Source organism: Oryctolagus cuniculus, chromosome 13 (genome assembly GCF_051225735.1).
Source record: "Oryctolagus cuniculus isolate XC-2025 breed Fujian yellow rabbit chromosome 13, ASM5122573v1, whole genome shotgun sequence".
Classification (NCBI taxonomy): Eukaryota; Metazoa; Chordata; class Mammalia; order Lagomorpha; family Leporidae; genus Oryctolagus; species Oryctolagus cuniculus.
Window position 1 is genome coordinate 53,890,018 of NC_142879.1, and position 70,821 is coordinate 53,960,838.

The 70,821-nt window shown below is 48.2% G+C and overlaps 1 protein-coding gene and 2 long non-coding RNA genes across 8 annotated transcripts; all 3 read right to left on the bottom strand.

The window, feature by feature from the left end:
- Nucleotides 1-6,781: 6,781 nt before the first annotated feature.
- LOC127483462 (uncharacterized) lies at nt 6,782-34,083 on the bottom strand. Of its 5 annotated transcripts, XR_016219714.1 has the most exons (5): nt 33,652-34,019; nt 29,798-29,964; nt 13,496-13,850; nt 8,009-8,081; nt 6,782-7,034 (listed from the first exon to the last, which is right to left on the bottom strand). It is a non-coding gene; the product is annotated as an uncharacterized LOC127483462 (long non-coding RNA). The 5 variants fall into 5 exon arrangements; XR_007909709.3 differs by lacking the exon at nt 29,798-29,964 and having other exon boundaries at nt 33,652-34,083; XR_016219716.1 differs by lacking the exon at nt 29,798-29,964 and having other exon boundaries at nt 13,738-13,850.
- A 17,874-nt stretch (nt 34,084-51,957) lies between these two features.
- On the bottom strand, nt 51,958-54,359 carry LOC138844977 (uncharacterized). The gene is made up of 2 exons (XR_011381517.2): nt 54,088-54,359; nt 51,958-53,297 (listed from the first exon to the last, which is right to left on the bottom strand). It is a non-coding gene; the product is annotated as an uncharacterized LOC138844977 (long non-coding RNA).
- Nucleotides 54,360-54,643: 284 nt separating this feature from the next.
- IRF2BP2 (interferon regulatory factor 2 binding protein 2) lies at nt 54,644-60,653 on the bottom strand. Of its 2 annotated transcripts, none has more exons than XM_008268248.4 (2): nt 58,887-60,653; nt 54,644-58,288 (listed from the first exon to the last, which is right to left on the bottom strand). In XM_008268248.4, the coding sequence occupies exons 1-2, from the start codon at nt 59,947-59,949 to the stop codon at nt 57,573-57,575; spliced, it is 1,779 nt and encodes a 592-aa protein (XP_008266470.4). In that variant the 5' UTR covers nt 59,950-60,653; the 3' UTR covers nt 54,644-57,572. The 2 variants fall into 2 exon arrangements, with proteins under 2 accessions (XP_008266470.4, XP_051676686.3); XM_051820726.3 differs by having other exon boundaries at nt 58,935-60,633.
- Nucleotides 60,654-70,821: the final 10,168 nt, after the last annotated feature.

Consider the following 70,821-nt stretch of genomic DNA (forward strand, 5'->3'; position numbering starts at 1 on the left):
TAAATCACTGGACTATGTCTTTCTCCTCCTAGGGGTAAATAAACAGCCACACGCAGGTATGTACATTTATATTCATTAGAATTTTTAAAAATTCTGTCTCAGTCACATGGCACATTTCAGGGGCTCGATAACCACCAGCAGCGAGTGGCTACTGACTGGACGGTGCGGATATAGAACATTTTTGCATCTCGGAAAATTGGACTGAGTAGCACTGTTCTGTAGCTGTCAGCCGAGATAAAACTCAGAGGCAGTATTAAAAGGTGAACAGGTCCACAAAAAGCTTCCTGGAAGAGGTAATCCCTGGAGCTGCCATTTAAAGGGAGTGAGGAGAGTGAGGATTCCACCCCCCCCACCCCCCCCCCCCACCTTCATTCAAAACACTCACAAGGCATTTATTGGAAAGCCTTGGTGCAGCTGCTGGAGGTACAAGGTCCCTCCCAGCTGGCAGCCTCCTGTCCAGAGAAGGAGAGAGACTCCTGCCCTGAGTAGGAGCAATGAAAGCCTTAGGCCAGGTGCTAGTGAGCCCAGGCAAGGAGTTGAACGTAGCCAAGATGGCCACCAAGGAAGGCGCAGACCCAGGCAGGAGGAAGGAGGCAGTGTGGAGGAGGGGCCGGGCCTTAACAGCAACTGAAGTCACAAATCCGAGTCCTGGGATCCCAGGGACATTTACTCAGCCTCCTGCTGGGCGACAGAATGGGCTTCAGCCCGTGCACTGACCCCAACCCCTACCCAGGCAGAGCCCCTGCAGGAGGAGGAGCAGCACGCGGCAGCCCTGGTGGGCAACCAGAGAGACCCATGGCTCCCTTCTTAGACCAGGGGAAGCGTGAAGAGGGAGACTTGCCCCGTTATTATTCTGGTCACTGTCGGTTCTTCTAAAGTTGAAATTGTAGCGTCTGCCGCAACGGCTCATCTCTTGTGAAGAAGGCACAGGCAGAGGCCAGCAGGGGAGCTGGGGCAGGCCTGGGGGTGCAGCATGGAGAGGCTGATCTGCCAGCCTGCTGCCCCCGAGGGCCCATTCGAAATGCCAGTCAGGCGCCGCCAGGCGAGTCCAGAGAAGCGTGCTCCCGGTGACTGGGAGACTTGGAGAGGACACACGGCCCTGGCATCGCGATGAGCCTCTCGCTCGCATGGGCAGCAGTGGGTGGCCGAGCCTCCGGAGGGAGGGGGCGCCTGAGCATCTCACAGTCTCTACCACAGCCCCTGCGGGCCCAAGCCTTCCAAAAGCCCTGGGGATTCAGTAATTGATGGAAGGCTGAGCTCCAGACCCGAGTTTACGCCCAGGGATAGAAACACTGCATTTCTCTTTGGACTTCTGGCTTCTTCCCTGTCTTTTCTGGATCTTTCCAGCAGCTGCCATGGGAGGAGGAGGCCTTTCCAGACAGACTGCTTTGTCTTTCACTGGCTCTGGCCCTCAGGGTCTCCACCCACGCTGTGCTGAACTTCTTGTCCGGGACTGTCTTTGGTTTTAGTGCTACAACCCTAGGAAGGCCTTCACCCCGGGCCAGCTGGGTGGGTCGGTCATGTGCCCTTTGCCCAGCTTCTCTGTTGGTCCTCAGAGCCAGCCTGGGGACGGCCTGAGCAGCAGCTGCACTAGGACTCACTGTCTGCTCCAAGCCAGGAACTCATTCTATTTGAGTCTGCAAAAGATAAGCCACGGGTTCCACTGCCTCCGCTGCCAATCAGGGAGATGAGCCAATCAGGATATATGTGGACACAGAGGCTAGAGGAGTCACTGTTGTACACTACAGAGATGTGTGAAGCCAGATAATTTTTTTTTTTTTATTTCAAAGACAGAGACAATGAGAGACTGACAAAAAGAGAGAGCTACCACCCACTGGTTTATTCCCCAAAGGCCCACAACAGGAGCCTGGAACTTCATCCAGGTCTCCCACATGGGTGAAAGGGACCTGATGATTTGAAAGCATCACGAGATGGCCCCCAGGCTGTGCATGAGCAGGAATCTGGAATTGAGAGCAGAGCTGGTACCCTCATGCGGAATGCAGGCATCCCGGGCACCCCTCACACACAGTGTTCTCATTCCTGCCACCAAGTTTTTGGTTATCAGGGGCCCAAGTAGTGTAAAAGGGCACAGAACTACACGGTGAGAGAGAGATGGGCATCACGTCCTGGCCCCAGCGCGTGTGTGCAGCGCTGTGCTGGGAGAGGCGCATCCACTGACGTTAGGATGGAGCCCTGATTTGTGGAGTTGGCCCATTTCCTTGGTGTAAATACTTCCATGGCTGATTCCCAGCTACTCACGTGATGTCACTGAATGCGGAGTAAGCCGAGGGGCACAGCATGAGTTCTTATGGACACTACAAGGGGTGCTGGTATTGAATGTGCATCTGGCTGTGCCCAGTCAGCGGCATGATCAGGCCCTGCCCTGGCACTTGGGACAGATGCTCTGATTTTGTGCCAAGGTGAGGCTGAGAGATTTGTGGCTACTTTCCATTGCTACTCACCAGTTCCAGGAAACAATGTCCTGTCTGTGATCTTACGTGTATGCAAACGAGATTGTTCCAGAAGCAGGAGTTAAAAGTGATGGCAGTCAACTGTGAGGAACTGAGCAGATCTCTGTGAAAGGCGGAGGACCTATCCCACAGTGAGGTGTAAAGGCTGAATCATAGCTGTCGTCTCCTATGCAGGCAGTAGGAAACATGGTAAATTAATTGTGTGATACTGAAAAACAAAATGGAAAAGGAAAGCAATTCTTTTTCTTCACTGTTAGAAAGCATTATTTCTGTGGGTATAACCTAGAATCAATTATTAAACTCCCCTGTAGTAAACTGTAAAGAGGATTGTTCATTTCACTTAATGATAAATAAAATGCTGTTTGACCAATTTGATGAAGACAGTAAGTCAAGCTTAAATGGCCTGGCATTTGACGTTGCTGAAACTACAAATCTTGTTAAGAAGCTTTTCACATTTAAAATATGCAGAATGCAAACAAAATTTAGTAGCGAAAGTAAAATTAAATATTTAATGACATAATTAAGTCTTATTAATGGTATGTTCTTTATTTTGCAGATTAAATATTCACAACGATTATCATCTCTTTCATCTTTATTACTTAAGCAATGTGTTTTTCATAATTATTTGTTAGGTATTTTCATTAACATTTGATGAATATTAATAGTTAAAATAAAAAACAGTTTTTATTTCTGTTATAATGACTTTATGGCGATAATAATATATAAGTAAGTGTTTATAATGTGCTCCACTTGTTAATATTTAGATCACTGATTTTGTTGCCACAGAGTAGAAATGTGGCTCTTTATGGGTGATAGATGACAATCGTCAGATTCTTCCATTACTCTTTATTTATTTATTTAATCTATTCTAATGGAGCTTCATTGTGGGAGAAATATGAATTGAAAACTTACAAGTGGAACTAATAAGTAGGGGATTTTAAGCTTAATCCCACTCTTGTGTTGGTAATGGCTTGCCTATCTTTTCAGATGTCCTAATTCCTTTCCCATTTTTATTTCACTCTCCTCACAGGCTGGGCCTGTCAGAATTATAACGCCGGCACATTATCCCTCCATGACATTTAAAGCTTAGGCTGATGGCCTTGCAGATATTCTTCTGGGACAAAGGGTCTGAGTTGTCCATGCCAGACAATATGAACCCAATGCATGCGGGCGTCCTCACTGCCCAGACACAGTGACCATAGAGGAGAAAGAGGAATGGGTCAAACCAACATGCCCAGTTGATGTCAAGTGCATCTGATGACTGGCCTTCCCTGCACAAGTGTGGTGCCACATTGTCTTGCTTGCTACTTTGCAGGGAGCCGCCCAGGAGCTGTGTCTTGGCCACTCCCACCACAGGCGGCTGAAACCCTGGTGAGGTTCTTTCTAAAAACCTGAAGTGTGTTTTCCTTGAGGATGACTGTCAGGAAAGTGATGCATTCTCATCTCAACGGTGCGGCCTGTAATCCCCAGTCACAACTGTGTCTACCTCCCTGCTCAGTGCTGGAGGCAGGTGCAGGCGTTATAGTGTCCACACAGTGTCGGTGTTCCTCAGAACAGGATGCCCACTGGCTTTCTCAGAAAGCCTATTCTGTTCAGTGGGAGCTATTTGCATTTTTAAAACCACAGCCCATCCCAAAGAGCAGTGAACCACAAGAGTAGACAGCAGGAGGAAGGGGACTTCCTAGCTATCAACAGCCTATAGGCAGTTGCTCGTCTATGTTTGGAAGACCCCATATTTCTTTCTTTTTAATATTTATTTATTTATTTGAAAGGCAGAATTACAGAGAGGCAGACACACACACACACACACACACACACACAGAGCAAGAGAGAGAGAGAGGTCTTCCATCCACTGGTTCATTCCCCAGATGGCTGCAATGGCCAGAGCTGTGCTGATCCAAAGCCAGGAGCCAGGAGCTTCTTCCGGGTCTCCCACACGGGTGCAGGGGCCCAAGGACTTGGGCCATCTTCTACTGCTTTCCCAGGCCATAGCAGAGAGCTGGATAGGAAGTGGAGTAGCCAGGACTTGAACCGGCACCCATATGGGATGCCAGCACTGCAGACCGGAGCTTTAACCTGCTGAGCCACGGCGCTAGCCCCCCCATATTTACTTCAAGAGCAGCTGCAATTCCTTGAGAACCTGCCACGCTGGGCCCTTCTGAGAATTATTTCTGATTCTCACAAAGACCCTGTTGAGTGGGCGGGATTAGCCCCTTTTAGGGCTGAGCAAACTGAAGTTCACTGAGTTCATTGATCTCTTGGAGGTCTCAGAGCTGGTGATGGGGGTAGCTGGGACCCCAATCAGGTCTTCTGGCTCAGAGTCTTGGGCTCTTCTCACCACCACTTGCTGCTCCCTGTCTCACTGCTCTTTTTTCTTGTGGCCGTACGAGACATGAGCTCCAGATAAATCTCACTGAGAAAAGCCCAAAAACACACACAGGCACAGGAGACAAGAGTCGGTCCCACCTTGTTCAGGAAGTCAGTGCCTGGATCTTGTATGCAGGAAGACACCACTGTGACTCTCCCGCTGTCCTCAATGGCCACACGGATGGGAAGTATCTGCCTGGTTCACTCTCAGATTTCTGTTGTGTGCCTGTCTCTCCAGCCCAGCTGTCGTCAGGTCCTTGTGCAAAGGGGCCAGCCTTAAGTGTTTGTGTGTCCCCCAGCGCTCTACACATAGCTATGCCAGCGTGGCTAAAACTCAGATTTTAATCATGTGTGCTTAAGCCATTTAGTCTTAAAAAGTGTACGTGTTCAGGCCATTTCCAGTAACAACATCTGCTCTCATTGCCACGAAGGGTCAGCCTGTGTGGGGATAAGGTTGCAGACAGCAAGTGCAGACAGTGAGACAGTCCTCTAGAGCCCCCTGGACCATGGCCACTGCCAAGGACAACTCAACGTGATAACCAGGACTCAATGTCCCCCTTCTCGCTTTGAGCACATCAAGAAAAATGCACATCGGGCTTCATAAGGACAAGCCCGGGCTGCCTGCACCTGGGGTGAGGTGGCTTAGCTGAGGGGCGCAACCAGACTGCACACAGGGACGACTGCGTATGGTGGTACGGTGACGTCAGGCCCGCACTGCCCTCATCTGTAATGTCTCTCCTTGGCAAGGCTGCAATGTGACCATTGTTTATTACCTATTGAGCCCCAGCACCATATTTGGCTCTGCATGCAAGATTGATAGATTCCTCCTGTCACCAGCCTCGCTCTGGTGGCAGCCCTCCAGGCCTCCTCTTCGCCCCCTCCCCTCCTCCCTCCACCTTCCAGCAGCCCCAGAGGCTCCCAGCCTCCTTTCTGCCACTGCTGCTGCAGACCCTTTTGAAGAAGTTGCTTCCGGGAGGGGAGGGAGCTGATGACGGATACCCAGCCGGCCTCCCTGCTCCAGGACCAGCTGCCTCCACCCCGGTGAATCAGCACCCCTGCCATGGAAGCCGCTGACAGCACTCGGGGCCTTTCTGGAAACATCTTTCTCTCCAAATGCTTTCAGCTCTCTGCATCTTCAGCAGCAAGAGGGTTTGAGAAACAGGCCTGGGGTGCACAACCCTCAGTAGGAGAAAAAAACCCTGGACCAACCACACTGCTTTATGGGCAGAAACATTCAGTCTTTGGAGTGTGGAAAGAGGCAACCGAGAGCTGGAAACTATTTACATATGTGTCTTCGGGTTTCATGGGGACTTGATTTTGTGTTAGAACCATAGAATTGTAGCATTAAACAGGGACGGGCTGGTTGTAAAGTTGAAAGGCAATAAGGTAGAAGACAGTGTCTTAGTATATGCTCACTGACTATCAATGCAACCCTAGGGTTGTGCCCTGAAACTTACCAGCACCCATCCCGGGAAGACCCCACTTATGTAACCAATCCAGGGGACATCTGTTTCATTAACTCAACTGAAGATGAGGTTTGGGGAGATAACCCGGAAGTTGAGAGCCTGAAGGTGCAGATGAAGGGGCACAGGTACCACATCAGATACTATACTGACTCCCGATGCTCTTGACCCTGTGACTCCAGCCCTAGCCAAGACCTAGACCTCCAAGTTCACAGCTCAGTGGACTAGTATGCTGGTTATCCCAGCAACCACCAATCAGTTCTTAGATTCTCTGACACCACAATGTGTCCTACAATATAAAATTCTCTTTCTTTTTTTAATAATATTATTGTGGTTCTTGCAAAAGTTGATTAAAGTGTTGTATTAAGTAGTGATGATAGAACTAGAAGATGTGGATGGTCAACCAAGGGAACACAGAGGCAGAACCTATGCAGGTTTAGAGGTTGGATTGTCTTGACACAGCTGTGGCAGGTAGAATTCTTTTTTTTTTTAGATTTTTAATTTATTTTCATTTTCTTTGAAAGGCAGGGAGAGAGGGAGAGAGGGAGAGAGAGAGAGAGAGAGAGAGAGAGATGTCTTTCATTTGCTGGTTCATTCCCCAAAAGTCTGGATGACTGGGGCTGGGCCAGACTGAAGCCAGGAGCCAGGAGCTTCTTCCAGGTCTCCCATGTGGGTGCAGAGGCCCAAACACTTGGGAGATCCACTGCTGCTTTCCCAGGCCATCAGCAGAGAGCTGGATCAGAAAAGAAGCACCCAGGACTAGAATTAGTGCCCATATGGCATACTGATACTGCAGACCACAGCTTTAACCCTCTGAGCCACAGCACGGGCCTCCAATATAAAATTCTGACACCAAGTACCCAGAGTTATCCCAGATCTTGTGGGATAAGAACTCAGTCCAACAAGTCTACCAGCACTTCTGACATCAGTCACAAATAGAGTCTCCCAGTGCTATGGTCTAAATGCTTGTGTTTCCCAAAATTTACAGGTTGAAGCCTAATCCTGACTGCAATAATATTAGCAGGTGGGACTTTGGTGACTAAATTATGTGGGTGTAGCCCTCAAGAGTGGGATTAGAGACTTGATAACAGACCAAGGGAGCTCACTGGCCCCTCAGCAACAAGAGGACACATAGAAGGTGCCCTCTATGAGAAATGGGCCCCCATCAGACAGCAGATCTGCTGGTGCCTCAACTGTTTAATTGTCAGCTTCCAGCATGATGAGAAATAAAACTGCACTGTCTATACATTACCCAGTCTATGGTATTTTGTTATAGCAGCTTCAATAGATTAAGACACCAAGCTACCTCTACTGCACAGCCAACTACAATTTCAAGACGGTCTCAGTTTTGATAATTCACTGCAATGGCCCACAGAACTTGGGAAAATGCTATACTTACTCTTACAGTTTATTATTATGGATGCAAATGAACAGCCAGAGGTGGAGGCACTTAGGACAGGTCTGGAAGGATCCTGAAAGCAGGCGCCTCTGTCTTGATGGAGTGGGAGTGTGTGTAGGGGGGTGGGCGGGGGGCAATGTACCTCTCTCCCAGCATTCACCAGCCCGGGAGCCTCCCTACTTCCACTGTTTAGGGTTTGTTTTTGTTTTTATGTAGGCATCATTGACTGAATCACTGGTCATTGACTGAGCTTAATCCGCAGCCCTGCTCCCCTCCCTGGAGGTGGCTGGGGCTGGAAATTCCAATACCTCACTCGGTTGGTTCCTCTACAATCCTCTTCTAAGTCATCATTGACTTCAACTCAGATCTGGTCCAGAGAGGCTGACCATGAAAAACAAAAGACTCACCAATCACCTAGGAAATTCTAAGAGCTTTGGGAGCTCAGCACCAAGAACTGGGGACAAAGACAAAATATACATATATATGCATTTTTAAAAAAATATTTACTTATTTGAAAGGCAAAGTTACAGAAAGGCAGAGGAGAGAGAGAGAGAGAGGTCTTCCATCCAGTGGTTCATTCCCCAAGTGGCCACAATGGCCAGAGCTGGGCTGATCTGAAGCCAGGAACCAGGAGCCTCTTCCAGGTCTCCCACATGGGTCCAAGGGCCTTCTAGTGCTTTTCCAGGCCATAGCAGAGAGCTAGGTTGGAAGGGGAGCAGCCGGGACTCAACCAGCACCCATATGGGATGCCGGCACTGCAGGCAGTGACTTTACCTGCTATGCCACAGCTCCGCCCCCGATATACATTTTTTTAAAATGATCCCACAGATGGACACAAATGCAACAGAGAACTAAGGAAGAGAGCAGTTCAGAGGCAGAGAACTGAATGCCCCACCTGCTAATTTGGGAGGCCATCCAAGGGAAGGGGCCCATAGACTCCATACCACTGCCAGGGGACCAGGTTCCCTGTGGCTCTAGTGCCCTGGGCAACCCTTTAACCCATCTACAAATGGGGCTAAGAACTGTGATACTTCAAGATTATTCTGGGATATAACGAGACTCTGTCAGTCTCCACACCCTGCCTTGCTCATAGCAAGCACTCAGTAAATTACCAGCTAGTATTATTGGGTGACGATGGTCGGAACTGAGGAAAATCTGGGGGAATAGTGAGAAGCTGTGTGCAGCTGAAGCACTGGATATGTAAGTGGCCCCAATGACCTCGTGATCTGTGAGACGTCTACTTGCCCAGGCAGCCACGCACACACCACCAGACAACTGGCTCCCAGACAGTGGCTTAACGCCACGTGAGGTGACCTGTCTCCCTTCATGCCAAGGGATTTGCAGGGCTCTCCTCCCTGTACCAGCTTCCTTGAGGCCTGGAAACGTTGCCTTGTTCAGCTGGCATGGGATCCAAACCTGACAATGACCCTAATTAGAAAGAGCTAATCTTTGAAACAACACCCATAAAATAAACCGAAAAAGTTTTTACCTTTTTTTTTTTTTTTTTTTTGACAGGCAGAGTGGACAGTGAGAGAGAGAGACAGAGAGAAAGGTCTTCCTTTTGCCGTTGGTTCACCCTCCAATGGCTGCCGCGGCCGGCGCGCTGCAGCCAGCGCATCGCGCTGATCAGAAGGCAGGAGCCAGGTGCTTCTCCTGGTCTCCCATGCGGGTGCAGGGCCCAAGGACCTGGGCCATCCTCCACTGTACTCCTGGGCCACAGCAGAGAGCTGGTATGGAAGAGGAGCAACCGGGACAGAATCTGGCGCCCCGACCGGGACTAGAACCTGGTGTGCTGGCGCCGCAAGGTGGAGGATTAGCCTATTGAGCCACAGCACCAGCCCCAAAAAAGTTTTAAAACAAAACTAAATACTTTGCATCCAATCAAAACAGGAGGGGGAGGCCCAAGTGGTTGTGAATCAGTTCTCTAGTTTTAGATGCTCGTTCTAGGTCTGTACACCCCTACACAGGGACCGGAGAGGCCAGCACCTCGGGGACCCCAGATGCCCTGCAGGCGAGCAGTGAGGAGATCCAAGAGTGGGAGGTGGCCTGCTCCCGGGGTGGCTCATTGATCAATGAGGGCTATAGGGTGATCTTGAGAGTGTGACCATCTAAGACCCCTGAGCTGAGTCAAAGGTGAGCCCAGTGGGGCCAATGCACTTGGTGCTGAATGAGTGCTCACCCGGCTGCACCTGCCACATCTACTGCCCACCAGCAAAAACACGCATGAGGGGTGGCTGAAGATTTCAGGCCAACTGTGCCCATTCGCTATCCTCAGGTGGCCTCTTTCTTCCATGCCAAGAAATGCCCAGTGCCTGGCACTGGGGCCTGGGGCAGGAGCAGGTCTGTCACCTGCTCACACTTCCATCATCACGGGTCCTGCTCTGCCTGCCCAGGGCTGGCCGGGGCAGGGACACTCTTCCCTGGGCTTCGCTTGTCAATGCTCTCCGCCCCCAGGGCCGGGACTTGGGTGAACACAGCCACAGCCCAGCCTGCTGCTGCCTCTCAGTCTGGGCCTGACCAGAGCCAGTTCCAGGCCCCCTGGGTTTGTAGCTCATTTCCTGATGTCACTGCTCTGTTAAAGGAGAAGACAGCTTTGGAAACGCTCGTGGTGTGGGGCCTCGCTGTGCTGTTTGCGGTCTTCTTGGCCTGCAGCCTGCCTGGAGACTCATACAAGGGCTCTCAACCAGAGAAAATGAGATGCTCTCTCACGCGCACAGCTGTGGAGATGGCCTCATTCTAGCCTCCCTTCTGGGGCTTTGCAGGACGCCAAGGCACAGCTCACAGTCTCCTCTTTGGGGGTTTGGCATAATGGAAGCCAAGGATACACCACACACTGGCTGGGGGTCTCCATCCAGGCGGTGCCAATGCCAGGGGTCACCCTGGGGGGCCCAGGGTCTACACTGGCTATGCCCCGATGCATGAACCCTGGAAGTAACAGGGAAGTGGCTCGGAGAACTCACGTGTGTCATTGAGAAGCCAGGTGCAAAACCTGAAGTTGGGAAAGGTTAGCGTGATCCCACAGCAATCATCAACATGCAGGCTGGCATTGTGCTGTGCGCTAAGGCAAGCAAGGAGGTGTACACAGGCTGCCTCGAGGCCGCGCACGCTCCCAGAACGCTCTAATTATGAACCTTGAGAGGGGCCCATTCCTAGGCCCCGCCCCCGAGAGTCAGATTCTTCACAGCCACTCCGATGCTTATGCAGGAGGTGGTTGGCGACTCAGCATTTGGGAGTCCCTGTTCTAGAGGGAGCACAGAGGACGACCCAGCACCGCTGGGGTCCTGGGGAGGGAAGCTTGGGAAGACTGTTTGGCACTAATTTCTGAGCTAGTGAGGTTTTTTTTAAAAGACTTTTTAAAAAAAATTTATTTGAAGGCAGCGTTACAGAGAGAAAGATCTTCCATCTGCTGGTTCATTCTACAAATGGCCGTGGCTGGGCTGATACAACCCAGGAGCCAGGAGCTTCTTCCTGGTCTCCCACGTGGGTGCAGGGGCCCAAACACTTGGATCATCCTCTGCTGCTTTCCCAGGCGCTTTAGCAGGGAGATGGATCAGAACCAGTGCCTGTTTGGTATGCTAGCACCCCAGGCAGAGGCTTAACCTGCTATATCACAGAGCTGGCCCTGAGCTTGTGCTCATCTTAAGGATGAGGTAGAGTGAGGAGAGTCAAAGTGGGTGTTCAAGGCAAAGCAGCACAGGGAAAAAGAAAACTCTCATGGCCAAGGCCCCCTTCACAGGCCTGGGACCTGAGCATTCACCAGGACCCTGTGCTCAGGGTTTAATGCATTGCAGTCATCCTTTTGAAATTCTTAATTTTGTCTTTGAATTTCTGTTGTGATTTTTCTTAGCCATTTATTTATTTGAAAGGCAGAGTTACAGATGGGGGGAGATCGTCGAGAGATCTTCCATCCACTGATTCACTCCCCAAATGACCACAACAGACAGGGCTGGACTAGGCTGAAGCCAGGGGACAGAAACTCCATCCAGGTCTCCCACTTGGGTGGCAGGGGCACTCGCATTTGGAACATCTTTCACTTCTTTCTCTGATGCATTAGCAGGAAGCTGGATCAGAAGCAGAGCAGTCAGGACTCAAGCCAGCACTCTGGTGTGGGATGCCAATGTTAAGTGGTGGCTTAACTTGCTGTGCCACAGCGCCAGCCCTCCAAAACTGTGTTTTGAACAAGGGCCCTGGAATTTCATTTTTCACTCGGCCCTGCAATTTTGGAACCCAGCCCCATACAGGGAGCGACAGGAAGTCCAGGTGTTGCTGAACTTGAGGAGGGAGGTGGGAGAGGTAGAGATGGCTAGAGAAATTCAACAACAAAGGTTCCCAAATGTCACATCAAGGAGCTTGAGTTTTGTCCTGGAAAGGAAAGGACATAAGAGGGAATGAAGTAGCTAGGTTTGCATTCCCCAAAGATTATGCTGGGAGCATTTTGCACAGGGAGACAGAGGACTGGCTTGACATCTCTGAGGACCAGGCCTGGACACCAGTGGGCAACCGCAGAGGAGAGCTGGGGAAACCCTTGGTGAGGCTGGGAATTGGAAACGGAGTTGAAGAAGAGTGAGAAGTCTAGGATGACTCCCAGCTTTCTGCCTGGAGCACTTGAGTTGCTTGTTGCATCATGGACTGAAAAACCTTGCTGGGTTTCTCTGCTTTGTGTTTCCTTATCTGCAATGGTGTTTATTCTAAGAATATGGCAACATTGTTCACCTTTGTCAATGAGAATCTTTTCCCAGTATAAAAGTCACTCTGGGCCGGCGCCGCGGCTCAATAGGCTAATCCTCCACCTGCGGTGCTGGCACCCCGGGTTCTAGTCCCGGTTGGGGCACCGGATTCTGTCCCGGTTACTCCTCTTCCAGTCCAGCTCTCTGTTGTGGCCCGGGAGTGCAGTGGAGGTTGGCCCAGGTCCTTGGGCCCTGCACCCCCATAGGAGACCAGGAGAAGCACCTGGCTCCTGCCTTCGGAGCAGTGCAGCGCGCCGGCTGCAGCAGCCATGGGGTGGGGGGAGTGGTGAACCAATGGAAGGAAGACCTTTCTCTCTGTCTCTCTCTCTCACTGTCCACTCTGCCTGTCCAAAAAAAAAAAAGTCACTCTGGACCTTAGAAAAAAATGATGGAGACAATGTAGTCTGGTTCCAAATTCATTTGCCCATTATAGCACTCTTCAAAAAGTTCATGGGAAATGTGCTAAGAAAATACTATGCTTGGATTTGAACTTTTTTTTTTTTTTTCACAAAAAATAAACTCATCTTTTCATGCTGCTTTTCTAGGAACTTTCTGATGTGCTCTTGCATGTCCAGGATGAGAGCCCATCTGTTGCTGGGCTGTACAATCAGGAGGAGCCCGAGAGGCACCTGTAAAATTACCATCCAGGGGCTGGCGTTGTGCAGCGGCAGGTTAAGCTGCCACCTGCAGTGCTGGCATCCCACATGAGCACTGGTTTGAGTCCCATCTGCTTTACTTTACCTGCTAATGCACCTGGGAACGCAGCGGAAGATGACCCAAGTGCTTGGGCCTCTGCCACTCCTATAGGAGACATAGATAAAGCTCCTGGCCTTGGCTTGGCCCAGCCCTGGCTATTGTGGCCATTTGGGGGAATGAACCAGGGAATAAAAGACTCTCTCTCTCACTCTTTCTCCCTTCCTCTCTCTGCCTTTCAAATAAATCATAAATAAATATTTTAAATAAAATAGTTTACCATCCAGAGTTCTTCAACAAGAACTACATTTGCTTTCTTTCCCTATCCTGCATCTCAATATATATTTTTCTTTTGCTGGAAAAGCCAGCACTGACCTTGGAAACAGCATTCATGTTGGTAAACACAACGTTCTGGTTATTTTACCAGACACAGAAACCAGTGCTTTGGATGTGACCTCAAGACACCCTTGCTCCCAAAATGACCTCCCACTGGTCTCAGCACAGATGGGCAAGCGTCCAGTGGATCTGAGGCTCAGGGAAGAGAAGGAGTCGAAAACAAACGCGGCGACTGAAGCCCCTTTGATCTAGAATCCGGCTGAGGACCCGTGAGGCCAGACCTGGGAGATTCCAGGCCTGCCTTAGATTCAGCTGCTTGCACTTGAGAACAGTTTTCCCTCAGGCATCTCAGGTCTTGGGCTTTGAATAACTTGATATTGCAAATAAAATCACCCTGAAATATGAATGAAAAGAAAAGAAATTAGATTTTTACTGAAAATAGATAGCAGAAGCCTGAGAAACAAGGACTTCCTTTGAGTGAGTTTATTTACCTGCAAGATCAACTGAACTAACAGAAAGCCCACATCACCCAGCTCTCACAGAAGGCATTAGGAAAATACAAGGGCACTTCCAAAAGTTCATGGAAAAATGGAATTGAAGGATTATGTGCATTTTCTATGACACTTAAATATCCCTTCTCTGACTCCTAATAAATAATACTTACTCAACAGATATTTTGAAAACATTCTTCCTTATAAAAGTCATACATGTTGATGATAGAAATTTTGAAAATATGGAAGTCCAATAAACTACCACACCCACTAATAATATTGTTAACATTCCTAGATATTTCCTCTCAGCCTATTTCTCTGCATATGTTTATCTGTTCTTGTCCAAGAAGCTCTAGAGCATTGAAAAGGCAGAGGCTATGGGTTAAACTACAATGCTCATTTGAAAGCCAGATTCATTTAACAGCATATTTTAAAATCATTTTCTTCTGAAGAAATAAACAGAGAAGATTTTAAAAGCACAGAAGACAGCAAAAGCCACTTGGATTCAAACCAAATAGAACTGTGATTAATATTTTAGTATGTGCCTTCCAGTATTTTTTCCATGTGTATATGTGCATTTCTTATTTATTAAACATAGCAAACAGTATATCCTTTTTGCTGTTTGCATTTTTCACTTAGTGATACAAAAATGAACATTTACCATAAGAGTAAATGTTCTTCTTCAACATGATTTTTAATGACTGCATAGATGTTATTACTCCATATAGATGCATACTAATTTACCCAAGCAATCTCCTCGTGGAATTTGTAGCTTGTTTTTAATTTTCATATTATAAACAATGTCATGATTAACATACGTAAGGGTAATATCTGATTAGTTTCTTACAAGAAAGTCCCAAAGTTATATTAAAGATATTTACATACACACACATATGTAATTTTTTGATAGATAATACTACTTTGGCTCCAAGCATTTAACAACAGCAGTTAAGACAACACTTGGGACATCTGCATCCCGTTTCTGACTGCCTGGTTTCACTTCTGGTTCCACTTCTGATTCCAGGTTCCTGTTAGCATGTACCCTGGGAGGCAGCAGATGATGGCTCAAGTACTTGGGTCCCTGACAACACTCATAGGGGAGATCCAGATTAAGTTCCAGGCTCTTGGCTTTGGCTGGCAGCCCTGGCTATTGAAAACATTCAGGGAATGAACCAGCAGATGGAAGATTCTCTCTCTCTCTCTCTCTCTCTCTCTCTCTGCCTTTCACATAAAAAGTACTAATTTACACTTTCAGTAGTTCAGGCTTTTGGAAATGTGATTTAGTGGTACATATAATTATCTCTGTGCTGTCATTTGAGACAATTAAGGTAGAAACCAGTGCCATGCTGAGGCTTCCAGGCAAGTCAATGGGAAGAGTTTCTTCATGCAGATCAGGGCTGTTTTGCTGCCTGGATTTCACAAATGTGCTCATTCAGTTCTCCCAACAGCTCTACAAGCAGTTAGTTTTTAAATCCGCATTTCCAGATAAGAAAAGTGAGACTCCGAAATCTCAAACCCCTTCTATTTCCATTCATTATCTTGGGCTGTCTCCATGACCACAGACTGAACCTGATAACCCAGCTGCAATGTGGCTGCAGAATCCTAATTTGCAACCCAGTATCACCAACACCAGACAGAGCAAAAACTTGCAGAAACATTCAGCTCATCAGCGATCTAAACATCCTCTCTTTTGATAACTGCAACCAAAAAAGATCTTTCCTCTGGATTTGCTTTTTAGCTAAAAATAACTCTGGGCTTCTCCCCTCTCTTCCTGAAGGCTGGACTGGAAGGAAGGGGCTGAGGCTGAGAACAGCAGCTTCCTCCGAGGATTGAGCAAGGTGCAAGAGCATGTCTTCCAGGTCTGGATTGGCAGGCCTCACACTTTGACTCAGAAGCAGGGAATTTGCTTTGGTTTCCTGACTGGGTTGCCTTGTTTATCAGCCACAGGGCAAGAAACATGCCACAGCAATGAAATAAAGTTGACATGTCATCGTGGGGGAAAGGGAGTTATTCAACAGGCTGAGTCACTGCTGTGCTACAGGTACAGAATGAAACACCCTATAGAAATTCAGAGCAGACTGCCAGACTGCGGGGTGGAGGAATGAAGAGACAGGTCTGCAGATGACCTAACATACCCTTAGGATTTTGAAATTCCTGGATTGTAAAGAAGGAGAATGAAAAGGGCTGATGCAAGTTCATTCTTCCTTTGTAACAAAAATCAATCTCAAGGTGGCCTAGAAGGGAGGCATTTAGTTAACAACATAGTGACAATTACTTATCCAGGAAGCTTATCTATATATAGTTTCAAAAGCAGGTACATCTGGAAGAGTCTGAGGTCTGCATTTTTCTGCTTTCTTCTCCATCAGTTGTCATGATTGACATGTGCCACTTGTTCTTTGAAAAGACCAGGTCCAACTGTAAGCTTGATAGCCCGCTGGGCACTGGGCGAATGTCATGACAGGGGAAGACAACACAAAGAGAGCAAAGTGTCGCTCCCCGTCTTCGCGGAGGAACGACACAGGACCCTGCGCTGTTCTTTTGTCTGCTCGGCCCTCCCCGGGTTTGCTGCTGGTTCTTCCCGGGTTGGCTACCGTCCCTTCCACCTCCGTGGAAGGGCAGTTCCCCCTGCCACTTTCCCCACTTCCGTGGGGGAGCGGCACACCGCCGGCCGGCTCTCTCGGGGGCTGCTCAGGTGTTCCTTCAGATAGATGTTCCTGGTGCATGTTGTCTCTCTCCTCCTTTATAGTCCTCTTCCACCAATCCCAACTCTGCTACCCACACGCCGAGTACGCTGCTCTCCTCCAATCAGGAGCAGGTCCTGCTGCTTATTGGTTGAACTGGAGGCAGCTGTGTAGAAGCTGTTTCTCCCTTCTCAGCGCCATATTGTGGGAGAGCAGATGCATAGAATAAGTCTTAATTCCAGTAACTTAGTCTAGTCCGAGTTGCTCCCAGTTGCTCCCCACAGCAAAGAGAACCTGCTTATTCTGTCAACACAGCAGCAAGGCCCTGCAAGGTGCGGCTCTGCCACGTCCTGGCTGGCTGACTTTGCTAGCCAGTTAATCCCTCTGTGCCTCAGTTTCCTCTCCTGTAAAGCAAGAGGAATCATGGGTACTTCATCAAGCGAAATAAAGGAGGGACCATTTGGCCTGCTGGCCCATGACAAGGGTCCAGAGGTGTCAGCTCCATAATCCTGCTTGCTCACTTCCACCACTGCTTCACCTGCTGCCTTCCAAGGCTCAGGTGCCCTACTTCATGCTGTAATGGGAGGAGATTTCAGAGATGCATCCGCAGACACTGCTTTAGTTCCGATTTCTATTTATTATACCAGCTAGTACTGCTACTGGTAGTAATAATAGTAGCAGCAAGAGCAGACCGTTATAACCCTTATTTAGTGCTTGGCCTTTTATATCAATTTAATCCTTATAGTAAGTTACTGACATAGGTAATATTATTCTCTTCATTTAGTACATGAAATAAGTGAAGGTTAACGGGGTTATATAACTGGCTCAAGGTCCCCACAGTGAGATGTCAAGCTGGAATTCACCCAGTTAAGCTGTTCCCAGGACTGTGAACTTAACCACTGTTTGTTCCAAGTCAATTTTTCTGCCTATGAGTACCTTAGTATTTGATCAGTGGCTGTAAAGACATTAGGGTTTGGGGTTCTTGTCCCACATTCCTTCTGGGGGTGAACTCCTCTTCCCCTGCTCCACAGATTTGTGCGGGGGCTGTTGATTAGAGGGCCCTTCTCCAGAGCCATTCACTTCCCCTGCAAAGGAGGCTGGTTCAGGCAGAGGATGCTCAGAGCCCAGGCCTCGGGCAGATAGCCTCACCGCGTGAGAAAGCACTCTTCTACTGGGGCTGCCAGGAGCCGGGTTGTCCATTGTGTGGACAGGGCCTCTGTGCAGTGCAGAGGAATGAGTTCTACAGAGAAAATCAGAAAATTCTAAGTAAAGTGTGAGTGGAGAATGAGATATGGCCACTTAGAATCCATACTTCTGAGGCCAGCACTGTCGACTAGCAGATTAAGCTGCCACTTGTGGTGCCAGCATCCCATATCGAGTCCCACTGCTCCACTTCCAATTCAGCTCCCTGCTAATGCACTTTGGAAAGCAGTAGAAGATGGCCCAAGTGTTTGGGCCCCTGCACCCACGTGGAAGATCCGGATGAAGCTCCTGGCTCCTGGCTTCAGTCTGGCCCTGGCCACTGCAGCCATTTAGGAGGTGAACCAGTGGATGGAAGCTCCCTGCCTGCCTCTGCCTCTCTCCACCTGTAACTCCACCTTTCAGATAAATAAATCTTTAACAACAACAACAACAAAAAGAATCCACACTTCCGACTTCCAATCCAGAGGCCCTGATTCTGCTAACAGTTACTCCTTCTGCTCTATTTGTAATCCACCCAGTCCTTCAGCTGTGTAAGCCAAGTCTATGCTTCCCTAAGTGATTTTGATTGTGTTTTTCTCCATTGCAGTTAAAGAAGACTAACCAACAGAACAAAGAAGGGGTGTAAGAGTTAGGCATACAAATGTGACCCACGTTACCTCACAGTGAATAAAGCAGTCTTAAAGGAGACAAGACCGAAAAATCAGGTCAGTAGGAAATCCTGGAAGATCTGAACCATGCTTTAACAAAACATTAAGTCCAAATCTCTCATCTCACAGATGTGGAAAGTGGTTTGCTGCTACATGAAGTAACTGCCTTGGTGTTAGGCAACTGGCTGGGGATGAGCGTGGGATTTGACTGCATCCAAGTAGCCTCAAATCTTCTCCAATGTTCTTCCCACCACCCATTCTACCTACTCTGGTAGGAAGGGAGCTAGTCAGATGAATATATAGATGGATCAATGCATAGACAGTAGGTAGGTAAATGGACAAATTGCTGGATGCATAGAGACTGATTGATATATGGACAAAGACAGAAATTTAAGGGCTGGAATCATAGCACAGCAGGTTAAGCGATGGCTCAAGTACTTGGGTCCCTGATGACACTCATAGGGGAGATCCAGATTAAGTTCCAAAGGCTCTTGGCTTTGGCCTGGTCCAGCCCTGGCTGTTGAAAACATTGGGGAATGAACCAATGGATGGAAGATTTCTCCTCTCTCTCTCTGCCTTTCACATAAAAAGTACTAATTTACACCTTCTGTAGTTCAAGCTTTTGGAAACGGGATTTAGTGGTATGCTAGTACCAGATGCTTGGTTGGTGCTTTTAAGGTAAATGAACAAATTAATAGCACAGTTCCCATACAAGTGCATATCATATCATTTATTATATAAATGTTCTCCCTCACCGCCAGTCAATATAGAAGCTGAGTTAGACTGAAAATTACACATGCCAAGAGGGAGGGGGCAGCAAGGAACATCCATGATTTCATCCCGGCTTAAAGGGTTTCATCCTCATAAACTCTGAAAATGCCTGTTCTTACAAACCTCCTATAATCTCTTATTCCACTTCTGTTTTCTCTTGATGTCCTTTCTAGCAACACATTCACATTTCTTTCACTTAGAAATGTCTTCTGCTTTGAAAGAACATATGCACACGGGGGAAAACATTCTATCCCTACTTCACACAAAGCATAAGAATCAAATCTGGTTAGTTAGAGTTCAGATTTAAATGTCAAAAGAAAACCTTCCAAATTTTTGGACCATCAAGTGCAGTTCTTTTAAGAAATTCAAAAAAAATTAAAAGAAAAGTGTATGAATTAATTAAAAATTCACACTTCTGCTCCTGGTAAGAACCCTCTCTCTAGCTCCAATGTGGTTAAGAAGTTAAATGCATGTGGGTGTGTGTCACACTGGCATACAACCACCCCAGAGGCATGCTACTTGGTCAGGTTGCTGATGGCGAGGATGGCACTAATTCAGGTGCCATACACCCAGCAGGAGCTTCTCATTCCCATGAGAGCTCTAGATGGGTGATTTACAGTTGGGGGACTCCTTTGTTCCCTAAGGAAATAGAATCGAACACACAGAACCAACTAGATGTGCCATGACTACCTTGAGGAATGGATTGTTTCTGATTCTTTCTTATATCTCTTCCAATCTTAAAGTCTTTAGACAGGGCCATCAGTACAGGAAGGACAGAGGAGAGTATCATCTTTACTCGGGAAAGCTATTGCAGCGACCGTTTTCAGATGGCTCCCTTTTATTCATTAACCTCTGGTTGTCCCTTCCAACTTCTGTTGGTTATCACCTTCACATCCCAAACAACAAAAGCAACAGACAAAAGAATCCCAATAAAGTGACATCTGCTTTGTGTTTTTTAGTCTGCAAACCACTTCCAAATATAATTTCTCATCTGAATCTCACAACCACCAATGAACACCAGGCAATCCTCATCTGACGTTATAGATGAAGGACCTGTTTGATGGTCAGAGACGTTGTGTGACTTGTGCAAGGACACACATGTGGGGGTTGTTAGGCAGCAAAGTCAGGACTTGGAATCTAAGGTCAAGAAAACTCAATGGAAAAAGAAATGAAGAAGGCAACTTTCTCACCAGAAATGTACTTTGTGTCCTGCTTGGCTTTTTAAATAGGGCTGCTTCTGCCACTTCATGCAGTCAAGAACATGAGAAAGTCCAGGGGAAGTATCCCCTCTCTTGGGCATGTGTTGGGGTCCCACCCTGCATGAACACATACCTCTTGCTTCTGTGTTGGATCTGACCTCCCTCCCTCTTAGACTTTTTGGATTGGGACTTCGGCTCCCAATATCTGCCCAAGATATTTCTCCAGGTGGAAACAGTTTTATCCTAAGTATTAACAACAGAACTGTACTAGAAGCCACCCTCTCCTGAAGCCTACTTATTAAGGACTTTGCATGCATTATCTCATTTGGTCTCACCACCACTCTATGAGGTAAGTCCTATTCTTGTCCCTAAATGAGAAATGAAGAAAGTGAGGGACAAAGAGATGACTCATTTGCCCAAGGTCACACTGCTAGCAAGTGGCAGACGGAAGACCACGCTAACAGACAGCAGGCCCTTACGCTTACCACTACCCTCAATTACCTCCCATTAGGCTGTCCATCTCACCTTCCCCATGCCCCCTCCACTCTGGCTTTTGCCCTCTCAGCTTTGATGAGCTCAGAGCTGCAGATAATGACACTCCCTCTGCTGGCCTCTCCCCCAAAATTGTCAGGAGAGACGAAGCAAGTCTCCAGAAAGCGGATGATGCTGTAGATGCTATGGTATTGTCAGATCTTGCCTTCAGAACTGGAGCCTCACTCCTCCAGCAGCCAGGAGGGTCAGCTACTGAGTGTTCACAGCTGAGACCTGCTACAGCAATTGCACTTGTCTGATGGGAGCCAGCTGACCAAGGTTATGCCCCCTTCCCTGGAGCAGTCCCAATCCAGTGATTGGCCCATGCAGGATGCAACCCCCCCCCCCCCCCCGCCACCCGTCTTCTATCCTCAGCTGGAACCAACTGAAAAAGTCTGTCCTCACTCTAGAGTTTCCTATGGGATTGATGGACTGAGGCCCCCGTCACAGCTGCCTCACTGTTGAGCCCTTCCCTGTCCCCAGTTCTGCGTCCTCCATTCTGTGACAGGTGCCTGTCCTAGACAGGCAGTGCCTGTAAACACCCAGCATGCACACTGCACCCTCACACTCATTTCCAGGAATCCAACCTCATGCCAGAGTTACTCAGATATCTCTGGCATGGCCCCATCCTCCTGACTGACAGAGTGAGGCCTCACACAGAATGTAGGCTCAAACCGATCCAGGTACTTCAACTTTCCTGCCTACGAGGGCTTTGGCACTGCCACGTGCATATTGATCCCCGCCCCCCCGCCCTGTTTCAGTTCACTAGAACTTTCTGGTATTCCTTACTGTATTACGGTATTCACTTTCAGTCAACAAGCCTGTGTTTCTGGTCAGGCCTTCCCTTGCCCATCGTGCTATCCTAGTGGTACCTATGGGAGGTCCTACCTGGGGCCCGAGTCCTCCTAATCATGTTCCTTCCAGGGCCCACGCAAGCATGTCAGGCACTAGGCGTACAGGAAAGGGAGAAACCACAATAAACGAACACGGGCAGGAGCAGAAGTAGCATCCAGTCTTAACAGCTCTCGCTTTACAAGTCGAGTCCGGAGGCCTGGGCTCCGTGTCCTATTTTTCCTTATAGCTCAGGCCCTCGTTTCTCCCATGTTAAGATGCCAAATGCCTCTGACAGGCCTCTTTATCTCCTACTTCTGTGACTTTAATCTGTCATACACACGGCTGCCAGATTTAACTTCCTAAACGAGGCTCTCCTCATACCCCCCGCCTGTTTACAAACTTCCATGCTCCCCCCGTGCCTCCCAAATGAAGCACATGTGTCTCTCGCTTGCATCCCAGACCCAAACTCTATCCAGCATGGCTGGGATCAAAGGGGCTTCTACCCCATGGCTCTGGGCACTGCCAGTGTTTTCTGGCTTCGGTGGTCTGCTCACTCTCTTCCTTGCAAACATGTCAACCGGGCAGCTTTCCTTGATGCACACACATAGCTACACACAGCTGGAACTGCACTTTTCCAATCACTTTGCCCAAATCCCTCTTCAATGCCAGTCATCCTCCAACTGGATTTCTCTTCCTTCCTAGATCATGAGCGGCTTGGAAGAAGCTGCACCACCGACCTCAGCACCGCCAGAGTATCAGGCCCACAGTGGGCTCGCCAGAGAGATTTGCTAAAGTGATTTATCATCTTCCAGTTGGACCATACATTTAGTTTCTTCCCTTTCTCCCTGCCCCCCTGCCAGTCTTTATATTCCTAAAATAAATACATAATGATGTTAGGGGCAAGTGATGTGGCAAAGTGGGTTAAGGCCCCAGTCTGCAGCGCCAGCATCCCATATGGGTGCCGGTTCGAGTCCTAGCTGCTCCATTTCTGATCCCGCTCTCTGCTTTGGCCTGGGAAATCAGTGGAAGATGGTCCAAGTCCTACCCATGTGGGAGATCTGGAGGAAGCTTCTGGCTCCTGGCTTCAGTTCAGCTCAGCTCCGGCCATTGCAGCCATCTGGGGAGTGACCCAGTGGATGGAAGCTCTCTCTCTAGCCTCTGCCTCTCTGTAACTCTGCCTTACAAATAAATAAATAAATCTTTTAAAAAAAAAAAAGTATAGTGATATTATAGGAAATGGTTATTTAATCATAATAAACATAAGCAACGCACCCCAAAACATGCCTTGCAAAGAGAGGACTTAAAACCTAAGGTAGACCTTATACAATTATAAGTAGCCAATTTATAATAATTTTTAAAAATATTTATTTATTTATTTGAAAGTCAAAGTTACAGACAGAGAGGGAGAGACAGAGAGGGAAAGGGATCTTCCATTTGCTGGTTCACTCCCCAGATGGCTGCTGGGCCAGCCTGAAGGCAGGAGCCAGCAGCTTCTTTCAGGTCTTCCACGAAGGTGCAGGGGCCCAAGCACTTGGGCCATCTTCCACTGCTTTCCCAGGCCACAGCAGAGAGCTGGATTAGAAGTGAAGCAGCCAACATATAAACCAGTGCCAACATAGAATGCCAGCATGATAGCTTTATGATGGCTTTATCTGCTATGCCACAAGGCCAGCCCCTATAATAATTTTTTAAAAGCAATTTCATGTAGATCTACTTTGAGGTCACTGCCTCAACCTATAGGAAGACAAACTAAGTATTGAAATGATGACATTCAAACGGTAAACTAACTGTCACTTATTTATGTATGTTTTTATTTTTATTTTATTCACCTGAAAGGCAGAGAGAGCAACAGAGATCCTCCATCCATTGGTTCACTCCCTAGATGCCTGCAACCAGCTGGGGCTGGATCAGGCTGAAGCCAGGAGCCTGGAACTCCATGTGGATTTCCCATGTAGGTGGCAGGAACCCAACCGCCTGAGGCACACCTGCTGGCTCTCAGAGTGCCTGTTAACAGGAAGCTGGAACCAGAAGCAGAGCCAGCACTTAACCCCAGGCTAACCCAGGGTAAGGAAGGGCCTTCTAAAAATACAGCATAAGCTAGCTTCGGAATCAACTACAAGCCATACTGAACATAGAAACAGAAAAAAATCAGAGATCAGGCTTTCTGGATTACCTGACACCCTTTCGCAAGCAACTGGTAAACTGGCCACTCCTCCAGGCTGGGGGTGAGATGGGGCTGGGGTTGAGGGTGCTGGGGCCCGGGGCTGGGCTCTGCAGAGTCTGACCCTGCTTGCCAGGCGGCTCAGGTTGCGGGCCTGCCCTCCGCCCCAGGGCCGCGAGCCCCAGCTCTCAGACGGCGATATCATTACACCACTGCACAGGCTACCAAAATAACCACTGATATTCAGACACGCTTTCCCCTTCTTTCTTGGATCCTTGTTCCCCTGATAAATGTCAGGAGGCTTCTGGCAGAAAGCAAAGCTGGTTCAGCCGCAGAGATAATGAAAAAAGGGTGAGACTCAAAGAAATTGTTAATGAACACAGCAGGGCACTGAGCTGCACTGGGGCCCAGTGCTCTTCCTCTGGGCTTTTGCACCTCTGATCTCTGTCACTAGACTTTTCTCCAGAGAGGCAGCCCTGTTTCAGGGTAGCTGTCAATTTTCAGCATTGGCCCTCGTGGGGAGAAAAGGAGGGCCCTTCCTTTACTTTTATAACAATCAATGTCCACACAGCACAGGCCCGGTCAGGGCATCCAGGCCGGGTAAAATAGGGAAAAATGCTCTAGAAGAGATTCACAGAAAGCCAGGGAGAAAGCATGGAGGATGACATTTGGAAGGAGGAGTTGCACACCACAAAAGAAATTATGCGGGGAGGTGCTGTGGTGTAGTAGGCAGAGCTGCTGCCTGCCGTGCCGGCATCCCATATGGGCACTGGTTCGAGTCCTGGCTGCTCCACTTCTGACCCAACTCTCTGTTTAAGGCGTGGGAAAGCAGTGCAGGATGACCCGAGTCCTTGGGCCCCTGCACCTACACGTGAGACCCAGAAGAAGCTCCTGACTCCTGGCTTCGTATCAACGCAGCTTCGGCTGTTGCAGCCAGCTGCAGAGTGAACCAGTGGATGGAAGACCTCTCTCCTCTCTGCTTCTCTTTCTCTCTCTGTGTAATTCTGACTTCCAAATAAATAAATAAATCTTAAAAAAATTGATATATATATAATATATACTTTAATATAATTACACTTTTTTAATCCTTAGAGTGTAGCTATCAATGGAACAGATTATGTGAACATTTTGATATTTAAGGATATAATTGGTGATTTTACTAAAAAAGAGAATTATTAATAGATACATGGTAATTATTCAATTTATGTGTGTTTATTCTTATTGCTCATACACGTATTGATAGCAGAACCAAATCTCACAGGCTCGCAAATGATTAGACCCCTTTCTCCTCAATAGTTCTATAATTTTCAGTTATATTCCTCCGCAGTCATACTCAGCTTTACACATATTTTTTATTCTTTTCTTTTTTAAAAGATTTATTTATTTGAAAGACAGAGTTACAGAGAAGAAGAGGCAGAGAGAGAGAGAAAGGTCATCCATCTGCTGGTTCACTCCCCAGATGGCCACAACAGCCAGAGCTATGCCGCTGAGAAGCCTGGAGCCAGGAGCTTCTTCCGGGTCTTCCACACAGGCCCAAGGGCCCAGGGACTTGGATTATCTTCCACTGCTTTACCAGGCCATAACAGAGGGCTGGATTGGAAGTGGAGCAGCTGGGTCTTGAGCCGCCGCCCATACGGGATACCGGCACTGCAGGTGGTGGCTTTGCCAGCTACACCACAGCGCCAGCCCCTACACGTATTTTCTATTATTTTTTTTTATCATGAAGGAATATGAGGATACTCCAGGAATTTAATTAAAAATAGAATTAAAAAGATAATTCATTTTGCTACAAAGTTTTTAAAATTAATGCACGTGAGGGGTCTTAAAATGTTCACAAAAATGCAAAATTATGAAATTCCTGTGTGGATTTCAAAATTTTTTGCACCAAAATAAACTTATTTTTTTAATTTTGTTTTCCCAGCAGCCTTCTGAAGTGCATTTATTTTTGTTAAACTGGAAGGAGGGGGCATATTTTATCTAACAGTCTGTTTGCTTCATGAATAACTTCTTCATGTCTACACTTAGCCGAATCTGAGCTCCGGATGACAAGAATCGCAATGTCCCTGGCCACTCTGGTTGCGGGTGGTGAGTGTTCTAACTTTTACTGAGAGCTCACACCGGGAGTCAAGGTCCCCAGGGCTTTCCTGCATTCCATTCAGCCAGAGTGCTTTGAGGTAGCTTCTGTTACCAAGGTTTTGTGAGGAGGCTGGGTTGCAGGCAGGCTCACTCACTGGTTCCCAGTCACAGAACCAGGGGAGTGGCTCCTAGCTGCCTCACACTCTCCTTGGCATGGGCTGACAAGCCTCATTTTTCTCTCTTCCCTGATTACTTCTTAGAGACCGTTTGTTGAATGCTTGTATGATGTCATCTGTTATGTATCTTTTTAAAAATATCTGGACCAATATATCTATTATGGATTTCAAGCTCATTACATAATGTAGCATTCTATATGCATGTGCAAATAGGCACTTCCTAAATTATATTTTTGTACAATTATATTTGTAAAGCTTTCAAAACAATTTAAATGCTTTATACATGTACTTGCATTCGTAACTGAGTTAATAAACTATTATAGCCATCCAATGAGTTATTGTGCAGGAAGTGAAAATTATGATTATGAGTGGAAAATACTGATGACAGATACAATGTTACATTTCAACAGTACCATATGAAATGACACATAATACATGTGAAAAATTAGCACACACATGAAGACGCTCACAGAAAGAAAAAAGAGAAGTGGAAGTTATTAAGAGTTGCATTTAGCTCAATGGGTATTAACGTAGGATGTGATGTTTTTCCTTTTTTCTATTTTTAAAAAGGTTTGGGATTACGCTCACTTCCTAGAAAAAAAAAATCATGCTTATTTAGGATGCATTTGTTTCGGAAAACGGTACTGATGAATTTTGACCCAAGTTCTCATCTCTGGCCTCGCCCTCCCTGTGACGCACACACCCTCCTCCTGCCTCGCTGGCTCAGATGAAAGGTACCTGGCTGGGCTGGCCCTGCACGGAGGCAGCTTGCTCTGGGTTCGACGTGTTTTACAGATCAAGCATTTTCGGCTTTTGTCTTGTAAATGAGGAGCGGAGCTGAAAAGAGCTGAAGGTCTGGAGGCTCTCCTAGGAACTCCGAGGAGAGAAAAGCTCCACCCCTTTCTGAAGGAAAGGCTGTCCATCACGTGGTCTCCAGGGACCTGGGGCCGCACCGCTCGGGCAGTGAGTTTGAGATGAAAGCAGCGTCTAATCAAACACCTCCTTGTTGCAGTGACCGGGGCCTGTGGGCACGGCCGAGCGCCCCAACCTATGAGAGAACTCTGGCATCTCACAGGAATCTGCCAGGCTGGAAGCCAGCCTGAGGCCTGCAAGCACAGCTGTGAATATGCTAGGAAGAATCTCTCCCTCTTTCTTCTCCCCCCTCCCTCCCTCTCTCTCCCTCTCCCTCTCTCTCCCTCTCCCTCTCTCTCCCTCTCCCTCCCTCTGTCTCTCTCGTCCTCTCCCTTCCTCTCTCTCCCTCACTCCCTCCCTCTGTCTCTCTCTTCCTCTCCCTCCCTCTCTCTCCCTCTCCCTCCCTCTGTCTCTCTCTTCCTCTCCCTTCCTCTCTCTCTCCCTCACTCCTTCCCTCTCCCTTCCTCTCTCTTTCTCCCTCTCCCTCCCTTCCTCCCTCCCTCTCTCTCTCTCCCTCCCTCTCTCTCTCTCTCTCTCAACAATCTTAAAACATTTCATTGTTTATTCTTTATTTTCATGCTATTTGAAAGACAGAGAGAGATCTTGTATTTGGCTGGTTTTCCCCCCACATGCCTACACTACCAGGGCTGGGCCAGGTTAAAATCAGGAGCCTGGAACTCCATCCAGGTCTCCCATGTGGTTGACAGAGATGCAGACACTTGAACCAGCATCTGCTGCCTCCTAGTGTGCTCATTAGCAGAAAGCTGGATCAGAAATGGAGGAGCCGGGACTCAAACCAGGCCCTCTGATACGGAATGTGGGCCTCCTATGAGACAACTTGATTGCTGCATCAAACACTTAGCGCAAAACTTCCCTTAAAAAGACTGACTTGGTAGAGTGGATCCCGCCACCCTCATGGGAGACTGGGAAGGAGTTTCCTGGCTCCTGCCTTTGGCTTGACTCATCTCTGGTTGTTGTAAGCCTTGTGGAGTGATAGATAGTGGATAGAAGATATCTCTGTTTCTCTCCATTGCTCTGCCTTTCAAATGGGTCAAAATAAATAAATTGGTAAAAAGAAAAACTGACCAAGTAGCGTTGTTGTTCCTCTGCTTCACCTGTGCCTCTCTTGGGTGTTAATATGTGGCCAGTAATAAGAACTGGGAAGGCATACTCAGTAGAAGACCTATAACCTGCTCTCCTTCCTTCCCTCCATTCCGAAGCCCCACTGTGTGCCAGATGCAGTGCTAAGCATGGAAGATACAAAGTCAAATCAGACACACCCTTGACCCTCAAAAACTTCAAGACCTACCCCTGCCACTGAAAGGGGAGCCCCAGCACAGCAGTGACAGCACTGCACCGCCGGGGCTGCTGGAAATGCCAATTCTCAGGCCCCATCCAGGCCGCCTGACTCAGAACCCAGATTTTACCAGGTGCCACCCAGTGACCCGAAGCTACTGGCATGATTATCTGACTTCCAAGAACAACTGTAGCTTATTTTCCAAACACCACCTGGAAGTGAATGTGACAGGGTCACAGGGTCAGTCACAAGGACACAGACCACCTGTGGGAGTGGAAAGTCCTTTTGCCCTGCCTGGCCCATCTGGGAGGCTTGGTGGAGGGGACAGCAGGGACAGGGAGTGGAGGAAACAGGGAGTGGATGTTAACATCTGCAGAGGGGCAACCGGAGGAGATAGAAGGGGGTTCAGCATGTCCACGAGACAGTGGGTATTCCAGGCCCACCGAGAAAACCCGTGTCTGAGGCGTTGCCCTTGCTCTCAGCCTCACAGCACCCGACCTCTCCTGGACTTCGCCTCTGGAGCTTGCAGGCCGTATGCTCAGACATTCAGTAGAGGGAGCCCTCTGAGGGCGCTGGAACCTGCCAGGGGCCCAGGGAAGGGGCACTGCTGACTTCCACCCTCCCACTACTCAGCGCTGCAGAAAGAAGTGTTCTTAGTAACTGTGGAAGATTTTTTTTAAAGAATGGAGTTTCATTTTTGCTGGTGTCAGCTTTGGCTTTACCTTGATAAATTAAAATTGAAACAATGCACAGATTTCAGAAAGGATGCTTCAGGCACACAGAGGATTCCAAAGTTAGGCTGTTTACCTCTTAGGGGGTCATCCCAGACCTCATTGACACCAAGAAGTGGCAGGTGTTTCCAAATCAGGAATTGGGGGCTAACATGCACAGTCTAGACACAGTCTTGAACATAACCCCTCATCCTGCAGGTGTATGGGAGAGTACCTGTACTCCTGCCTTTCTTTCGAAACTCCGCCTTGCTCCTGCATTGGCTACAAACCAATTCTTGGCATTGGAAGTTATCAAGAGAGAGAGAGAGAGGCATAGATAGAGCTGTGTAAGTTCTCCTTCCAAAGGAAATCACATACACTACAATATAAAGACTTTATATTTTTGGCGTGCACAGAAAGAGGTCAAGTATATTGATTCCAGATGGGAATAAGAACAGTGAGTCTTTGAAGAAACCAATATCTTGTCTCCTAAGAGCGGTACTCTCCCATTGAGAATCAGTCAAAAGAGCCAAATCCAAAACAGAAATTTTAGGAAAACTTTACAAACTGGCATTGAAGAGAAAACGTTTGAGTCAGGGAGAGAAGATCTCTGGCGAATTGTGTCGATGTAAAACTGTAGTACACCTCTTACCACTATAAACATTGCTCTCTGGGGCCGGTGCTGTGGAGCAGCAGGCTAGACCGCTGCCTGTGATGCCCTCATCCCATATAGTCATCCGTTAGAGTCCCCACTTCCAATCCAGCTCCCTGCTATTGCACCTGGGAAAGCAGCAGAAAATGGCCTACGTGTTTGGGTCTCTGTAAAAAAAAAAAAAAAAAAAAAAAAAAAAGTTGCTCTCTAAGGAATACATCTGTTAGCCAGTCTACACTAGGTTCCTGACCCCAGCCAGGGGTGGAGAATGCCTGGCCATGGGCTGTGCAAAATCATTTGGTCTGACCCTGCCAAGGCTACCGCAGGCTGGACTTGAAATTCAATAAATCTATAGCAGGCTAATTATTTTTAAAAAATATTTATTTATATGAAAGAGTTACAGCAAGAGAGGGAGAGACAGATCTTCCATCCACTGGTTCACTCCCCAAATGGCTGCAACAGCCAAGGCTGGACAGACCAAAACCAGTTGCTAGGAGCTTCCTCTGGGTCTCCCACATGGGTGCAGGGGCCCCAGCACTCGGGCCATGCTCCAGTGCTTTTCCAGGCAATTAGCAGGGAGCTAGATGGGTAAGAGAGCAGCTAGGACTCAAACTGGCCCCCTTATGGGATTCTGGCCTCATAAGTAGTGGCTTAATCTGCTGAGCCACAATGCCGGCCCTTAAGCTAATTATTAAGTTGATAATATTGTATGGCCTGCAAATGATGTCATAAACAGCCAAATGGCAGAAAAAAAAAGTGCTCCATCCCTGTCCCAGATGATGGTTAAGTTAAAACCCAAGAAGACTCATACGGCTCATCTTGAAGGCAGAAAATATATTACTTGCTAAAAATTTTTGCCTCTTAAATTAATTCCTTTTACACCACAAAACGTCTTTTCCAGAATGTACTGGAAAATGTCTGATCATTCTGTATGCCAGGGAGTATAAGTTTGGGGCTCTATTCAAAGTTCTGGGAGACTGAGGGAAAAAGCCAAACCTTCTTACTAAAGAGACGAGAAAGCCTTTTAAAGAGTGGGCGACACATTGTTCTTCACGTCTGAGTGAAGACGCTTGTCCTGTACTCATGGAAAGTCCATTTCGATGAGGATTAAGCTCTGGGCAAAATAACTAAGGAAAAATAACTTATTTATGTCAATATACTTTGCAGGACTCACCAAGTGGAAACATGTCACATGAGCTAACACACTCCAGCAGAAGTCAGTCACCAGAATCCTCGGCCATGGATATCTGATGGTGAATGTTTCTGTATTGATTTACAAACATGCATGGACCACAAGGTCAGCCATATTGCTTTGGACACAACCAGCCAGACCTTCCCATTGTCCTTATAGTGAAACTCCCTAATTTGGTTTAGAAGAACGTGTAGAATCTAGGTCTGCTACTTTTCCAAGCTTCTCACCATTTTCCTGTACTCAATCGCATACATTCCCCAACTTCTAGAGTGCAGTGCTGTCTCTGGCTTGCAGCAGTCCCCTGCTGCTTCCACTAATGATCTCGAGAACTTGCTCACTCTTCTTACCCACCCAGGCCCAAACCACACATTTCTTCCCCCTCGACCACCCAACTGGACTAGATGCTGTTTTATATATGCCCCCGTCACATTGTATGCCTCTTGTCCTGCCTTCACCCACTGAACTGGGCTGGGGCTGTCCCCCTTAGCAGAACCTATGGTGGGTGGTTTCCTTAGACAGGGTTATGCACTTAGCAGGCATAGGCATGGCCCCATGTCTCACAGACGTCGACCAGGGCAGGCACTTTGGGAATGACCTGGGAGGTGTCAAGGACCAACAGGACAGCATTTGCTTTCAGGATCTTGCTATATCTTAAGAGAATGAGAAACACACCCTTTAGAAGATGAAGAGTGGGGCCAACGCTGTGGTGTAACAAGTTAAACTTCTGTCTGCAATGCCGGCATCCCATATGGGTGCTGGTTCAAAACCCGGCTGCTCCACTTCTGATCCAGCTCCCTGCTAATGCACCTGGGAAAGCAGCAGAAGATGGCCCAAATGCTTGGACCCCTGTACCCACATAGGAGACTTGGAAGAAGCTCTTGGCTTCAGATCAGCCCTACTACAGCCAAACCAGCAGATGGAAGATCTCTGTCTGTCTGTCTCTCCTCCTCCTCTTTGTAACTCTGCCTATCAAATAAATAAATAAATGAAATTGAAAAGCAAGTTTCGCAACACACAGTGGTCCGGGGCTGGGAGAGAGGGGCGTGAGGGAAGCTGTGTGGAGAAGCTGATACTTGAAGCAGTTGAGAGCACAGGCAGAACCATGGGAAGAGTCGTTGGGTACGCAGAGGCCTGGGTGGCCAGACAGGCGAGAGGCAGCGCTGGAGGCACAAAAACTTGAAACTCATGCCCCAAATAGACGACTTTAGATTTTGCAGGGTTCATAAGCCATTGTGCATTGATTTGTTTTTTTCCCAGTGAGAAACTGAGTCTAAATATTTTACAGACCTTTTCATTTAAGGTAACTCTGAGGGCACGTGAATATTGCAAAAATAGTGTAGGCTTCCTGCCTCTCACACCAGTGTATTTTCAGAGCGTTTATTTGATATCTTAGGTATCCCTCATGCTCTCCTAGAATAATTTTTAAATATGTACCAGGAGTCCATGACACAGCAGCTGACCGCGTGGCCTCTGAGCCAGGGTGTGTGTGTCGGGGCGTGAGGGGCTGGGGGTGGGGGGGTGGGTACGACAGACTGGCTTGGAAGGGAGACCCAGAGCGACAGGGTGAGTGAGTTGTGTTTCCAAACATGGGCACTGCCTCACTTCTGACACAACTCTGCAGGGTTGGAAGGACGCTTTACCCTACCGGTGATATCTTAAGCCAGGATTCCCTTTCACCACAGGCAGGCAGAGCATAAAAATATCTCAGTGGCCCCTTGTTCCCAAAATGGGGGAGGCAGCCCACAGCCGTGGGAAATACCATCTAGTTAAATAAAAACAAGTGGAGGGGGAGGGGTAAGCCTGACAGAGCTTCATTCCCCAGCGTATTTTGGAGGAAAACAGTGCCAGGTCCCTTTGGGAGCAGGGAGGTGTGGACGCGTCTCATCCCCGTGGGGTGGAGGCGGGGACCTGTGGAGCGGAGGTGGCCTTCTCCGGTTCCACCAGCTGGCCTCCGAGGCCTGGCCCAGGACCCTCTCCTGCCATCTCCCCACCCCCACTCCCACCCCCGGCCGCCTGTTTCCTGCCACAGCCACTCAGGCACCTTGTCCACTCCCTGGCCAGCCTGATTTTCAAGCGACCCAAAAATAACAACATTTGATACCAGGGCTCCCAAGGCTTTGGCTGGGGTCATGTTTCCAAATTCTTGACTCGAGTATTGTAAATGAGAACCACTTTTTTTTTCCAGTCAGGCTATTCCCCCTCCCTTTTTTTTCCCTCTCTCTCTTGAGATGTTGGGAGAACCCCAACCAAGGACTCAGTGCTTAATGGGTCACAGGGTATAAATAGTAGTGTTGAGACCGTAACACAAGGCTCTTTGTACTATCATGCCACTGAACCTAGGAGGAAAAAAAAAACGGGCTCCCAAACAGACCAGTTAACGCAGCAGCATGGAGCTCGGCAGGGGAGCCCAGCGCCGCTGAGCACAAGCTACAGCCTATATTTGCTTACTCCAGCATTCCACGACCTATATCTATTTGTGGCTTTGCCCTGTACAAGGATACCCTATCTATTCAACATGTGCTCAGAAACAATTCATCCCACATATGGCTGGGTGTTGCTGGTAGCTCGAAGACCCACATTCAGCAAATAAAGGCAATATTGAAGGGTGAATCCAGAACTCTGGGTTCACACCCCCGCCCCCCGCCCCCCCCCCCCCACTTACCTGTCAAAGGCAGCAAGCTCTTCTCATCCTAATGTGGGCCTCAACATGCCTGCTCACTCCAAGTTGCTCTCAGTGCCATGTGGTGCTGCTTTGAAAAATAAGAGACCAAATTTGTGGGCTTCCTTGCTTGGAGGCACGCTTTAAATATGAGCTATTATCCTAATTAAACTACATTTTCATCATGGGGTCAGTTCCTTGATGAAGTTAAATGGGATGATCCAAAGTATCTATTAATTTGCTGGTAGTCATTGTATTTGGAAACCCTGAGGAATCCTGAAAATTGATTAATTATGACAGGCCTGACGGTGTATTTCTGGGTGATGATGGTAAGCCTTGGGTGGTATTATTAGGGACGCCGGTTTTTATATGACAGTGAAATTCATAGACTCTAACAGAAGTACTATTATCCACTAGGAGGGAGCAGGCCGAAGGGCATGTGACTTAGCAGCTGACAAGTGCAATCATTCTCAGAATTTTGTGGCCCAGAATTTGTGTCGGCCACTCTGAACTGGGATTTTAGAAACAGAAAGCTCAGGTTACAAGCCTACTGGGCAGAAACTCGAACTCCTGGTGCTGGCACCATACCCCAGACACCAGGGCCAAGGCTAAGGTGCTGGCCATTCAGTGTCCTACATTTAAAGTGTGAGCTTGAAAGAAAAAACAAATTTGCCAGAAGGATCCTCTTACCTTTTGCAAACTACAAAATAAAATCTCCATTGGCAAAGAAACTCTTTCCTTTGTAGGGTCTCCTACAGGGCTTCTTGGGCAGGATTTACCTATGGGGAGTCATGATCCCACCTGCCCAGCTGCCAGCACATCTGTCTTCCAGTATGTGCAGATGAGTGTGTGTGTGTGTATGTGGGGGGGGGGGGTCCGTGGGGGAGGAGGGCGGGAGTACATTCTTGCTTGTGTTGTTGGATTACTCAGAAAACTAGCAGGGCAAATAAACGGGGGTCAGAGCTGCTCTGTGACCTGTACTGTGCTGTGGAGGTCCCTTGACATGATTCTCCCTCTTAATGAAGTTAGGATTTTAGTCCCTGTGTCGTATTTGGCTGTTGGGCAATGTGCGCGGAAGCTCTGTTTAGTCCTGGAGCTCCCCGGGAGTTCGGTCACCGTCCTACCTGGGATCACGCATGGAGCACTCCCTAGACGGCAGACACGGTACCAAGCACTTCACAGGGTGGACTGCAAAAACTCATGGAAAATATGCACCATCTTTTTATAAATAAGGATGAGCCATGCCTCTTAGAATAAGCCTAGGGCAGTGTAGCTAGAAGTCGGGCTGTCTCTGGGAAGCCCACCTCCGGCTCCTCTCCAGGAGAGCAGGGAAGACCTGGTGGGGAGGGGGGACAGAGCCTAGGGAGGAACACTCTCCGAGCTATCACTATCACGACAATGCCTGCAGTGGGCTGGACGCAGAATGCCGGAATGCCGGAAGCACTGGGGGGCTGGCCTTGTTGCGTGCCTGGTGCTTAGAAGGATGGCGCCTGGGTAAGCTCTGAGATGGGACTTGAGCTCATTCTCTGGACTCGTTTCTGTCTATGGTGGCCACTGATGGAGAGAAAGTCTACATGTCACGACGACACCGTACCCCGAGAAATGGTCTTTAGAAGTATCCTAAAGATAACTGGGCAGTTTTCTTTGAGTCAAGTTGGGCCTTCCATGAAAAAGCACACAGTCTGCATCTCAGCCTGGGGGGGGGGGGTGCTACCGTGGTGACCCCACTGTCTGGCTAACTTCCCCAAGCTGCTGTCCTTACAGCCTTGGATTCACTGATACGTTGAGCTTTGAGACACAAATGTCTAACCCTTAGTCATGCCACCCTCTGCTTTCAGAGTTCCTGCTGAGAATTCCTGAGGGAAGAGCTTTGAAATCTTCTCCCTCTTCAATTCCAATTCCACATAGCCTCCGTTTGATTCCTTTCTGGAGAAATAGCCCAAATGGCTATTTCAGGCGGTTTCCTTGGACTTACTGTGCCTATTTTCAGGGCTGAAGGTCTGTGTGTCTAAGCCTGCCCCTGTAGGCTTGGAACTCCTTGAGGGCTTGGCCCATGTCTTGTTCCTGTCTGCCCTGGCAACCAGCACACAGCCTGGTACACATTAGTGATCAAGTCACACACGTTGAATGAGTGAGTCAGAGGAGGAATGAATGGACAAGCACTGCTTGTGCAGCGCAAACGCAAACACGGATCCACAGACTCGAGGCCTGAAGGGCTCTTCCAGACACATGTCCCGAGCACCAAAGACACGTCTGTCTGGGTCCTGACCGTGAACTCTGTTCTGCTTTGTCCCCGTGATCATCCTGCCTCCTCTAGTCTGCACCCCCTGGTCTCCTGCCCCCAAGCCGCTCAGCTTGCCCGTTTCCTGCTGGTATCTTTGGCTGTCACCCCTTTGCCATCATGACCTAACCCTAGGGAGGGGTAACAGGATCCGAGTCCCACCTTGCGTTCCTCACAGTAGCTGCCGGAGAAAAGCACTCACAGGACTTACTTAATAGGCTCACGTTCATGCTTGACTGACCTTTGCGGAGGGAAAATGGGTAAAATGCTAGTTCAGGGAGGAAGGAGAAGTTCTTGTTTCTGTCCCGAGGCATGTCCCAGCACAAGTCGCTCTGACACACTTATCTCAGCACCTTGATTAGACTGCTCCCGTTCTCACAAATGCCCCGGCTGTGCAACTCTGGCATCGTCCCCAGTGCCCCCTTCTCACCATCTCCTGGAGCGGATCAGACTGCAGGCCTCACCAGCCCCTAGTGGAAATGTCTCATCTACTGCCCGCCTCTCTGCAGCCTTCCTGACCAGCTCCCACAGGCCTCTGCGGTGCTGTCCACAGCCTTACCTCGGGGCTGGGGGCCCTTGTCCCGTCCTTTATGAAATCCTCTGCCTGGGCTGGCTTCCTCACCGGCCCCTGGCTGCAGGACGACCACTTCATTCCTGGCCTCTCCACATGTATCAGCTTTGGGACCCCCAGAAGTCCCACCTAACGTACCCTGTCCATTCAAACTTCACTTCCTGTCTCAGATTCTCCTTCCTGGTGCCTGAGGTCCGCGGCACTAATTTCTGCTTCACTTGATGTGTCTCCCGGAGCCCATCTTCTCCATCAACTGTCCCTTTTCTCTTTCGCTGGCCTGTTTGAACTATCAAGCAACCCCAGTCTGAATTAACGCCACTCTGCCCTTGCTTGGCCACTGTCTTAGATTTGGGTCCGTAACTTAGGATGTTTGCATTCACTTGAAATAGCCGGATCGAGTCTAAGTTCCTTGAAAACAGGATCCGAGTCTCACCGTGTTTCTCACAGCACCTGCCAGAGGCAAGCACGGACAGAGCTTATTTAATAGGCTCGTGCTCATGAATGACTGGTCTTCGCTGAGGGAAACTGGGTAAAATGTCAGTTCAGAAATATTATACATATTTTGCTTCGGAAAATTTAGGGTTTTGCAAGTGGGATTTTGTTTGCATTGGCTGCCGCTGCTACTTTCATTTCTGCTTTTTCTCTTTCCTGCTTTCTCTGTGTTTTCTTCATGTTCATCAAATCTCTCTCTCTGTTTCTCTCTCGGTCCAGTTTTTTTCTTGTAGGCTATGAGATATCTGAATGTTAAGAAAATAATAACAACCTCAAATCCCCTGTGCCTCACGTATAGGATGTACACAATAAATATGTGTCAAATGAATTAATCCTCGAAACATCTGGTAGAACCCTTAAAATGCCATAGTGTTAAAATCCAATATCTTCTTTGTCTGTAACCCCTGGCCTTTCAATATTTCCTCCCCTAAGCACTTGTGATTATCACTATGCATTTCTCCATTCTGTTCTTTCTTCTGTCTCCATGCCACCTCATGCAATAGTCCGGTGTCCTCTTAAAAGTGATTATCTGGCTTTCAAAACATCCTCTCGTGAAATAAAGTTCTATGATTATTAATTGCAATTATTGGACATTATCATATTTGCTAAAGCAAGAGGTAATCCACAGAGATTAATCAGTATAAAATGTGCAATTTCTGAAATGACCTCTATATACCCTCAGAAAAAATTTAACATGTTAATAAAAGATAAGATTGCTGGTGCATTTGCTATTAGAATCTCCACAGGCAATTATATATATTTCTAAAAATCACCTTGCCGTCTGGACTGGAATTGGAGATTCGAGGTGGGCATGGGCACTAGCCTGCATTCTGGCATGATGTTGTCAAAGGACAGCATCACATGCCAGGACCCAGCCTGTCGGTAAGTTACCCGGCCACAGGGGCTGGGGAACCCGGGTGAGTGGTCCTTGAGGAATTTTCAATAAAACCAGGGAGAGGGAGCCGGCGCTGTGGCATAGTGGGTAAAGCCACCATCCCATATGGGTGTCGGTTCAAATCCCAGCTGCTCCACTTCCAATCCAGTTCTCTGCTGTGACCTGGGAAAGCAGTGGAAGATGGCCCAGGTCCCTGGGCCCCTGCACCCTTGCGGGAGAACCAGAAGAAGCTCCTGGCTCCTGGCTTCAGATCGGCACAGCTCTGGCCCATTGTGGTCATTTGGGGAGTGAGCCAGTGGATGGAAGATCTCTTTCTCTGCCTCTCTACTCTCTCTGTAACTCTGACTTTCAAATAAATAAATAAATCTTAAAAAAAAAAAAACAGGAAGAGGAAGCAGGAATCCTCATTGCATATTTAGGTCTATGCATAGCGAGTATTACATTTAAGGTGAACCATTTGTGTTTTCTTTTGATAACAACTCTCCATTTTATTCAGGACAGCAATCACGATTGATTCATAAAAGCAAAATTGCCTAATCAATGGACTAGAAATACAGTCGCTGTGAATATAAATTCTTTCCTCTTCTAATGATGCCAGGCTAATCATTTCAGCTCTTTTAGCTCGTTTTCCTGATTAAACCAAGGGAATAAAGACAACAGTCACATGTGACTCCAACATTAGTGAACTGAGCATGAAGAATGAGTATGAAACAATCTGTAAGGAAAGGGGCTTAAGGGATTTGTTTAATCCACTCCAGGGCACATCTCAACCAATACTGCCTGTACCGAGAGGGCCAGAAAAAGCATTATTCTGCAACACTGACACAAGTGGGATCAAAGTGAGACTAAGAGTTAGAAGCCATTTAAGTAGACCTCGTGTGGTGGCTACCTAACTTTAAGCGAGTCACTGGGTTTTCCTTCCTCAGTTTCCTTTTCTGTACAAGAGTTTCTCAAGGGCTGTTATGAGGATTAAATAACCAAAGAGGGCAACAACAGTCCAGTAAACCACAAGCACTTTGTTAGTATTTGATGGGTGATTCCCCCCGCCCCCACACACTCTAGAATCATGTACCAGCTCACATCCACGCACCCTTAATTCCAGCAATGCGCGCGCGCACCCCCCACCCCCATCCCCCACACACCCGCCTCACTCCTTAGCCCAGAATGATACTCAGGTGTTGGGAAAACAATGCGGAGTCTTTCTCAGGGGCCATGCAGGTTGCTGGTGGCTTCAGCCCAGCTCTGGCTGCTGCTGCTCAGACAATGGAAGGGCCTCCTCTTCCGGACACGCCTGCTCTCGGCTGACCACGCCGACACACTGCACGCCCTGACCGGCAGAGCACCGTGCACGAATCGGACAGCACCCTCCCTGCAGAGCGCTCCGAGGGACACGTCTGCACCAGAGACTGAGGAGGCTGCGCCGTGAAGACCCGAGGGAGGACGCGGCCTGTGAAGAGTCCTGCCATCCTGGTTGCGGTGTTTTTCAGCAGAAACAAATGACAGATCAGAATCCCCGAGGCAAGCCTCTCGGCTTGTTGGACCATCGTCGCAACACATCTCCAAGCCCCCTTTCCCCTTCATTCTTTGCCTCTGCTGCACCACCCCCATCACAGCAGGGGGAGTCGCCGCAGGGCCCTCAGGGAGCCCACACTGGGAATCCTGGCTGCTGCGGGTTCAGTCTGCTGAGGCGATCCTTCCCTTGATGGCGGACAGAGCCGCAAACCAAGCAGGGACATGAAGGCCGAAGTGAGCACCACCCGGCGGCTGCTCCGCTGGACCGTCCCTGGCCTTTCCTGGGATCCAGGCTGGGATCACTCGCCGCCAGCGGGTACCATTCGCATGGGTGGTATGGGGCTTGGGTGTGCTCCGCTTGGAGGCTGACCTATCCTTAGGGACCGGGCCGCACCCACTTATTTTGTGGAGATCTGTCCTCCTCCTGGTCTCAAGGGAGATTGCCAATGGAGGCTGGCCAGGGCAAGCCCATTCCCTTGCCCTGAGATTAGTTAGGCCATGGGCAGACCCAAGCCAATCAGAGCGGAGTATTCCCTTAGCCACGATGATGACATCAGGACTGAACCAATCAGAGAGAGGCTCAGGACTCCTTTCCCCCATCTGATAGGCATGCTCTGCTCTCTCACCCCCTAGATGTGAAGGAGGAAGTGTGTCAGCCATTTTGTCGTCATGAGGAAAGTCTGCCTGAAGACAACATTGACTAAGGGAAGGGAGAGAGATGACGTTTAATTAAGCCTTAAGTAAGTCCTGTGGGTTTTTCAGTTGCAAGAGCCAACCAGTTCCCTTTACAGGTAAAGCCTATTGGAGTAGGATTTTCTGTGACTTTGCATTTGACTGCACCCTAATAAGTGTACCATGATCCCGGGAGGCGAGGGAAGAAGGAAAATAAAATGTGGAAAGTGGGCTGATTTCTCTGCATAAACTTGGCTGGGCTATAGTGTCCCGTTGTTGGGTCAGACACTGGTGTAGATGGTGCCATGCAGGTATTTTTGGATATGATTAATACTCATATTTAATATTGGTGTTTAAGTCAGTAGACTTTGAGTAAAGCAGATTTACCCTGCATTTGTGAATGAGCCTCATGCAATCACTTGAAGGCTGTAAGAGCAAAGACAGATTTTTCCAACAAAGAAGGAATTGAGCCTCAGTTTCCAGCCTGTAGATTTCAGACCCTAGACTGCAAGATCAATGCTTCAGTAGCGTTCTAGCAGGCTAACCTGCTCTACAGATTTGGGACTTCCAATTCCTTCAACTAAATCTCTCTTTTTATATGCTTCTTTCCTATTGGTTCTGCTTCTCTGGAGGACAGTGGCATCCAACTTCTTCACTAGGATGGGACAAGCACTGGTCCAACTCACTTGGTGGCCAAGTCTCATCTGGAACATGAAGGCATGGAGGAGGCACAGCAGCCTTAGGCTCCAGTAGTCTCAGGCACAGTCCAGACAGTGACTGGCATAATGAAGCCCAAGATGAGGTAGCAGAGTCTCGACAGGTGGGCACAGAATGAAGACAGGGAACCCAGGCCAGAAGGCCAGTCCCTAGGAGATTCTGGTGGGAAATCAGGCAAGCATCAGAGTCCTCGCAACAGGACTGGGGATCAAGGTAGATCTCCAGTTTTAGAAGAGGCCCTTAAGGGGCCGGCGCTGTGGCTCACTTGGCTAATCCTCCACCTGCGATGCTGGCATCCCATATGGGTGCCGGGTTCTAGTCCTGGTTGCCCCTCTTCCAGTCCAGCTCTCTGCTGTGGCCCTGGAAGGCAGTGGAGGATGGCCCAAGTGCTTGGGCTCCTGCACTCCCATGGGAGACTGGGAGGAGGCACCTGGCTCTTGGCTTCAGATCAGCGCAGCTCTGGCCGTAGCGGCCATTTGGGGAGGAAGGAAAACCTTTCTCCCTGTCTCTCTCTCTCACTGCCTATAACTCTACCTGTCAAAAAAAAAGATAAGGGAAGTAAAAACAACAGAAGACATAGTGACTTGTTTCATGAGGTGATGTGGCAAAGCCTGGTAATTGTCCCCTACTAAAAAAAAAAAAAAAGAGGCCTGAAGCAGGTGAAGGTGGACCTTAGGTGTGCACCAGGATAGAGCCCAGTCCCATGGACTTGGCCAACATGGGTCAAGAGCTGGAAGCTGTGATCCAGGGCCCAGGACACCACCCAGAAGCCTTCTCTGAGGGCAGTGGTCCAAGGGCTGAGCATGGAAGGAGACTCAGGGTGCCACATGCAGACTTGGCACAAGGTGATCCGGAACTAGGAGATTCAAAAATCCTTCCTTAGGCCTGGACTTATCCAGGGACCAGAGTGGGTGTGAACCTTCGTGGAGCCCAAGGTAGATGAGTTTCAGTGCGTCTTCTGTGCACCCAGCCCCCTTGCTACGTTTCTCCTGACTGTGCGTTCCCAATGCCTCCGTGGGGTCTTATAAACACTCTGACTATGGCTCAAGGAAAACGAAGCATGTCGGTAGTAGCTCCCATGTTAACAATCCCACGTTACATCTCGAGTACGCATTGAAATGGGACACTCATTTTTATAGGTCCCTTACACAACGCCTTACGTATTTTAGGAGCAGAGATCCTTCCTATGTCTTGTCAGATATGCCCAAAGGAGGCAGCCTCCTTCTGTTTTTGTATTCAGACTTCTTTGTCTCTTGTGGCCTTCCTCTGGGGATTAGAATGAAGGACAGCTAACTTGGCAGGTTCTTCCAGCCTTGCCAGGAGGAAGAATTGCGTGGACTCTCCTGGCAACTCTGACCTCCTGGCTCCCACTGTGGAGCTCATGAAAAGCCCGAGCAAAGCTTTTGTGTGAAGCTCTGCAGAAATGTGATCAGTGACTTGTAGCTGCACCAAAGCTACGAGAATAAACTCCCAGAAAAGACTTGTCTTTAGGATGAGCTTAGGATCTGGAAGAAAAGCCTTGGATAAATACTTTACAGGTGGTCAGAGAAGAGTTAATCAGTTTCATTGTCCAGATAATGGTCTCCGTCTTTTCATATTTGAAAGGCAGAGTGGGCTAGCACTGTGGCTCACTTGGCTAATCCTCTGCTTGTGGTGCCGGACCCCGGGTTCTAGACCCCGCTGGGGCGCCGGATTCTGTCCCGGTTGCTCCTCTTCCAGTCCAGCTCTCTGCTGTGGCATGGGAGTGCAGTGGAGAATGGCCCAAGTGCTTGGGCCCTGCACCCCATGGGAGACCAGGAGGAAGCACCTGGCTCCTGGCTTTGAATCCACGCAGCACCAGCCATGACGGCCATTTGGGGGGTGAACCAATGGAAGGAAGACCTTTCTCTCTGTCTTTCTCTCACTGTCTAACTCTGCCTGTAAAAAAAAAAGAAAAAAAGAAAGGCAGTGTAACAGAGAGGGAAAGGGATCTTCCATCTGCTGGTTCACTCCCCAAATATCTGCAGTGGTTGGGGGTGGGCCAGGCTGAAGCCAGGAGCCAGGAATTTCATCTGGGTTTCCCACGTGGGTGTCAGGGGCCCAAGTACTTGAACCACCTTCTGCTGCTTTCCCAGGTGCATTAGCAGGGAACTGGATCAGGAGAAAGCAGAGCATCTTGGATTTGAATTGGTGCTTATATGGGATGCCAGTGCTGTGGGCAGCAGCTTAACCCACTGTACCACAGAGCTGGTCCCTTTTTATAAAATCAGTCTTAATACTTTTATAAATTATGTGTAAAGGAAAGTAAGTCCCTAAATTTATCACTCCAGTAAAGTTTTTATAGGTAGAAAACCCCAAGTTAAACCATAAAAGTCAGCATTTTTATATTAAGGTAGACAATGTATTTTTCTTTCTTTCCTTTTTATGTTTTTAATATTTACTTATTTATTTGAAAGTCAGAGTTACAGAGAGAGGGAGAGACAGATCTTCCACCTGCTGGTTCACTCCCCAGATGGTTACAACAGCCAACACTGAGGCCGTGCTGAAGCCAGGAGCCAGGAGCTTCTTCCAGGTCTCCCACAAAGGTAGCAGGGGCCCAAGCACTTGTGCCATCTTCCGCTGTTTTCCTGGGCCATTAGCAGGGAGCTGGATCTGAAGTGGAGCAGCCGGGACATGAACTGTACCCATATGGGATGCTGGCATCACAGGTGGTGGCTTTGCCTGCTACACCACAATGCCGGCTCCTGGACAATGCATTTTCACACACAATGCTATAATCTAAATATTCATATTCTTTCCATCCTGTGGCATGGTGAGTGACACGTGTACTTGGTTAACTTTGAATAAAACTTACCTTGGCCTTCGCTGTCAGGGAGAGACAGAATCAGAAGTGATGCATCCTTAGACTTTTCCAAACCAACTTTTCTCTGGCTTCTAGAACATGGTAGCATTTCTTTGTCCTCTTCCCTAGGGTCAGAAAGGACCCAGAGCTCCCTACAGTAGGACTGCCAGAGACGCCTGGACAGGGCAGAGCCCGGCTTGCAGTGAAGCCAGGGGAAGGTAGGAGGTCAGAGTGTAGATGCTGCAAACAGCACCCATCTGTGGCTCAGCAACCTGAACCCAGTCCCAGCCCTGCTGCGGGCTGAGCCTGCAAGGAACTGTCACCACCCCGCCGCAGGGAGAACCTGGTGCCCTCCTGCTGCCTCCTGCTCTATCCGAATCACCCTCAGACTGGCTTTCTGACGTGGTTCGCACATGGCCCCTGCCCCTTCCTTCCGGATTGCTCTGAGCCAAGTCTGTGTGTGTGGACAGCCTCTGTAGGACGCCATGCTTGTTTAGCATCCCAAGGGCCATCATCCAGCTGAGTGTTGCAGCCCCGCCACGCCCCCAGAGGTGCTGTGCTCGCCCCGCACCCTCTGTCTCCACCTGGACTCATTGGGTCACCATTGCCTCTTTAGCTCCTTTCTCCTTGTTTATGACTTTTCATCAGACTTCCCTTCTTGAGCCTGGACACCGAGTTTGCTCCTTAACAAATATTTGTGCCACACAGTGTCATGACACCGGGGGCTGCTCTGCCCTGCCTCCTGGAGTTTACATGTAGGGCATGCAGGAGTTGGGGTGAGGGGGGACAAAGCTTACAAGCCAATAGATGTATAGCCTGTCAGATGGGAAGAAGTGCTGGGAAGAACAATGAAGCAGAGATGGGGACAAGAGAGTGTGCAGTGGCTTTGGGTGGCTTTTGAACATGGGGTGTGTGGTAGGCTGACTTACGGCCCCGCTGACATGTCTAGGTCCTAGTGTCTGAGCCTGGGAGTGTACGTTACACAGTGAAAGGGACTTTGCCCGTGGGACTAAATTTAGGGTTTTGAGATGGGGAAATTATCCTGAGCTGTTCAGCCAGGTCCCCTGTAATTAGGATCCTTAGCAGAAGGAGGCAGGAGATGTGATGATGAAGAGAGGATGGAGTGATACCGGGAAGGAGCTGTGACTACAGCAGTGCAGGTGGAGAGGTGAGGATCCAGGAGGAGGCAGCCCTGCCAGCGTCCTCACTTTCAATGACATCCAGAGCTGTCAAATACTCATTTTGTGGGGCTTTCTTTAAGCCACAAATTTTGTGGTCATTTGTGACAGCAGCAGTAGGATAGGAATGCAGGGTGGCTAGGAAGACCTCATTAATAAGAGGACATTGGAGTAGAGACCTGAAGCATATGAGGGAATGAGTTATGCATACAAGTAAGGATAGGACAAATCAAGCCGAGAAGAGTAAGTGCAAATGCCCTGTGGCAGGAGCACACTTAGCAAGGTAAAGGACTAGCAAGGAAGCCCATGTGGCCAAAATAGAAGGCGGAGGATCGGAGCCACATCTGGGATGCAGCATGGCTTTGCACGCCATTGTAAAGATTTTGTGTTTGACTCTGAAGGAGTTAGAGAGGCGTCGAATGGGATTTAAGCAAAGACAGAAAGGCATCAGAGGGATTTGCACAAAGGAGAAACAAGATCAGACCAATATTTTTGAAGTTTATTCTGGCTGCTGAGCTGAGAATAAATTGCAGAGGACAAGGGCAGAGGCTGGAAGAATAGTTACAAAGCTTCCATCCTAATCTAGACAAGAGCCAGTGGTAACTTCAGCCAGGTACAGAGCTGTGGTCAGTTTAAAAACAACAGAAGGCAGGAAAAGGAGAATTTGAAGATAGATTGGATGGAGAGTGTATTAGAGACACCCAGATCAGATGGGCTACTACAGAGTGTGTGACCCTAGCACCTGGAAGAAAGATGAGAAAAGGGGGCGGGGGCAGTGATTGAGAGTTGCGTTTTGGGCTGGCGCTGTGGCTCACTAGGCTAATCCTCCGCCTTGCGGCGCCGGCACACCGGGTTCTAGTCCCGGTCAGGGCGCCGGATTCTGTCCCGGTTGCCCCTCTTCCAGGCCAGCTCTCTGCTGTGGCCCGGGAGTGCAGTGGAGGATGGCCCAAGTGCTTGGGCCCTGCACCCCATGGGAGACCAGGAGAAGCACCTGGCTCCTGGCTTCGGATCAGCACAATGTGCCGGCTGCAGCGGCCATTGGAGGGTGAACCAACGGCAAAAGGAAGACCTTTCTCTCTGTCTCTCTCTCTCACTGTCCACTCTGCCTGTCAAAAAAAAAAAAAAAAAGAGTTGCGTTTTGGGTCAGTTAAGTTGGAGATGCCGGTTAACATACTCAAGTGACTATGCTGGGTAGCTAGCTGATGTGCAAGGCTAGTACTTGAGGGAGGTCTTGGCTAGAGATAAGAAATCTGAGGAGCCAGTGATGTGGCACAATGGGTTTAGCTGCTCTTTGCAACGCCTATATTGCATATCCTAGCACTGGGTCAAGTCCCGGCAGCTCTCTTGTGATGCAGCTCCTGGCTAATGTGCCTGGAGAGGCAGAGGATGGTGACTCAAACGCTTGGGTCTCTGCCATCCACATGGGAGACCTGGCTGGAGTTCCTGGCACTGGTTTGGAGCTGGCTCCGCCCTAGTTGTTGTGGTCATTTGGGGGAGTGAACCAGCAGATGGAAGATTCCTCTCTCTCTCTGTCACCCTGCCTTTCAAATAAATAAGTAAATAAATCTTTAAAAGTTATTTTGAGGGTCAGCATATAAATACCTATTATTTTAAAACCATGGTACAGTGGGCGAGCATCGTGGCTTGGGACACCCGCATCACTTACCAGAGGGCCTTGTTCGAGTCCTGGCTTTGTGCTTCCAACTCAGCTTCTTGCCAATGCACAGGGAGGCAGAGGATGATTGCCCAAGTATCTGGGGTCCTGCTACCCACACAGGAGACCTGACTCCTGGCTTTGGCCTGGCCTATCCCAGCTGTTAGAGGCATATGGGAAATGAACCATGGATGAAAGATCAATCTCTCTCTCTCTCCCCTCTCATCACTCTGCCTTTCAAATAAATATTTTAAAAATAAATAAAACCATGTCTCAGGATGAGACTAGTAGGAGTAAGTAAAGGCAGAGAAATCATCTGAGGAGTGAGCTTTGGAGTATTCAAACAAGTGAGAAGAGGAGGAAGGGGCGGCCAGGGAGGCCGCAGAACAAGGACAGTGGCTGCTATCGGTGAAGATGCGATTTTTTTACACTTAACTGAAGCTTTCCACCCAGCCCCATAGAGCAACGCAGCTCAGTTTAACAGGCGCTTGTTCTATGCCAGCCATCCCTGTATGTATCTTGTATATTCCTGCCAATTAAGCTCTGCCACGACTCCACGAGGCAAGCACTATGCTTAACCCATTTCACAGACAACTGAGATTAGGAGGTTAAACAGGAAGGTTAGAAAGCAGTGGCGCTGGACCCTGAGCTTAAGCAGTCTGCACAGTGCCCAGCTTCTCGACCATGAGAGAGACGTGCAGAGTGAGAGAACAGCAAACCCAGGAACGAGCAAGTGAGTATGAGTAGTTGTTGGTCTCCTGGCGGGACTCTCCCTCTCCAACCTCTGTGTTCCTGCACATGCTGTCTCTTTGGATTTGTTTGGTCCATGAAGAAATTCAACTTGACTGATTTCATCGAAGCCCTCCACTGCTGGGCAAACATGGTCCAGGCTGGCTCAGGCTGGGTGGGTTGGGATTCGGCTTAGCCCATTTGTGCCTGAGACCTTGAGTAAGTTCCTTCCTGTGCTAAAATTTGTGGTAGTCACACCCAATCTGTCATAACCTTTGAAGGCTTATTTTTGGGTCCCTCTACTCTTGTGTAGAACAGGGTGATTTACAGGGAAATGAAATGATTGTTTACAACAGTTTTAAAAACACTTATTTATTTGAAAGGCAGAGTTAGAGAAAAGGAGGGATCTCCTCTCTGTTGATTCACTCCTCAAATGGCTGCAACAGTCAAGGCTAGGCCGGGCCAAAGCCAGGAGCCAGGAATTCCATCCTGGTCTCCCACATGAGTGCAGGGGCCCAAGGACTTGAACCATCCTCTGTTGCTTTCCCAGGCACATTAGTAGGGAGCTGGATTGGAAGTGGAGCAGCCGGGACTTGAACAGGTGCACATATGGGATGCTGCTGTTGCAGACAGCGGCTTTCAACCTGCTGCGCCACAACGACAGCCACTGTTTACATTTTTACCATGGTTAAAACTCAATGAAGATGTTTCTTTTAAAAAACACATCATTTTTATTGCTTATTTAATCTTTTAATACAATGTATTCATACATATCCTCACCCTCCACCTGAGCAGCTTCCAGCTACACAAATAATATCCTTGCTTTTCAAAGCAAAAATGCACTGATATATACCACATTGGTGTTCTCTGGGTAACCTGACCTTTCAGTAAATGAATCGGTGCGATGTAGGGTGCTTTAAAGAAAATACTCATATCTTTTACTTGTGATCCTTATTTTACTTTCAATATAACTACACATGCCCAAAGTGAGGCTTGACACTCACTGGGTGGCCCAGGAACACAATGCAGTTCCCGGGATGACAGCAGGGGGAGCCCCTTCTCTCCCATGTTTCTTAGTTATTGACCATGACCCTCTTCTGTTTAACACCAGACTCTGTTTTGGGTGCACACAGTCACTTCACTCACCTACCTAACGATGAAGCCCTGTGCCACACATACAGTGTTTTCTCGTGTCTGGTTGATAACACGAAAAATCAGAAACCCGTCATAGATGGCTTGATTTGATTTCTCAGCCCCTTCTGAGTACACGGTTGTTGTTTTTTTAAATTATTGCAAAACAGACACAAAAGTCAAATGCATCACCCGAGATGACCACATAAGGCCCAAGAATATCCTGACCTTTATTCTAGCGGCTTTGTGTATTTGGGACACAACTGGACAATTCCGTGTTTTCATAAAAGCTTAAATCTGCGTCTCTCAGCATAGTTCTCTCTCCAAGGTCTTTGGGAAGGGCAGAGCCATTGTGACTGCATTGCTGCTGTGTCAAGACAAAAAGCAACGGGCAAAGAACAAGAATAATTTCCTAGCAAATACATTGCAACCTGAAAAGTCTTCCACGTCCCTCACTAAACTGTATAAGGACTGGGCTGCTTTGTACGATTTCCATCCTAAGCTTCCAAAATGGCTTTTGTGTCCGTTATCAGAAAAGTATGTTGGTCAAAGAAGTCTGGGTGGGGTTGGGGCTGTGTGTAGGTGTTCTGGACACACAAAATAGAAATACTTCTTCTTAGCCTCCATCCACCTACTGCAATCACTTCTGAAACATGACTCGAATTATTTTTATACGACTTATTTTAGTTATTTGAAAGGCAGAGTTACAGGGAGAGGCAGAAACAGAGAAAGGTCTTCCATCTGGTTCACTCCCCAGATGGCTGCAATAGCCGAAGCTGAGCTGATCCAAAGCCAGGAGCCAAGAGCTTCTTCCAGGCCTCCCACGTGGGTGCAGGGGACCAAGCACTTGGGCCGTCTTTCATTGCATTCCCAGATGCATTAGCAGGGAGCTGGATCAGAAGTGGAGGAGCTAGGACTTGAACTGGCACCCATGTGGGATGCTTCAGGTTGGGACTTTAACCTGCTGAGCCACAGTGCCAGCATCATCTAAAATTATTTTTTAAAAAGATGTATCTATCTATTGGAAAGGTAGAGATACATAGGGTTAGGGGGAGAGGGAGAGAAATATCTTCCACTTGATGGTTCACACCCCAAGTGGCCCCACAAGACAGGCTGAGAGCCAGGAACTCCATTAGGGTGTACCGCGTGGGTGCTGCAGCCCAAGCACTTGGGCCATCTTCTGCTGCCCTCCCAGCACATTAGCAGGGAGCTGAATAGGAAGTGGAGGAGCCAGGACTCGAACCAGCACCCATTGGGACACCAGTGGCCCAGGCAGTAGCTTAACTGGCTGTGCCACAACGTTGGTCCCCAGTGACTAAAATTATTATACAACCCTTAATCCACAATGAAGTCCATGCTTCTGGTAGCCACCTCGCATTCCAAGGCTAGTGATGGATAAATATCACTTTTTTAAGTGACAGGGGTCATGCTCACTTTTTCTCCCAGATATTGCAAAGTATTAAATTGATTATTAAAATTACAGGTTAATTAAGTGGATGGTGCCTCAAGTGCCCAACAATACTATGATCAGAGAAAACTTTTTTTTTTCTTTTAATTTAACTAAGTTTCCCAATAAAAAAAAAAGTCAGCTGCCTTTTAGCAGTCAGAAGGCACAGTGCTTTATTTGACTCGGTGTTCTCATCCGGGCACGTCCTAAGGTTCGCTTAATAAATACGTTCGGCGCATGTGTGCTTCCTGCTAACACAGACGCCCCTTAAACATGCATGTTTACTCCACCAGCATGGAACATTTGGCTTATTATAGCTGCGGCCTTTCGGAAAAAAAAAAAAAAAAAAAAGAGGCAGCATCATGATTTCCAAAAAGGGAGTGACATTTGGGCCAGCTCTTGTCATGCGCCATCTCCAACTTAGAAAATCCACCCAGGACAGCCTGGCCCGCGTCAGGGACCCTTGCAGGCGGCTGCCCCGGCTGCTACTGACGCGCTTTTGATCTTTTCTGGGCGCTCGGAGGCTCGCCACACCCCTGCCCCGGCGCGCACGTCCCTCGCCCGGTCTCGCCCAGCGCGAGCCAGACCTTTTACTTTATTTGGTTCACCACGCGGTCCCGGGTCCGGGGCGCGCACAGAGCGGGCCCTCGCCTCGCGCGCGCGCACAGGCACGCCTCCCCCGGACCGCGGGCGGAGGTCGCGGGGGAGGTGGCTCGGCCCCTGGGCCGCTGTCCCCGCTAATTATAGTGCAGCAGCTGGCGCGCGGGCCCGGCCTGGCGCGGGCGGACAGGACGCGGTGGTGGGCTGCCAGGCCGGGCCGGGCCGGGCCGGGCAGGGGCGGAGCGGGGTGCGCGCGCGCGCGGGGCCGTTTCCCATTTCCGGGCCCGCGCGCCCCGCCCCGGCCCGCCGCCCTGCCCAGGGTCGCGCGGCTCCACGTGCGCCAGGACGCGACAGGGAGTCGGCGCAGCCCCGGGCCGCGGAAAAGTTCTGGACTAAAGGGCCGCGGGCGCGGCGCGAGGCCGAGGGCCCGCCCTGGAAGCCGCAGCGTGGGCCCCGCGTGGACCAGTCGCAGGCGGCTGCGGAGCGACGGCGCCTCCTGCCCTTTCCTTCCCCTGCTGTAAACAGGGCTTGGCAGAGCTGGAGGCTTTCTTGCTTTTAAGAAACGACGACTCACAGCGTGGGGCGGGGGGAGTGCGAGCGGGACTTGCCAGGCTCACCGAGCCTCGGTGTTTGGGCTGTCCCTCGTGGAGACAGCGTGGTGGCTGATGGTGACAGCTGCACGCCGGGCCTGGCGGCCTCCGCACAGGGGCTGTGCTCCTGTGTCAGCATCGCGCAGGTCTAAGTTCTAGGAAGAGATTCGGTTCTCCCAAGTACGAATTAGCCTTGATTATACTCCCCAGACTCCTGGAAGGAAACCAAGGCGCTGTTAACTCTTGTCAATACTTGCTCAGCGAGGCAGACACCATTCCCAGAGCCCGGGACTCCGAGCTGTCCAACCCCTGCCACGAGGCGCCTGCCTGGAAAGGTGTTAAATAATCACAGCGAGGACCCAGATGCTGCGTATTAAGATCATAGTCTTCCCAAACTTGCCTAATGACTGTGACCCTCCTGTGAAATTCTGATTTCAGTCGTATGTGAGGGTACAATCAATCTATCTTTTATCACCAGAAAAGCTAATTGGCTCGCTGGTTGCAGGCGGAAATAACAAAAAGGGCTTTCAGCCTGGGTGTAGCAGCCTTTTCCTGTACTGCAGCTTACAGGCTACGCTGTCAGGCCGGGGAGAACTTGGCTGAGTGTAAAGAAAGTGCCGATTTATTCCGACCTGGATAGCCCCTCCTCCTGCGTATCACGGCTCTGCAGAATCCTACTAGCAAGGCAAAAAAAAAAAAAAAAAAAAAAAAAAAAAAAAAAAATCATCCCGTAAAGGAAGGTAAAAGCTCAGTAATTCAAGGTTCACTCTCAATAACCTCTTTGCATACGGTAAAGGGCAGCTCTCAGCTCTAATGAAATGCTGTTTCTGGGATTTCTGTTTTTGTTTTGACTTCCGGCAGGCATACATAGCCACATACCGAGTTCAAAATAATCTATCTGAACTGCCACAGGAAAGATATTTTCTAAATAGCAGAGAAATGTGCAGTGACCTAAATATGTAGCTGAAGTTGCTGAGTGCCTACACGACAAAACCTGACTCATGAGTTACGTGTGACGCTTGCTGGGCCCTCACAGGCATCTGAATGTTAATTGGTGGTGATGATATAAATACTTAGAAATACTAATTGCTAAGTAAAAGTGGTAAGTGATGGGATCTAGAGATTATGTAATGTCGTTCATTTTCCCCAAAATGCAAACTCTAGTTAGAAATATTCAAATGTGACTTTATTGCCCCGAACAGGATGTCTTATCTCAGCATCAAGGGTTTCTGCCCAGCTGCTCCAGGCTCTTTAGATTATGCAATCTAACTTCTAAAGCCCATTCAAAGCATGAGCTCAACCAGTGTGCTGATGCTCTCCATTTAAACAAGGACTCCTGTAGTCTAGTCTCCAGACCGCATCTGACCCAGGAGGAAATATGTCCTAAGGCTTCTCATGTGATTTTGTGATAAATTTTGCTTGTACTTCAGATTCGCTATTCCGGTTTTGAGCTAGTGAGTTGTCAAGGGCCATTCTGCCTTTCTGCAAAGAAACTTTTAAACCTGTATCGTAAACTGTTTTATGTCATTCTAGTGGGGCTGTTCTAATAAGGAAATTTTACTATTGTTTTTTAGATTCAATAAAAGAATAGCTTCTAGGATTCAATGTCTAAATGACTCCAAATGATTTGCCTATGGTATACTTTTTGCCCTCCAGTACTTTTTTGGTGGGTTGGTTTTATGTTGCTCAGGGCTATGTAGAAGCCCACGCTATTCTAAGATAAAAGTCAGTGCAAATATAGATGTCTCTCTTAAAGATACAGTTTTTAAAAACAGATTTTAAATTATATAATCTTTTAAAAAGTAAGTTATACTTTGAATTAAATCAAAGGAAAGCTGTTTCAAGTCAAGCATTTTAGCTTGTGTTGACAAGAGGAAGGAATATGCTGATAGATTTTAAGAAGTTCAGTTAAATTAGGTATAAATGAATGTTAATGATAAATAGGAATAGTGTAGATATCCCTGCTTATCGATTTACCTGGAGATTAATAGAGGAATCCACAGATAACCCATAAATCCAGTAATTTTCCATCTTCAGCCTCTTAACAAGTTAATTTACAAATTGTCTACTTTTGTGCCTTTCAATTTGCAATGAGGGGTTCAGAAATATTAGGGAAAATGCAAGCTATCAACAAAAACAGCAATAAGGGGTCTTGATAGGTAGTGGATAATCTGGAAACTAACACCCTTAATTTTAATTTGCACGTGAGAGGCCCAACCAGTGGCACTGAAGGAGTTAAGGCATCCTCCCCCCCATTTCGAGAACCCCAGATGATGAAGTGGGTAAATATGTATTCCATTCATTGGTGCATCTGATCTTGTCTGTGACAGAGGAAAGGCGTGTCTTCTCACACTGTTCCCTACGAACAAAAGGCAAGCAAATGAGGGTGACTCAGGACTTTCAGTGGCCTAACACAACTGAACCATTTTTCTGAATGATTCCACGCATACACTTAGGAATCAGGAAGAGAAACATTTTACTCTTCACTGGCCAAATAAAACCATCTATAAATCATATGCAAAACCACTTTGAGCAAAGAGGGACTTAAAAGTCTAGGAATTAAAAGGCGTTCCATATTTTCCTTTTAACTTTTGCTCCCCTTTGGGGAATAAACAAAGACATCTGCCACATCAAGAGTCTGGTTTGTTTGTTTTTAACTGGGAACTGAATGCAATCATTAAAGTTTATCTTTGGAAAGAGCTTTCGAAATTTTAAAAATTACTTCTGCAAGTTACACTATTTTTAAATTTCATGAAGCTTAAATGTTCAGCTTTAAGTTAGAAAGCTCATTAATAGCTTGTCTTTTAACCTAATTAATAAATGAAAAGTCGTGTTGTATAATCTGTAACTTAGTAAGTATAGTTTCTTGAAAACTGCCTTAAACAGGCTACTGAGAAGACTGTTAAAATATGGTGATGGGCCGCCCATGTTACTGGACCACCCCTAATGAAAATTCAAGCACACACTCAATGTTTAATTTAAAACATACCATAGGTCTATGTATATCCTAGCCTCAAACTCTTTTATAGAAATCTCCCAACTTCCTTTCACAGAGAAGTCTGCCAAGCCATTGATCAATAAAGAGTAAAAGCTGTAGCATCTAGGAAGTTTCTTGCTATATGATAGTAGGCAGTGGTTTTAAAATGTACCTCCGTGCTTTGTATCTTTTCTCTTTGTAAATTTAGGTTTCAGGATATCACTAAAGCTCACACATGGCTTTGGCTCACACATCCTTCCAAAGCTTTCCCAAGTGTAGGCTTTCTCCTCCACTTTTTGTCTCCAGCGCATTTCCTATGGCCCAACACGGCTGTTTTATTCCAAAGCTTTCCAAAGAGCAGCTCCAGGTCTTGACAGTCTTTTCAGCATCGAGGTTACTATCTTCTCCTTCCAATCTACTACTGCAGAATGGCTGGCTCTCCTGCTAGTTGAAAAATAAACAAGTGCTTTCTAGCTGTACTTTGTTCGGCTCTTTTATCTGATCCCCTATCCAGTTGCCCTTTCCCCAGTCCCTAGCACTTTTTTTTCCTACCATCAGTTGCCTTTTTGTTCCATGTCTTTTAGTCTTTTATCTCCTATTCTTTTCCTGCAGGTCCAGTCAAAACCCTACCCCAAACCACACATTCTTTAGTCACATTGCCATTAGTGATTAAAACAAAAGCCATTCTAAGCTTACTCTTAATAGTTAAAAAAAGGCCTCAGAAAATGTTCAGTGCTCCCAATTTTATTTTTATTTAATGCTAAAAGTTAAAGAAAAAAAGGTACTGTAAATCTGACAAATGACAGAATGCAGGTGATATTTCCATAGCGTGATTTTAAAATATAATAATGTTGATATCTGAGATTACACTCACTTCAGTTGACATGAGTTTCATCATATATAGAAAAAGTATCACCTTCAACTTAAAAAAAGTAAAGGTTAAAAGGTGGCACACTTTTAAAATACTTGGTGGCCAAGGAAAGGTATATAGTAAAAGTTGTAAACCATGTATGTGTACGTTTTCATAACTTTAACTGTGAGGCCACATGAAAGACAGTACATCTGTTAAGTTCTATAAATCATTAAAGCAAAAAAGGGAAAGCCTCAACACCCCATCCCCTAATATTCTTGAGTATTAAAAGCACAGCTGAAATACTAGGATCTGAAATCTGATACTGCCCACGTACAGTAAGTAGCTTTCTGACGTTTTCATCCAGCTGTGGAGGATCTCTGCACTGTCATCAGGTACAACAAAAGATCAAACCCATGTCCCAGTGTTAACTTTTTAACGTTAAGAGAACGCCAGAGAACCCAGATCAACGCTTCGCAGCCTCAAGCCTTCCACGAAGGCCACCCGAAGGCCAGTCCCAACTCCTGCAAATCTTATTTTTTAACAGCAGTAACTTTAATAAGCAGCCCTTTGAAGCGGTGCATATTCTCCACCTACAACAACAGCACAGAGAAACACAGGCGTCCTTTTCCACAGCTGGAAGACTTATCCGTAACAAGCAGGAGGGTTCTTTATTGATCTTTTGGGAAAGCTTATCTGTATTAAGATTGCAAAACATACAGACAGCTACCACAAATTAGGTCAAATGACTGATCAAGTCGTAACATCTATGAGGTCAAATTCCAGTTTATAATAAAGTGCCTAGATACACACTTACACAACAGACCATGACAGTTGAATTCTTTACAAATGTCTTTACGGGTATGTAAAACTGACTCTGTGTTTTTGCATGTGTGTATTCACATAAAAGAGACCAGTCTGATCTGAATCATATATACTCCAATTTTAAAAACAGAAGGTGTAACAACAAACTGGCTACTCATGCAAGTCTGTCTGTTAATATAACAATGACCGGTAACATGAATTTGCACGGCATCAATAGGTGCACTCATTAAAAACACTACGAGAAAATACTGTATTTGGTGCAGTATCTGATTTGCAAGTGTTAGTAACTTGACCATTAAAAAATATTTTAGCAAATTAAAAAAAAAAGATAAACATGTAACTAAAAAAGAACTCAAGGTTTGTAATAATAACCTGTTTTCAACTTGAAACAGAAGTTAGTCTCTGAATGATACACATAAACTGTAGTAGACCTAGAAACCATGATCCAGCCTAATTAGAAGGCCAAGTTACAAACACCTGAACCTAAGGATTTAAGTGTTCCTGTCAATGTTAAATCATAACAGCACAAAAGAAAAACCAGTATCACTGTGAGACAACTATTTCTAGTAACTGATGATTTATTGGTTTAAAAAATCATTTTACTGATGCAAAATAGTGATCAAAAGAAATTAGTTTACAAAAGGCTTCTAAAAATAGTTTGAGAGGTGGGGCCTGTCTATTATGTAAAAACCCTTAATTTCTTTCATTTTCACTAGTTTATCACTTTTTCCCCCAGAACAGTATTATTCAGTTGATATTTCAAATACATGTAAGAAGGAAATTACAGGCTTCCTCCACCCACATTCGGGCTGTCACTGATATGCCCACGGGCAGTCCTGGCAGCACCACGGCGGCTGTTACTGTCATTGTACCATACTGTATTTAGCACTCACTAGAAACAGGGTGTAGGTGATAGTATCAACAGCAATAGCACTACAGGTAAATGATAAAAAAACAAAACAAAACACAAAACAGAAACAAAACCAATCCCACAATCTCCAAGTTCACCTGGACTGTAACTTCTCTCAGGACTCCTTCAAAGGAAACAACAGCAACAACAAACAGAGCTCTAGGGTGTTTAGAGATGAAGTGGCGCTGCAGAGCCAGGCTCTGCTCAAAGATGGCAGTGCCATCTTGTGCACACCACCATCCATTCTAACCGCCTCCCATCACTGGAACTGTGTATTATGTAACCAACTAGCATGCAGCATTGTAATCTTACAACTGATCACGTGGACAGTGAACAGCGGTCAACTTTGCCTTAAAAAAAAAAAAAAAAAAAAAAAAAAAAAAAAAAAAACTACCCCTCACCCCCAAAAGCCACACAATCCTAAAAATCTCTCAGCAACACCTCTCAGACTGTCATCGATATCCCAAGAACTGAACTTTAAGAACAAAACAGAGAGATTAAAAATCCATTTGCCTATTCCTCTGAGAGGACGACGTTTTGGGGTAACCTGGTGATGTTTCCAGTGGCATGCCCACTTGCCAACAGTGCCCCTTTCATCACTCATCTCCTTTCCTTCTCCACCAACTGGCCTCCGGCCTGAGAAGGGGGCCAGCAATAAGGAATAACAGACAGTAAGGCAATCTTACAATGTCAGAAAATGTATTTGGCTTTTTTTTTTCTTTTTAAAATAAGTGCATACAAATACAGCTAGAAGCATTTCTGATTTGCCAAGTGCTCTAAAAAAGCAGCGCGCAAGTCACAGCCTACATAGAACGGTAACTGTCACCAGGATAATAAAGCACAAAGATATGCTAATAACGTTAACAAAAGAAGAAAATGCCTTTATAAGTACATACCTTTTGTCGTCAAAAAAATATAGAAACACAATGTATTCAAAAAAATCAAAATTATACAGCCATGTTTATGAAGTCTACATTTCCCTTGTCTTGGATATATATATATATGGAGATATATATACAATTCAAGCAGTTTTAGTTAAGGATAATCATTGGGTTTTTCTGAAACCGAAAAGTCACGAGTCTCTCTCTTTTTTCACTTTCACATCTCCAGCAAGGATGGTTGCAATTTCCCCCTGCATAAAGGCCCAGGGGACATTGGAGCCCACAAGAGGGCATTTTTCCCCACTGGGACAATAGACCTCTCCACTAGCTCCCTGCTGTTTGATGCTTTGTCTGGAGCAAGGGAAGCAGAACTTGTGCGAAGGGACGGACGGGCACTGCACAAAGTGGGTGTCCTCCAGCCGCTCGTGGCAGAGGGTACAGCACAGCGGGGCACTGGCTGCCAAAGAGGAGTCCGGGAGGCTGGCAGGGTGCACTGGCTCCAGTCCTCCTGTGCTGCCTGCCCCCTGGCCCCCCACCTCTCTGGGGCCCAGCCTTCTTTGGTTCATAGAGGACGGAGAAGGTGGACTGCTGCTATTCCTCCTGGTAGTGGAGTGAACCTGGTTGGCATCTTTCGAGGCATGACTGCCCCCTGCATTGTCTGCTACTAAGATTAGGGCTGCCATCGGGGACTGGCCATTCTGTGCCGCTTCAGGCGGTGTGGTCCGGTTGGAATGAGGTGAGGCAGTGGGTGGTGGTGGAGACACAAAAGAGGACGTGGGAGTCATGGGGATCTTGAGCCCTTCGGTGGACGTGGACAGCCATGGCTGGGCCTCTCCATTGATCTTAGGGGGCCCGACTTCACCTTCTGGCTCTGGAGAGGGCTTCCTTTTCCTTGCTGTTCTTGCAACTGGAAAAAAATTAGGAAATAAAAGGAAAAAAGGGGGAATAAATAAAAGTTGCACTGGAAAGCACTTTTACTAAAAACCAAACAAAAAACTCCTTACTGAATTCCTACTCTGAAAACCACACAGACAAAACACCCGTTCCCAGTGGCTGCATGCAGCTTAATCATCTAAACTTAGGGGGCTCTGAGGCAGGACACCGATGGAAAAAAAGGCAAGGAAGCCCCAGAAAAAGGCTCGAATACGACAGGGTCTGTTTCACACATGCATGCGTGTACCCCATCTGAACCGTGCATGTGATTGTTAAAAAGTCCCCCGACAGGCTAAAAGGTGACTGGTGCCCTCATGCTCCCATCCAAGAATGTGCTGGGAAAGGAAAAGCCTGTGTCAGTGCCTATCAGCCCCGTCTGACTCATCTCTGTTATGCTGCTTCAGCACATGAACACGTTGCCACTAAGCACTGGTTCCGCCTCAGGCACATCAGGAAGTTGGGTGTTTGTTGTTTCTGGGCTGGGGTAGCACGATGAATGGGAAGCAACCACCCCTCCTCCTCTGCTCTCCGACCCTCTCCCCTAAGCCCCCTCGCTCCACAGCCGCCCCTACCTGCTTTAGACCCGTTGGCCCCGTTGGCCTCGAAACCCAACAACCTGCCTGCAGTCAGGGCCGGCTCCTTCTTAAACTTGCTCTCGAAGGGCCCCGAGTGGCCGTGCTGGTGCAGCGCCAGCAGCGTGTCGCGCACGGTTTTGGGCCTGTTGACCCAGTCCTGCTCTCCGGGCCCGCGGCCCTTGCCTGCGCCCTCGGCGCCCAGCTCGGCGGCCCCGGGCGCGGTGGACAAGCTGTCGGCCGGGCCCCGGTGCGCGGGCGGTGGCGGCGGCGGCTGCTGCTTCTCCTTGGCTGCCGCCTCCCGCTGCTCGTGGTCCACGGCTGCGCTGCTCGACACAGAGGCCGGCCTCTTGTGGGCGCCCAGCTCCGCGGGCTGCGCTGAGCCCAGGCCAGCGGCGGCCGCGGCTCCAGACACGGCGGCCAGGGAGGCGGCGGCGCGGCCGCTGAGGCCGAGCGCGGCGGGCAGCGGCGTGGCGGAGCCGTTCATAAGCGGCACCAGGGTGGGCGGCACGGTGTGGCCGCGTCGCGCGTTCGGGCTCTGGCGGTTCAGCTCGGGCGGCTCCTCCAGCTTGGAGAAGCCGTTGGGCACCAGGATGCCGTTCACAGGCGGCGGCTGCGGCGTCGGAGGCTGGGCCAGGCCCGCAGCCGGGCGGCTGCCGCCGAAGTCGGAGCCGAGGCGCGGAGGTCGCTCCGCCGCGGCCGCCAGAGGGTAGCGCTCCAGGGCCTGCGCTGCGCGAGGGGCCGCCTCGGGGCCGCCGTGGCCGAGCTGCTGCTGCTGCTGCTGCAGGAGGATGTCCTTGGCCGAGAGCGGCGGCGGCTTGGCGGCGGCCGGGGCCGCGGCGCCGGGCGGGGAGCGGCCCTCCGGGAAGCAGCCGTGCGCCCGCTTGAGCTGCCGCGCCGTCTCGATGACGAACTCGACGCGGTCGGCGCCCTCGTAGTTGACGCAGCCGCGGCACACGGGCTCGGTGAAGTCCCAGATCATGGCCCAGGGCATGCGGGGCAGGTCACACAGGTAGCACGACTGCCGCCGGGACGCGGCCGCCACCGCCACCGCCGCGGCCATGTCCGAGGAGCCCGCGGCGCCGGGGGAGGAGGAGGAGGTGGAGGTGGAGGAGGAGGAGGAGGGGGCCCCGCCGCCCCCCGCCGGCACCGCGCGAGCCCTCCTCCCCCCCCAACCCCGCGTCTCCCCCACCAGTGGCGGCGGCGGCCGCAGAGGCGGCGGCGGCGGCGGCAAAGCCCGCGAAGGCTCGGCGCCCGCGCAGCGCCCCCGGTGCACGAGGGGCGGCGGGCGCGGCGCGAGGGGCTGCAGCCGCGGCAGCAGGTCCCCCCGGCCGGCGCGGTGGCGGGCGCGGGCGGGCGGCGCGGCGGGGCGGCGCGGCGGGGGCTCGGCCGGGGCCGCGGCGGGCCTCCAGACCGGGGCGAAGACGGGCCGCGCGGACGCGGGGAAGCGCAGCAGGTCGCGGCGGCGGCGGTGGCCGGCACGGAGTGCGGGGCGGGGGGCGGGGAGGACGCGGGGGGGGCGGGGGCCGGGGCCGGGGGGCGGCCGCCGGAGCAGGCTCAGCCCGAGCGGCGGGGCATGCCGCGCCGAGGCGGCGGCGGTGGCCGAGCGGCGTGAAGCTCGGGCGCGGCGCGGGCCCCGGGTCGCTCTGCCGCTCTCTCACAGCTCCTGGCGTCGCTGCTCTCCAGCGCCCGCGTCAGCGCCTAGCCCGCCTCAGCTCCGCCGCCTAGGTTGTCGCTGCTGCTGCTCGCCGCGGCCGCTCCACTTCTACAGACTTGATTCTTCGACAGCCTCGCACGGCGCCTGCGCGGGCCCCCTCCCCTGGCGCGCGCGCCCGCCCTCCCGCGCGCACGCGCACGCGCTTTCCCTCGCCGCCCCCCCCCCCCCGCCCCGCGCGCAGGGACGCGGCCGGGAGAGCCGGCTCCGCGGGTCCGCGCCGCCTCCAGTGAGCGGCCGGCGTCCCTGACGTGAGCACGCTGCTCCATGGGGATGTTTGCCCTGTTTCCTCGGCTCTACAGACTCCTCAGTCGGGATTTGGTTTCCCTGTGCTTGTCCTTTCTGTCGAGTCGAGCTAAAACTAATAAATAATAATAATAATAAAGGCAAGGCCACTTTGTAACTTGGTTTCTGTCAGACGCTTGATGGAGAGTTTAGGTCTGGCGTGCTTCACAGTTTTGGGTTTTTGAGGAGTTGAAAGCCAAATGTTGGACACGTGAGCACAGAATCGCTCAGGAATGCTTTGCACTTGCATTTGCCCTAGGACGGACACGCGCGCCGCCAGGCCCTTTAGGTTTCACAAACTCAGGAGAGTCTGCTGTTCCCAAGCACAGCACGGTGTCGTCATGCCGCCAGCTGGCTCGCGCGCTTTCCACGGAGCCCTCCGTAAGGAAAGGGAGCGCGGTCCAGACCGGGAGCTCGAGAACACCAAGACCTCCCGTCGGCCCGCCCTCTGAGCGGAGCCCTGGCCGCGCCCGCCGCCCCGGCCGCCTTATGTAGGTCCGCGCGGCGAGCGCGTGACGTGGGCGCAGGGCTGCGGGCCGCAGGCCCCCGCCGCCGCCAGTGCGCACGCTCCGCGCGAACGTGCCTCGCCGCCGCTGGCACGGGGGCCTCATTGAACGAATGCACATTCCAGGGATCCGGGGTCTACGGCCAGCGAGGCGCGGCGCGTCACGTCACGGCGCAGGCTCCGCCCCCGGCAGGCCCTCGGGGCCTCCGGCCCCGCCCCCCCGGGCCCGAACTTGGACTCGAGGTGGCGGGTGGCGCTGGCGCGGTCGGGGCGCGCGGCCTGCTCGCCTCGATGGGTCCCCGCGGGCGCTGGGGGCGACCGGCTGGCTGGCTCGGTCGCGGCCGTGGCGCAGGGCGGGCCTCGGGAGGGGGCGGCCCTGCGCCCTCTGCGCCACCCAGTCCGGCCCTAACCGTGGTGGGTGCAGACCTGCCTGGCGGGAAGACGGGGTGCGGCCCCAAAGCCCTGCCGGTCGGGCCCGCGCCTGTCTTACGCCGTGGGCAGCCAGACTGCCCCTATTGAATGAGCGCGTGAGGTTCCCACTTTTATCGGGAGGAGGAGCTGGTGTGTGTTGTGGTAAATCTCTGGGTTGGTCGTTGGTCCTGCTGAGGCGCGGGCTTGGGCGCTGTCGGCTGGGACTTTGACGTTGCTGCTTTGTCAGAGCGGTCTCTGGAGCTGCTTTGGCTAGCAGCAGCACAGGCCCGCATCTCTCCCTGAGACTGGAGTGAGCTGGTCAAGTGTGGGAAGAACAGGGTACTAATTATATTATCATCCTTACAACTGGATTGGTAGGTGGAGAGGGAGGGAAAAAATCCTGCTGACGTTTCCTTAGTTGTTGCTGTTGAAAATGCCAGGTTCTTTCAAAGAATTAAAGGAAGAGGGAAAAGCACTCATAGACAACGGAGGGAGCTGCTTAGAACACAGGAAAGTTGTTTGAAAATGGCGCAGAAAACATGCTGCCACGTCTAGATGTTTGGAGAGGCTAACCCTGACTGTCTTCCCTCGGGGATTTCCAGAGGCGTGTCTGCTCCGAGGGTCTCCCCGTCCCTTTCCAGGTCTTACCTGGCACTTGCCATCCTGCTGGGGAGGACGGGCCTGCCGGGATCCCTCCCAGGAGCAGCTGAGGCCGCTGCAATGGAGCACCTCCTGCTGGTCACGCTGCTTAGCGACCCTGTGCCACCCACCGGGGATGAAGCCTGGTGTTTGTGCTGCAGGCCTGAGCCTCCTCAGGGCCCTCAAAAGATGGTTCGGGAAGCACCGCTGGGAACGTAGTGGGCAGCCGCAAAAAGTCAATGGGAAAACGGGGTTACAAGATAAGTTTGAGTGTGAAAGAACTTGAAGTTCGTGCGTAGATGTCATAATACACGTTTTCCGTGAGCGTTTGGAGAACCCCATGCATTCAATGGAAACAACTTGCCATTAGGACGGTGGCTTAATTATACTCATTTACCTGCCAGCGCTCCCTGCTCATTGTAATGCCCTCCAGAGAGCGCCTGCCACTCCACCCCAGAATAGAATCCCCGGAGAGCTCCGAAGTCAGGACCTTTGTAGGACAGAGCTCCTGCTCTCCAAAGGAAGAGAATTTCCTTTTGAATGCACCCCGCCAGCTTACTGTTGAAACTGGGTTGTGGTAACTTCCCTCCTGCAACGCCTGTTGGAAAGTGGAAGGGCGGTTTTATTTCTGGGCTTGAGCCTGCCCTTGAAGGATCCGGGATCAAGGGGGTTAAGGCTGGACCTGGATCCGGGGCAGCAATTCCTTATATTGTATCAAAAGTCTTTCATGCTGCCTGGCCTTTCCTGTAGCTCTGAAGCAGCTTTATGGATGTATGCTAAGTAAACATAGCTTTGTTTTTGTCTTCTACCCACCGCCCTCCCTCCCTCCCTCCCTCCCGGCGAAGACTAGAGTTGGATCCCATCCAAAGCGGCTGCTGCAGCAGTTACAGCCGCCTCCTCCACACACAGGAGCAGGGTTTCTAGGGTGAGGCAATGCGTCTGCAATTCGCAGAGACAAGGCAGGAATTGTAATTGTAGTTCATCATGTGATGACTTATGAAAGAGGAAGTTGGTATGTTTTAGTCACGTAGACTCTGCCCTCTTGCTTAAGGCTCCAGGTCCTCTCCAAAGAGAATTACGATCATCTTCGCCACTCAGAGTCAAGGTTACCAGGTTGTCTGCAGCCAGCTCTTACACACTGATACGTGGACAGGCAGGCAGATCCTGCGCCAAGTGTCAGTGAAGCAGTGGGTTGAGGTTGGCTTTGAACCAGAGCACTGAAATGTTGCAATTTGTCTTAAGAACTGAAGGAACTATTCTGTGGGGGGGAGGACTCCTGCTGAGACTAGAGAAAGCAGTCGTCCTTTCTAGCTCCAATTTTGTAGTTTTTTTTTTTTTTTTTTTTAAATAAAGATCCTAGTTTAGGAGTAAAAGGAAAGCATTTCAGTAGGACACCATGAAAAAAGCAGGAGTATGGAGAGTAAGTGCCCAGAAGGCAAACCAAAGGGAGCGATAGCTCAGGGGGTAGAACAGATCTCACCTCCCTGCAGTGAGATTTACACAGGCTTCTACCAGGTGAGCATTTAACATCTAAAAATGGGAATAGGGTCCCCAGGGCTTACTCTGGTCCAGCTGCTCTGGTTAGCACACTGCAGCCCTGTACTGACAGTCCATAGGGCAGTAAAAAGAAAGGGTTGCCACCAGAGAGCCCTGATGGAACTCTGCCCCTAAGACACAGGAGCAGAAGGGGGTGCAGTCCCAAGCCCCCAGCAGCTTGTGGCTGCTGCCCAGGAGGTGGTGTTCCCAGGGACCGCTGGGTTCACGGGTTTCACCCTCTATCCAGATGTTGAATCATAGCCTTCATTCTTGAGAGTGCAGCTTCTTTAAATAACTTGATGTTGCAACCATAGGAAAGCTTCTTAAACTATGACCCTAGCATATTTGAAAGAAGAAAAAAAATGCAGCCACATGTCATTCGGATTTCTGTGAACATCACATCAGGCTCTTGTGCCCGGGTACAAGTGCCATAAGACTAGGAGAGCACATGTACTATTCAGGGCTTTCCCACTTAAAAAAATTATAAATACTTGTGTGTATGTTTGAACACATTTGTTTAGGTGATTAAATCTAGGTATACATGGAGGAGCCCGACATAAATGAACCTGCTATAATTGATATGAGTGCTTTTCTCCGAAGTCAGCGCTTTATGAGAAAATGCCACTGTTTTTCAAATGGCAAGTATTCTTTTTTAGAAATAACTTTCCCTCTGTTTGACCTCTTCTGTAGTCTGCCTCCCCTGAGCACAGAGAGTATTCGCATATTAAAGAGACTTTTGCATGTAGAGGAGATAACTCTCTGCGGAGAGTCCAAGAATCAGGCCAAATAAAATCACAGGGCCTCTTAATCATCCACATATTATACACTGAAGCTGTTAGTCACCAGCCTGTGTGTCAACATATGTACAGATCCCCGTTTAGAGCAAAATTCAGGGTCTTGATGTAGGTTAACTACTTACTGTGTCAGAATTTAAAGAGCTAAGTGAAAAGCAGACAAAACAGACAAAGGAGAGATTGAGGTCACACACTGGCTCAGTCTGCAAGGAAATTTGTAGGAGAACTGGAAGGGATTCAACAGCCATTTGATGCCAGAACCTTCCTATTGACTTTTTGAAAAGAGCAGGATGAAATGCACTTTTCTGGAATAATATCTGGATGTGGGTTTGACTTATTTTTAAGACACTGAGATCCTTTAGAAGAAATCAGTAGAAAGATGCTGACAAAATAGTGAATTAACTTCATGGAGGATTTTTTAAATAGTAAAATGATAAACTTTCAGTTTTCCTGTAATATTTCTTATATATGTTCTTACATACACATTCATTATGTTTCTTACATACACATTCAGTAGTAAGGAGACTTAAAAAAAGTCAAGGATATAACAATTCTAAAAGGTTCAAGAATCATATGATAGTGTATTTATTATGTCTTCCATATGGACATTTTAAAAAAAGGTATTTCAAGCATAAATTCTATAACTTGGCATCCTTTTCAGAAACTAAAAACTTGAAGCATTAAAGATTAAGTGACTTCCCTAAAGCGACATTAAAGGTGAATGGGGGCTGGCACTGTGGCACAGTGGGTTAAAGCCACAGCCTGTGGTGCTGGCATCCCATATGCACGCTAGTTTGATTCCTAGTTGCTCCACTTCCCATCCAGCTCCCTGCTAATGCACCTGGGAAAGCAACGGGGGATGGCCCAAGTCCTTGGGCTCCTGCATGCATGTGGGAGACCCAGAAGCAGCTTTTGGCTCCGGGCTTTGGCCTGGCTTAGCCCCATTGTGGCCATTTGGGGAGTGAACCAGCATATGGATGATCTCTTGCTTTCTCTCTATAACTGCCTTTCAAATAAATAAATAAATCTTAAAAAAAAAAAGGTGAATATCAGAGCTGAAATCCAAGTATGAATTGTGTTGTCTAACAATGTAGTCTATAATTTTCTATTTGCATTTTGCAAGTTTACAAATCATGTAAGCACAGTTTTTAGGCATAACAAAAAGTTAATATTTGTGAGTGTTAACTAAAAGAATATTATGATTTGTTTATCTGTATTTATAGAAAAAGGATAATTCTAGTATAGCTCATAGAACACTTGTTCCAAAGAAAAGTAAACATTCACAACAGATACAAGGGAGATGATAGAGTGAGGAACAGGTGCCACAATACCATGTCTGGTGGGAGGTTCCTTCAAATGGCAAACCATTCTGTGCTGGTCTTTATGAGCCTTTGATAAAAATTGATTTGCTGCTAGGATAAATGACAGTTCTGGGACTTGGGTGATGAAAAGATTTTGGCATTCACCAAATTGGAATGCTGTACCTCCAACTCTTTTTGACCTCATTAAAACAATGGAAAGCAGAAGAAACACTCATTAAGTCTCTTAATTCCTGTTGTAGGACTCCAGTCCTGACAACTTTGCACTCAGACAAGTAAATACAAGGAGCTACAGGGCATTGAAAAGAAAAGAAGCATGTAACCACATTTTGCACAGAATTTCATGGTTATAGAGGGGCTATGGAATACAAAATGATCATAACTTATTTAAATAAGCTTTCATTGTGATTGTTTTCATTTATTAAGAAATAGAAGCCAATATGATGTAGATTTGACTTTCTCTTGACCAACTGAAAATATAATTTGCAAAAGAAATGCCATTCAGCAGGAAAAACTGACCTCTATCAATGAAGTTTCAAAAATCTATTTTGGTGGCTTTCTTTAGTCTAACATACTTTGCAAAAAAGACAATTATTTTCTGTGTATAGTGCATATCCCAATGATATCCCTCAAAAATATAAACGTTTAACAATAAAATTCTTTCACCCTTACATTTTTGGGGGAGCAGGGCAGTAGTCAGTTTTATGGATAGAAGAGACACAGAACGCTCCCTGCAGAAGGAAGGAAAACTTAAAAAGATTAATTGTGGTCTGTAATTTATTAATTGGAGTGGATTTCTGTATGTATTACCACATCTACTCCTGTGACCACATAGTAATACCTCTTTGCCGGGGGCATACAAAACCATTGAGAATTAAGACTCACACCCAGGACTAAAGTTCATGTAGGGAAGAAGAAAATACATACATGGGAGCAGACAGGGTAGGTTTGAGCTCTAGCAAGAGACCATTGGTAGATGGATTAGAGAAGTGGATTCCCTAAAGTGATTGCCTAAATATAGTGTGTTTACTGAAAAGCATGTCACAGACAGCTAAAATGCAAATGCCAATGAACTTTGATGGGCTTGCTGGCAAGTTTCCCAGCCCTTCAAGCAAATTCCTGAGTGAGGAAGTTGGTTCTGAAGCATGCCTGGGAAACACACACACACACACACACACACACACACACACGAGCTTCCTGGGGACTGTTATCTTCTAGCATTTAACAGGTAGCTAGATTTAAAAAAAAAAAAAAAGATTATTTATTTGAAAAACAGAGCTACACAGAGAGAAAAGGAAAGGCAGAGAGAGAGAGAGAGAGGTTTTCCATCCGCTGGTTCACTCCCCAGTTGGCCACAATGGCTGGAGCTGCATGGATCTGAAGCCAGAAGCCAGGAGCCAGGAGCTTCTTCCCAGTCTCCCACGTGGGTGCAGGGGCCCAAGCACTTGGGCCATCTTCTACTGCTTTCCCAGGCCATAGCAGAGAGTTGGATTGGAAGTGGAGCAGCCGGGACTCGAATCAGCGCCCACATGGGATGCCAGCACTGTAGGTAGCAGCTTTACCGGCAACCCCACAGCGCCAGCCCTAGTAGCTAGATTTTAAACATTTGTCAGACTGCTTTTATTCTATCTACTTCTGTCTATCTATCTACTTCTATCTATCTATCATCTATCATTATCAGGTCAATTGTCAATTCATTATTCTTAGCAATGAATAAGAACATCAGCATCTACTCCCTATGAATTTGTAACTGAAGGCACCAAGACAATTGAGGAATTCGCCTTGAAACAAAGCAAATGTGCAATTAAATAACTGCTTGAATTCAGGCTTCCCAAAGTACAGTTCTTTAGCCCCCTGATGGGCTGCTACCTGTTTATATATTCTTTACAGGTTCTTTCTTACATATGTGTAAGTATCTATGCAGATCACCAAGTGACCATAGGTTTTTCATACACCTGGCATATGTCCTGAGGCAGGCCACTTGGGTGCTCTGGAGCCAGTGTTTTTCTTCAAAGGGGGGTGGGATGCCAACCTTGAGATCATTTCTGCTCCAACCCCTCCTCATGTGGTAGGTGGAAGTAATGGGAATACAGGGGAATTTGACAGTCTCAACTCCAAGATTCTTCTGACCAACATGGGATCACAAAAACAATGCGGAAAAACTAGCAGTAAATGCCTGCCCATTATTTTGGGGCATTGTGCCATTCCAAATAAAGTTGTGAGGTTAAATGGATACCAGATCATCACATCATCTGAGAACATCATGTCTGCTTGGTTTGGGCTCAGATCCCAGGCTAGGAGGGGCTAAACCATGGTCTATACTTAGTTTAAATGAGCCAGGGCAAAACATTCATATCAGCATTAATATGCCCAACAAAATTGTTTTGGGGCTTATGGAAAGTGTTTGCACCTTTCTTTCCACAGGGACTGCCATATATATAAAACAGGCAAAGATTTAATACTATCTTTGGGCCTTTCAGATTATTCAAGAGGTACTCAGTTGAAGGAAGAAACAAACAAAAGATAGTTGCATACACTGACAGGCATTTGGCTGGATAGATCGATCAGCAGGATGTGGAAACTTGTTTTTAGTTTGTTTGTTTGGTTTTTTTTTTTTTTTTTTTTTTTTTTTTAATTCTCACCCAGGATTCTAGTGCTTAATAGCAGTGTGGCTTCTTTGCTGGCTGTATACTGAATTTATAAAGGATGTTATGAGTAAATTCAAGGAATTCTGATGTTTTGAAGTGTGTTGTGACTTTGTTAACTATGGCGAGATGTTACATTCATAACTTTCTACATGACTTTCATTTATTTGGGTCTGATTATGGGAAAACTTAATGAAATTTCTTAAATTCTATTTTTTTTAAAAAATGGGGTACTTATGTGTAGAATTTGTTTAATTTCAATTATTCTTCAAAAACAAAAAAAAAAACCACACATAATAATATTTGTCTTTTCATTTAAAGACCACTCAAAGCATTTTGAAATGAATGTTCCAGAATCAGACTCCCAGATTCCTTGAATTCAGAGAATGGAAAAGGATAAGCAGCCCCTCATAGCTTTAACAGGAGGCATTCTTTTAAAAGCCTGGAATGCCAAAGCCCTCTTAGACTGAAAACATGTCAGGACATGCTTTTTTGGGATGCTCGCAAGTGGTTTAGGCTCAGAAATCTGCATTCCCAACCTTTGAAGTTGTATTCTGTTGGCAAACAGCCTCCTGATTATTTTCATGTGGTGGGTGTCCAAGCCAACCTCTTCGGTTCCAAGTAATTACAACACGCATGACACTCTGTGAAGTGTCCACAGTGTAGCATAAGTTCAGAGACTGGGTGAGTGCTGCGCTTATTAGGGACAATTCTCTGAGGCTTGTCACAGTTCATAACCACAGTCAGGCACTTCAAAATAGACATAAATTATGTAAAAATCATCGATTCTCCAGAACAGTGGTGTTCCTGCTTCTTAATTGTATTGCTCCTCTAAGAAGTTTTCACCTTCAAGGAGCTGTGGTTTCCCCAGTAAAATTAAACAGTAATGTTTCATTCACCTCTGCTCCTTTTGGAATGAAGACTGGTGGTGGATTACAGGACAAATAAATGAAAGACCAGATGAGTTGAGTTTTCTTCTGACTCAGAAAGACGTCAATTTCTCCTAACACGAAGATGCAGATGCGAGTTAGACCCCTTGTGTTTTGAGGAAGTTCTGATTCATGGATTGGAGAATTGCACTACACTGGTGTACTGCACAGCATGGGCCTGGCTGCATTAAAACCCGAGTGTCCTGCCCTCATTCCACGTGCCCCCTCTGATCATGAAGAGTTCATTTTACAGGCACCACTATCTGTGAGAGCTGAACAAAGGTAATTGACTTGAAAACCTACATTTGCCTTCTTGTAGACCACATGTTAGTCAATGCTGTAATATTTCTTGGGAACCAGCAGGATTCTTTTTTTTTTTTTTTTTCTCGGTGCGCTCATATATTTTTTTTTCTCGATCAGCAGGATTCTTAACATGCATCAGGAGGGTGTTGGGTGATGCTTAAAAAATTTTTTTTTAAGATCTCATCCCACTTAATTTTCTGGGAATTATTTTTCAATTGTCTGTTTTAGTAGGAAATTTCCCAGAGATTATATACAATGAGAAACTAGTCTGGAAGAAGACAAACAGGCCAGGCATAACAGAGTCCTTTTAAAACAGTCACTTTGCAGACCCAGAATACAACTTGTAAATCTTCTTTTTATGCTTTTCTTATGGTATATACATTATGATATTTTAGTTGAAGCCAGTAAAGCCAGCATAGAGAAGAAAGTCGGTTTCTTTTTTTAAGCTTTCCATACGTAGTATAATTTAAATAATTCTAAGGTAGAGTTTCAACACCTCAGATTGAGCATTTTTGTTTACGAAGTAAGAACAGTAATCCTCATGTTAAAAGGTAGTATTGCTACTCCAGACAGCAGATGGTGTTATTAAATACACAGGCAAAGTCTACGGTCATAAGGAACTAACAATTAACCAGAAATACGATCTGTCACAACCGTTTAATGGGTAACCTACCAGATATATACCACTTGTATTATCGTGAGTTTTGGGAGGAATATTGTCAAGCTTCAGAGTAGTTGCACAATCGTTAAGAAATATTGTAATTATATTCTTGTTTAAGCATTTAGTGAAGCCAACAAGCCAGAAAGAAAGTGAAAATCAGTGTGATGTCCTTATAATATTGCTTTCGGTTAACC

What these genes read in the sequence shown, in the direction of transcription:
- IRF2BP2 (XM_008268248.4), bottom strand. Translation starts at nt 59,949, where the DNA reads ATGGCCGCGGCGGTGGCGGTGGCGGCCGCGTCCCGGCGGCAGTCGTGC. An exon ending in GGCCAACGGGTCTAAAGCAG is followed by an intron (nt 58,289 to 58,886) that starts GTAGGGGCGGCT and finishes ATTTTTTTCCAG; the next exon opens with TTGCAAGAACAGCAAGGAAA.